The following is a 72,089-nucleotide window of genomic DNA, read 5'->3' on the forward strand; positions in this document are numbered from 1 at the left end:
CTTTTGGGAAAAAATTAAAACACACACACGACAAACGAATGAAGTATATTAAAATAAATTTTCCATTTTATTCATCATTTATTCGGACTCATTTTGTGAGGGCACTGGATCTAAAAATCAATGATGAAATTATGAATAGAAAGAGATAATTCATTCTTGCCATTAAGGATGGTCTTCATTGTCATCAAATATGCTATTTATATGCCTGCTTAAACTATTTGAGGGTCTATGAACTCTAAGGGCTACAGAAGCAGTGACGAGAAAAAAATGACTAGAATACATATGAGGCTTAGAACTTACCCTCAAAGACTGTGTTCTGGTGTGGAGAAGACAGAAGAAACACATACAAATGAGAATTAATTTTAGCTAAGGAGGAAATGATGAATGGGCCTATAAAATGTGAAACTAGCCATATTTAAGAGTCTAATTTGTGGCTTACTAGCAAGGTCCTTTGTTGAATTGGATCAAGGGTTGTCAAATTTTCTCTGCAAAAGAACAGATTACAAATATTTTGTGCTTTGTGAACAATAAGGTCTCTGTGGCAAATACTCAATTCTGTTGTTGTAATGCAAAAGCAACCATAGAAAATTAGCATAAACTCATTCATTAGCATGCAATATTGCAATAAAACTTTATTTATGATAACTGGTATTTGAATTTCATATCATTTTCACATATTATGAATTATTACTATTCTTTTTATTTTTTCCAACCATTTAAAAATGTAAAAAACAATGTCAGACTAGATTTATGCTGTGGACCACATAATTTGACTACCTCTGAATTAGAACATTAATTTACAAGGAAGAGTGGAGGTTGGAAATTTCTTCATTCTAAAAAAGCTCTTGTGTTGGGTAGGACAATGGATGGAGGACCTTGTTTCTGTTTGATGGTATGACAAATAGTGGAGCTGTATATCACATGTAGAAGCTAAAAACATGTCCTTATACAACTTGAACTTGTCCAATGGACTTTTCTTTCTTTCCTTCTTATTCTTTATGCAGTGTCTACCCTTTCTTTATTCTCTATAACCTCTCCTTTAGTCATGGTTTAAATATCTGAACTCATTTAGCTCTTTTTTCCCTCAAGCCCTGCACTGTCTTTGTGTCTCCATATGTTCTGGCCAAAGTTCAAATATTAGAAAGGTAACCTAACATTAGCTAGAAAATCTCAAATTTCATAAGAACCAAGCAAATGCTATATAACAACGTTTTTAGGAAAATGCCAGTTTAAAATATTGAATAGTCTCTCTTCAAAAACCCTGCCCATGCAATTTTCTATTAAAATTCCGTTAATCTCTGAGTAGGCTAAGTGTGCTATTATTGATTTTACCCAGAAAGTAGACTCACAATAATATATTATTTTGCTCTTACTAAGGCCCTCTTCCACTTCACTCTTTTTCTCTGGCTTCTTCCTACTTCATGTTTGATTTATTTGCCCACATGTTAGATTAAGCATTTTATAAAGAAGGAAGTCTTTCCTAGTTAATTGAAATCACTTCAAGTACATCTGTTCTCAAGGATATTTTCCCACACAGGCCCCATGCCACACAGGAACACTGGAGCAAAAAATAACAACCATAGCCTCAGAAGAAGCAAGGCAATTGCAAGGTCAGCTAAAACAATTAAGAGAAATGAGTAATTGAAGATAATCCAAACATGCACATCACAGGTCCTCAATCTGACAGATTCTTTTAGAATAAACATTTTGAAATATAGAGTTTGAGATTTCATCAATCTATTGTTTTTTTTTTTTAAGACTTTTATTTATTTTTTGACAGAGAGAGACAGCAAGAGAGGGAACACAAGCAGGGGGAATGAGAGAGGGAGAAGCAGGCTTCCCTGCCGGGCAAGGAACCCGATGTGGGGCTCGATTCCCAGGACCCTGGGATCATGACCTGAGCCGAAGGCAGATGCTAAACGGCTGAGCCACCCAGGCGCCCTCATCAATCTATTCTTAAAAGTAGAGTACTTAGATCAATATTATTTCTATTTTGCAATACTGTGTGCCATAGGAGAATTAATGCTATCAAAGAAAAAATATCTTTCCTGATATTACTACCATTTCTGGGAAGAAAATATTAATATGGTCAGATTTATGAATATAAAAATTCAATCTTTCCAATGTGCTGATTAGAATAACCCACTTTTTAGAAAATCTTAGGAAATATATTAAGTTTGTCAAAACCCAATCAATACAATGACTTTAGCAAAACAGAGATGATATCAACCTAGTCAATCACTTACATGTTTTATTTATTAAATAGAAGGGGGCTCTTAATAGAGGAATATTTTTCTCTATATAGGTATGAATTTATGAATATATTCGTGTGTTAAGCAGAGAAAACGTGTGAGAAAATTTCTTTTACTTTTCAGTTATCTTTATTTTGTATTATGCATTTGTATTACATATAAAAATTTGTATTATATAAGAAAATTTAACTTTGAAAAATTTTTAAAATACATTTTTGGAGCAGTTTTAAGTTCACAGCAACATTGAGCAGAAGGTATATTTTCCCTATACCCCCTTCCCCCATGCATGCAAAGCCTCCCCCACTATTAATAATCCCTACCAGAGTAACGTCTGTGTTACAATTGATGAACCTACATTGACACATCATCATCACCCCAAGTCCATAGTTGACAGGCGGGTCACTTTTGGTGTTATAAATTCTGTGGATTTAGACAAATTTATAATGGCATGTATCTACCATTATGGCAGTTTCACCACCGTAAAAATAACATGTGCTCCAACTTTTCATCCCATCTTCCCCACTAATCTTTGGTCATCACTGATATTTTTACTGGCCCACATTATTGTGGGTTTTACTTCCAGGTACCCCACCATTTTCAAGAAAAATTACCACTAGACTGACAGGGAAAGTGGAGATAGGAAATATACTTTGAAATATAGGAGTTTATTCTCCATAACAAAAGCCTCCTCTCCAGTGAAAAGGACTTTAACAGAACCTTAATTCACAGAGGCAGAAAGGCAACTACCCAATTCCAGATCCCTCTAGTCTCACCTAAGCAGGGGAGGGAGAGAAAAGAGGTAAGAAACACTAGTGAAGGTCACAGATCAGGGACACAGGCCCACTAAAAGACTGAAATTTAATCATAAGATTATAGGGTTTTAAATTATTTAAACAATATTTCAGAATTTTCATGGTACAGATCATGCACATATGGTAAATAAATGTCTATATCTTACATACTTTGGGAAGTTATTATAAATAGGATCTTAAAATTTCATTTTCTAATAGTTTATTGATAGAACATATAAATGTAATAGATTTTTTATTTTTTAAAAATATAGGATCATTATACTGAGAATTATCATGATATCTGAATTTGGCTTCTTTGATCATTTGATGTCCTACTCTGTCACCGGAATTTCTTATAAATTGGTGATTGGAAACAGGGTCTTGATCAGATGTAGACTATATTTACTACGCAGATGGTATTGTGAACTTCTATTAAAATGAAGATAATGCAGAACATTCCTCCTTTTGTGATGATAATGGTCATTAGTGATCATTGCCATAATTTCTTTTCTCTTTCATCAAGGTTTGCAACATGGCAATGTTCAAATTTATATTCTGTTATTTGTTAGCTAACATATTTTTATAAATAGCACCTTTTCTTAATTAAATATTTGTTTTCCTTTGCTATTTATAGAGGAGGGAAATTCTTGATTTTTTCCTTTATTAACCAATTCTCTAAATAATTAGTGGTTCCTCAGTAGCCTTTAAAGGTGATTAATTAGTTGTGACTTTTAATTTTTTAATTGTCATTAATTGATTAATTTAATTACTTCACTCCATGGAAGTTATTTTAATGGGTGGTCAATTGTCCCTGGTTAGGTCAGGCCTGTTGAAGTTGGCCTCTGCGTCCTTTTGATATGACTCAGTTGTCTTTGATAGCATCTTTGACTTCTGGTGTGGCAAAATGTCCCACATTCATCTTGTATATTTGTCACCACTATTCTAAAGTAAAACACCTCTCTCAAGAGCCATTATTTCTTTTAGAAGGAATTGATGTTTGGAAACCACAAACAATTAGCTAGATGTTATTATTGCGTCTTGGCCTTTGCTTTAGCTTTTTAGGTTTACACAGCTAGAACACATCTTGATCACAAGACAATAAAACAAAACAAAACAAAACAAAACAACCATGCAGCTCTACAAGCTTGAAAAGGCAGGGAAACAGATTCTCCAGCCTTGATGTCACTGTGAAGATATTTTTTTTGAGAAGAGATTACATTTTAAAAAGTAGACTTTGAGTAAATGAGATTTCCATCCGTAATGTGAGTGTGACTCATTCAGTCAGTTGAAGGCCTTAAGAGAAAAAAGACTGAGGGCCTCCAAGGAAGAAGGAATTCTGGCTCTATACTGCCTTTGGACTCAAGTTGTAATATCCAATCTGCTGGCCTGCCTTGCAGATTTTGGACTGGACAGCTCCCACATTCGCTGGAGCCAATTCCTTAAAATCTCTCTTTCTCTATTTTTCTTTCTTTCTTTTACACACACATATACACACACACATACTTTTGATTCACTTTCTCTGGAAAAATGAGACAACTATATTAGGTGACTCTTTTCTTCCTTGCTTTTACCCCTTTCATAAATGGAAATGTCTGTAATTGTTATTCTATGACTAACCTATCATTTTATTTTGGGAACAGGTAACTGTTACTAAGTTTCATAGGCTCCAAGATGGAAAGGAATATTCCCCAGGATGGGTCTTACTCAAAGTTTCACCTATACCTGATTTATTATCTAGATGAGATTTGGGACTTTTGAAATGATCATATTTATGTTGATTTTGATGCTATAATAGGTTTATACTTTTGAGGATGATAGGATAAGTGAAGGTATTTTGCACATGGTTTGTATGTGAATCTTTGGGGCAGAAGGCAGACTGTTGTAGGCTAGATAATGGCCCCAAAGATACCTGGGTTTTAACCCATAGAACCTGTGTATATTATATATAGTAATAGGGACCTAGCCGACCTACTTAAATTAAGGATCTTGAAAATGATGTGACCAATGAAGCAAAATGCTACACTGTTGGCTTTGAAGATGGAGAAATGGATCACAAGCCAAGGAATGTACCTCTAGAAGAAGTAAAAGGTGAGGAAACTAATTCTTGCAAGAGATTCTAGCCCAATGAAGGTTCAGACTTCTGTCCTACAGAACTCTTAGGGAATAGCTGTTATTTTAATCCACCAAAAAAAATGTGATAAGTTGTTACAACAGCCATAGGAAACTTATAAACATAGTATTCCCCTTTCTTTTATGTCAGAAATTGGCAGTTCTTGATGATACCTAATAAGTACTCATTTGCTTTATCCTATGACTTTACACATGTCCCAGAATAATAATACCAACACTACTGCAACAATTTGATACTGAAAATAATTTATTTTTTTTCCATTTTTCTTTTTTACGGTATTTCCCATTATGAAAATACAAATAGTGGGGTTTTTTTAATAGTGTGTTTTAAAGTAACTCCTAATTATGCAAGAAGTCTCCATGCATATTAAGCATATCATCATTGTCAAACTCTCCTCTTTTTGTTCCATGGGCTCTGGAATTACTCCAAACTGCCAAAGTCTCCAAAACTCTGTGAATACATCATTGCTTGGGAAACTGGAGAAGAGTGCTCCTGTTCTAGGTCACTGTTTTGAGGACTTTTTCTTCCTACCCATAGGGACTTGCCTTAAGATTCTTAATTTCTTCTCTAAAAATGCCAACAGTGAAGATGGCCAATTGTACCCATTACAATATGTACAGTATGCATGTTGTTTAGGGACTGGGAATGTGGCCCAGAGTGCCTGTGTCTAAATCTTCCTTCTGCAATTTACCATGTATGGTAACATCAGGACAATTGCTTAACCTCTCTGTGCCTCTGTACCTTTACTGTAAAATACAAGCGTAATGATAACAGTACTAATTAAATAGGGCTAGTGTACTACTTCATCTAATATGTATCAAGAGCTTAGAAAAGTGTTACATATGTAACAAGCAGTATTACTATTATTACCATGGCTGAGATAAACTGTTCTTGAATATGAGGTAATTGGGACAACCAAATGCATTTACAAATAAGCACATTTTATAACTGAAAAAAAAAATAATTATTTTTTCTGTGGTTATACATCCAATGTAACACATGTGCAAACACATACAATATACACACACCATATATATACATGCATTGCATACATTTACATATTTGTTTGTGTATTTGAACTCCTAGAAGGCCACAGAACTTCTCATAATAAAATAGTCATTAAAGGAAAAGAGGTGAAAGGCTGTCAAGGTCAAAGATAGAAAATACACAACTCTATATAAATCTAATTTTGTTGATTTGACTCTAAACTTGCATACATAATTTACATAATTTTATAGCAGTAGAAACTTTTTAAAAATGCAATTACTACATATCAAAGACGAAATGAAACTTGAATGTAACTATATATTGTTTTATCTTTGATAAGGGGAAACTTAGTCTGACACTTTTCTCTCTCTAATTTTATACTAGAAAAATATAACCTGAAATTCTTCCATAGAAGTATTTAGAGACATTCTGCATTCCTTTTTTTTTAAGATATATAATAAAACATTGAATGTTTTTTTCATGACATAGTCAATTAATTCCCTCTTAGTTCCTCTTTTTATTCTTCTGCTCTTGTAAGTTGTACATTTGTCTTTTTGTTTGTTTGTTTTTCTAGTGTGTCTTTGGGATAAATTCTGCTAAGAATCAAAGATTGTTGAATCAAAAGATAAATGCATATATAATCTTACTACATAGTGTTAAATTCTCCTCTGGTTGAATTATTTTGTATTCCTTGAAGTGATGTATAAAACAGCATATTTACCCACAGTATCAACTGCAAAATGTGTGGTCAAACTTTGGGATTTTACCTTTATAAAATAGAAAATACTCTCCTGAGTGTGGCTTTAATTTCCATTTCTATTACTATAAATGAGGTTGGGTCTTTTTTTTTTTTTTTAATGTTATGTTAGTCACCATACAATACATCATTAGTTTTTGATGTGGTGATCCATGATCCATTGTTTTCATATAACACCCAGTGCTCCATGCAGTACGTGCCCTCCTTAATACCCATTACCGGGCTAACCCCTCCCCCCACCCCCCTCCCCTCTTAAACCCTGTTTGTTTCTCAGAGTCCATAGTCTCTCATGGTTCATCTCTCCCTCCGATTTCCCTCCCTTCATTTTTCCCTCCCTTCTCCTAATGTCCTCCATGCTATTCCTTATGTTCCACAAATAAGAGAAACCATATGATAATTGACTTTCTCTGCTTGACTTACTTCACTTAACATAATCTCCTCCGGTCCCATCCATGTTGATGTAAAAGTTAGGTATTCATCCTTTCTGATGAATGAGTAATATTCCATTGTATATATGGCCCACATCTTCTTTATCCATTCGTCTGTTGAAGGGCATCTTGGCTCTTTCCACAGTTTGGTTATTGCTGACATTGCTGCTATGAACATTGGGGTGCCTATGGCCCTTCTTTTCACTACATCTGTGTCTTTGGGGTAAATACCCAGGAGTGCAGTTGCTGGGTCATAAGGTAGCTCTATTTTTAACTTTTTGAGGCACCTCCACACTGTTTTCCAAAGTGGCTCTATCAACTTGCATTCCCACCAACAGTGTAAGAGGGTTCCCCTTTTTCCACAACCTCTCCAGCATTTGTTGTTTCTTTCCGTGTCCATTTTTGCCATTCTAACTGGTGTAAGGTGGTATCTCAATGTGGTTTTAATTTGAATTTCCCTAATGGCTAATGATGATGAACATTTTTTCATGTGTCTGTTAGCCATGTGTATGTCTTCTTTTGAGAAGTGTCTTTTCATCTCGTTTGCCCATTTTTTGACTTGATTATTTGCTTTTTGGGTGTTGAGTTTGAGAAGTTCTTTATAAATCTTGGATACCAGCCCTTTATCTGTAGTGTCATTTGCAAATATCTTCTCCCATTCTGTGGGTTGCCTCTTTGTTTTGTTGACTGTTTCCTTTGCTGTGCAGAAGCTTTTTATCTTGATGAAGTCCCAAAAGTTCATTTTTGCTTTTGTTTCACTAGCTTTTGGAGATGTATCTTGAAAGAAGTTGCTGTGGGCGATGTCAAAGAGGTTACTGCCTATGTTCTCCTCTAGGATTTTGATGGATTCCTGCCTCACATTGAGGTCTTTCATCCATTTGAGTTTATCTTTGTGAATGGTGTTAGAGAATGGTCGAGTTTCATTCTTCGGCATGTGGCTGTCCAATTTTCCCAGCACCATTTATTGAAGAGACTGTCTTTTTTCCATTGCATGTTTTTTTCTGCTTTGTCAAAGATTATTTGACCATAGAGCTGAGGGTCCATATCTGGGCTCTCTGTTCTGTTCCATTGGTCTATATGTCTGTTTTTGTGCCAGTACCATGCTGTCTTGGTGATCACAGCTTGTAATATAGCTTGAATTCGGGCAACGTGATGCCCCCAGCTTTGTTTTTCTTTTTCAACATTTCCTTGGCGATTCGAGGTCTTTTCTGATTCCATACAAATTTTAGGATTGTTTGTTCCAGTTTAATATATTAGTAAGGCAATTTACATTTCTTTTTCTCTGAATACTGCTCTTATTTCTTACTTGTTTCCATCAACATTTCAGGCTTTTTCTCTCAATTTTTAGAAGCTCTTTACATATTAAGGATTTTATCCTTGGTCTTTAAAAAAACTAACATAAAATTTGCTTATGGTGCTCTTAGCTAACCAGAAGTCTGCTTGTAAGTGAAATTTATCAATCTTTCTATTGTTGCATCTGGACTTTGAATCATCAGTAGGAAAAATTTACCCCACTCTCAACTTAAACTTATCCTTCTTTTCTTGTATTAGTTGATATTTTAGTTTTTTAGATTTAAATATCTGACTGATTTGGAATTAATTTTCTGTAGATTATGAAAATGTGTTCAAATATATACTTTTCCAATAGTAAGCCAGTTATCCTTTTAACGTTTTTTTGAAAGACCATTTTTTCTTACAAATTAAAAAAAAAAACTAACTTCACTGCATTTTTTACATTTATATATAGAACTTGGTTTGCCTCTTATTTGCTCTGTTGATTCTGCTCTCTATTAGTATACCAATATTTTATTCCTTTTCATTATTGAGGTTTTAAATGTGTTTGAATATTTGCTAAGAATAGTACCCCTCTTTGCCATTCTTTTAAGATATTTTCCTAGTTAATTTTGATATTTTGTTTTTCAAACTGACTGTTTGCTTGACTCAAAATAGACAAATAAAAAAAATAAAACTAACAGTATTCTTATTAGTTTTACATTAAATTAGCTTAGCAAAGACTGACATTTATATGGTGTTGAATTTTCTTATTTAAGAACATGATATACTGGGGCACCTGGGTGGCTCAGATGGTTAAGTGTCTGCCTTTGGCTCAGGTCATGATCCCAGGGTCCTAGGATCGAGCCCCGCATCAGGCTCCCTGCTCATCAGGGAAATTGCTTCTCCCTTTCCCTCTGCCCCTGCTTGTGTTCCCTCTCTTGCTGTGTCTCTCTCTGTCAAATAAATAATAAAATCTTAAAAAAAAAAAAAGGCCATGATAGAACTTTTCATTTTCTTAAGTTATTTTTGTGTCTTTCAGGAGTGTTTTACAATATTCTGCATAAGATTTTGGATATATTTTTGTAAAGTTATGATTAGACCATCAGATATTCCTTTCTAATACTTTCCTGATGTTATTATTCAGTGATTTAGGCTACTCTGCATGTATTTTGGGGCTCGTGGTGTTATCCTGTCACTTGGTTTTATTGCATAAGTTGGCTATAATAATTTTTGTTACTTTGCTTATTTTGTCATGTTATATTTTGTGAGATGATTTAGCGATATTCATAAACTACACTGTTGCCATTGTTACTTTGCCTGGCATGATTAAATATTTTTGAATCTACATATTTGCTAATATAAAAACCCTTTTACCAAATATGCAAAAACTGTTTCAAAAATAATACCCATCCCCTCACCCATCTCCCTTCTAAAACCCTCAGTTTGTTTCTCAGAGTCCATAGTCTCTCATGCTTCATCTCCCCCTCTGACTCCCCCCCTTTATTTTTCCCTTCCTACTCTCTTCTTTTTTTTTCAACACATAATGTATTATTTGTTTCAGAGGTACAGGTCTGTGATTCATCAGTCTTACACAATTCACAGCGCTCACCATAGCATATACCCTCCCCAGTGTCTATCACCCAGCCACCCCATCCCACTGGGTGTTATACACAAACGATGAATCATGGAACACTACATCAAAAGGTAATGATGTAATGTATGGTGATTGACATAACATAATAAAATAAAATTAAAAAAAAATAAAATAAAATCTTAAAAAAAAGTCTGCTAGTAGATGACTGTTAATAACAGTGGCTCACACAGGTTACTATGTATTTCTCTCTCATAAAGAAATCAAGAGGGAGTCAGCCTATGGCAGTTCCTTGTGTATTTCTGCCTAGCTATTCCTAGTGCATGACTTTTCTACTTGAGCTTCCTCACCATCACGAGATCCTTATGAAGATCCAGTATCATTTCTAGGGTTAATGAAACAGGAGGAGGAAGGAGGAGGAATATAGGGAAATAAGGGACTTGCTAGCTAAACTGGGCCCCTTTCAAAGGTGGTCTCATGAAGTTTAACCATGCCTTCCATTTGCAATTCATTCATTCCTCGTGGTAATGAAAGAAACAAAATATAGGATTTGTGGGGGGGGGTTGGCATTTTTTTTTTTGGTTTGTTTTTAGCTGGTACATTGCTAAATGAAGTAAAATTGGTGCTGTGTTACTAAGGAAGATGAAGAGAATGAGGGTTTTTTTTTTCTTTTTAAAGATTGTATTTATTTATTTGACAGAGAGAGACACAGCGAGAGAGGGAACACAAGCAGGGGGGTGGGAGAGGGAGAAGCCGGCTTCCCACAGAGCAGGGAACCCGATGCGGGGCTCGATGCGGAGCTCGATGCGGGGCTCGATGCCGGGCTTGATCCCAGGACCTTGGAATCATGACCTAAGCGGAATGCAGACGCTTAACAACTGAGCCACCCAGGCGCCCCAAGAGAATGAGTTTTAAGTAGGTAGCCATCCTTCTCTGCCACAGGATAAGACTGCCTTTACCATCAGTCCTGTTGCCTCCTTTATAGTCTGAGTAAGAGGAAGCAATTGTAATACTTATAAGTTAAATTTTGTAAAAGTATTTTAATGACTTCTATTATACTTCCCCCTTTAATTGTAGATATCATTAGTATTTAAGTATCTTTAAAAACCAGGTAAAACAAAACATAACAAAAGCATGTTTTCTATGAATGATTGAATACTCAATAGGAAATTAAAGAAAGAACTATGATATTCAATCCTTATATAAGTAGAAAGCTTTTGTTTGTTTGTTTTCCAACACGTTTTAGCATTCTGCTGCTTTTTGTTTAGGAAATCAGTTCAGCAACCATGCAAAGTTTAACACCCAAGGCAGATCAAGATGAATGTAGCCATTCTTGTTAAATAGGGCACTGTTTGCTCTATGGAAAGAAGATATATTACCAGGGTGGAATGATATATATATTTCTGCAACATCTTGTAACCATACTCCATTAGAAATGATTACCGCCACAATGCTGCCTGGTCTGAATTAGGTTCATATTTCTTTAGAGCACAAGGGCAAGAAAGAAGCCAGCTGCCAGGACAACATGACCCAGTCTACTGCTCTGCCTGACCTATGTCAGGAGTAATCTCAATCAAAGCTGTAACGGCCACCATGTAAGCCAAGGCACTTCTAACACTGGTGACTTGTTGTTACTTGGTCTAAAAATAACAACTGTCCATCAGTGTCAGTGCATGAAAAATGGAATTTCATCAGAATTTAAAAGAATTGTAGGCTAGACTAATGCCATAAAGTCAAGTCTCATGGCTGTAATTTTTTCTCTCTATTGCAACAAGTTGGCAACCTTCTGACTAACATTTTGCCAGTTTTTCTAATCAGAGGAGAAATGGCAGAGGAAGAGTTTTCAGAAATATTTACTCACTCTTATCACACACACCTGAATATGCATATAAGAGTACTTTAAGAATATCTTGGTTTGAAATAATTTACCACCTCACAATTGCTCTCTTGACCTTTTGAATTCAACTAACAGTGAGTGTATTCTTAAATATATTCCTCTTTCATGAAGAAGTTTAATCAATATCTAAATCTAAAGTCATTCTGACAAGTGTGAGGTGATATCTTATTGTAGTTTTGATTTGCATTTCCCTGATCATAAGTGATGTTGAGCATGTTTTCATGTGCTTGTGGCCATCTGTATGCCTTCTTCAGAAAAATGTTAATTCATGTCTTCTGCCCATTTTTTAATTGGATTATTTATTTTTGGGGTATTGAGTTTTATAAATTCTTTATCTATTTTGGATACTAACCCTTTATCAGATATGTCATTTGCAAATATCTTCTCCCATTTCATAGGTTGCCTTTTAGTCTTGTTGATTATTTCCTTCGCTATGGGAAACTTTCTATTTTGATGTTTCACCTCACACTTGTCAGAGTGGCTAAAATAAAAAACACAAGAAACAACAGGTGTTGGTGAGGATGTGGAAAAAGGGGAACCCTCTTACATTGTTAGTGGGACTGCAAACTGGTATGTTAACTGTGGAGAACAGCATGGAGTTTCCTCAAAATTTAAAAATAGAACTACCCTATGAGCCAGCAATTTCACCACTAGGTATTTACCCAAAGAATCTAATTCAAAGGGATATATGCACCCTGCTGTTTATAGCAGCATTATCTACGATAGCCAAGTTATGGAAATAGCCCAGTGTCCATCAACTGATGAATGGATAAAGAAGTTGTGGTATATACATACAATGAAATATTATCCAGCCATACAAAAGAATGAAATCTTGCCATTTGCAATGACACCGATGGAGCTAGAGAGTATTATGCTAAGTAAAATAAGTCAGTCAGAGAAAGACATATTTGGACTTTAAGAAACAATAAACAATAAACAAGCAAAGGGGAGAAAAAAAGAAAGGGAGAGGCAAACCAAGAAAACAGACTTTTAACGGTAGAGAACAAACTGATAGTAACCAGAAGGGAGGTGGGTGGGGGGATGGGTAAAATAGGTGATGGGGATTAAGGAGTGCACTTGTGATGAACACTGGGTGATATATGGAATTACTGAATCATTATATTGTACATCTGAAACTAATATTACATTGTATGTTAACTAACTGGAATTTAAATAAAAACTTTAAAAAAATAAATCTAAAGTCTACATCAAAATGCATATTGAAGTTATGTATTAATTGGGGATGAATACTCATTACTAATGAACCCAAACTTTAATCTTAAAATAGCATAGAAGATTTCACAAATGAGTCCTCAGCATCATCCAACTTGATGTGTAGCAGGTATGGGGGAGAATATGGATGTCCAAAGGTCTACATGGAAATTGGTTTCTAATAACTTTTGAGAATTCACTAAACTGTGATTTTATTAACTGGCCTTTTGGAGTAAATCTTCATTAACAGAATTAGAAACTAATCAACCCCATTAATTTAAATGATTAATACAAATTATCAAGCAAAAAAATAAGTAGTTTAAAAATAGTTGAGTGAAATTTTCTACTTATTGAAGTTAAACATGAACTCTTATTTACAACTGTTAAGGATAAGAGTTGATTCTTAAGAACAAAGGGGGCTTTGAAACAAAGCAACCTCTTTTTGTTTTTGGGAATATGTTCTAAAAATTACTTTATTTGCAAAAAGAGACAGAGATGGAAACAGAGAGAGAATCATATGTGTAGAGGCTATTAATTTTTCATGAGAGATGGTTTCCCTTATATTTATCGGTTTTGCAAATTTGTGTGCCTGTATATAGAGAGATAATGTAAAATATACTTTAGTCTGTTGAATGCATTAAAATATGTTGGAAGGCACCGGGCTTGGAGAACTGGTACATGCATCCAAGCTATGTCCTTGTGATAAGGCAATCAAAGGAAAAAGATGGCTTGGGCAAGGCATGCAAGGAACAAAATAAAAACTGAATACGAGCTAGCTTACCACAAAAGATCACGATGTATAAGAAATTTTAAAAATATAACACTACAAATACAATAAGATTAAGAACATAGATCTACAAAATAAAATAGATAAAATAGATAAGATAAAAGCTTGCTGTTCTTCATAAATATAAAGGCATATCTCACTCAGTTATGTCATTTACTACACAATTAGGTGAAAGAAAAAACAGATACAGGGTAGACAAAAAACAAAACTGTAACAGGAGGCAGATTAATACAATACACCTGATTCTTAGAAACTTGGGTAGGATAATTTCATAAAGCCTTGATAAGTAGTAAATCATTGTACTTTCCTCCTAGGAATATTACAATAGAGGGAAAAGGCCAATCCAATGAAGATTAGAGAAAAAAACAAAATGTGTGACTATGACTGCGACTTCTATTTTCCCCATCCCAAACTGTTTTATATTCTTGCTATTTCCACACTTGTGTTGGTGATATTATAAGTAGTTATAATCATGTCCAGAATACTTGGTATTAGATCTGAATAGTTCACTTATATTATTTTGGTTCCTTCAATTACCTCTTTTGTTTATAATATTTTGAATCACAAAATCTCATTCAGATTTGCCAAATTAAGAACACTTAAACTTAACCATTCTGGAGCAGCTTAAATATCAGGATAAAATCTGACGAGATTGCTCGAGTCTGTTTTGATTTTATTTTGTTTTGTTGCTTTCCTTGCAGGTTACCTGCACCAAAGAAATATCTGTTGACTATTTAGAAGTACAGGTTGGAAAGATAAATTCAGTGTCATGTAGGTTAGAAATCAGAGAAACCTAGGAACAAATTCAGGTTCTTACACGTGCTAGATGAATCAAGCAAACTTTTATTCATTCATTCAATAACTATTCATCAAGAAACAACAATGTCAGGCACTATTCTAAGAGCTGAGAGTATTGCAATGAATAAAGTACATTAAGTCCCTATTCTTGTTGACCTGATGGAAGAATAAGATAACATAAAAACAAAAACAGTGTATTTTAAATGGTGATAAAATATGAAGAAGAATACACAAATTGAGAAAGCTAGATAGTATAGATTGTAGAGACATTTTTTGTAGAGAATGGCAAGAAGCGAGAGAGGACTTGCAGATATTTGGGAAAAGATTCTTCTAGGCAGAAGTGACAATCTGTGTAAATACTTTGAAGGAGGAGAGTGAATTACAGGTAAGAGGAATAGAGAGAAGGCATGAGAAGAGCAAAAGGACAGGTGTAGGAGATGAGAAAGTCAGAAGAGCAACCAAGATTCATCATTTGATTCATGGGCCAAAGTGCTTATCATGGTTTTAAAATTCTAGACACTTGTCTTAATTCCAGCTGCTATAAACATAGACTGGGTGATTTAAACAATAAACAATTATTTCTCACAGTTCTGGAGGCTGGAAGCCTGAGATGAGACTGCCAGCATAATCAGGTTCTTGGTGAGAGCCCTCTTGGTTTATAAATGGCTTCTTCTCACTGTATCTTCTGGAGAGAGAGACAGACAGACAGAGAGGCAGAGAATGAGAATGAAAGAGAGGGAGAGAAAGGGAGAGAAAGAGAGAGATCTTGGGTCTCTTTCTCTTTTTATAAGGACTTTAATCCTATCATGAGTGTCATACCTTCAGGACTTCTTCTAGACCTAATTATTTCCCAAAGGTCCCACCTCCGAATATCATCACAATGGGGATTAAGTCCCAACATAGGAATTTCGGAGTGACACAAACATTTGGTCCATAGCACTGCTATAAAGAGAATAGACTGTGTGAGGGTAGGAGAAGACAAGGTTCTTCAGCAAGGAAACTAATTAGGAACTGTTCTAATAGTCTAGACTGCTGTCCATAAAAGATAGTGGTTCAGATCACAGTTTTAGTGGTAGAAATAGTGAGAAGTAGACGGTTTCTAAACCTATTTGGAAGGCCTTGGTGACAATCTTTGCTAATTCATTGGGGGGTGTGGGGTCTGCAAAAAGACCTGACATCGATAAAGACTTAATTGGCTCCTCAAAGTTTTCATTTCTTCAAGCATGCAACAGAGAACTTCTTAACTATAATATGGGATTACTGTGAAAATTAAATGTAAATGTATGAAAACAATTAAGACAATTGTTAAATATTGTATCAATATGTATCATGCAAAGTCATTATTATTTATTTATTATATTATGGATAAGAAGCAGCAGCTTGTCATGAGCCATGGCACAAAACCATTCTAAATTCTTTTGTAGTAGGCAAGCTCAAGTCGTAGAACTTGATCTTTCTTCATCCATATGGAAATTTTCTATCCCAAATATTTTGTTCATGTGCCTGTACAGGTAGTACTTCTGTAGCTACCTTCTTTATTAGGCAGGGGAAGTTTTAATTTATACTACATTAACTTACCTTAAAAGTTGCCTAGTTCCTGGTCCCTGTTTTCCCATGATTCTGAGTGTTTGCAAACCACTAGTTTAAACACCCTATGGAGGAGCTCATCTTATAGAATTTCTTATTCTTATGGGGGGAGATGTCCTTAAAGACAGTTTCAAATAGAACAGGTTTGTAACACGCAGGACCAGCATCAGGTGTTGGGGCTGTCTTAAAGGCAGGCAGTCAACTCACTGAAACTAGAAGACTGGGTGTGGCGGCTGAGAGTATTGCCTCCCAATCTCTGTTTATTTAGTGGTGGCACACTCAGAAAGTGATAGCAATGTATGGCATACTGATACATTGTATTTTTTTCTAAATTATGTAATTATTTAAAACACAAATAGTAGAGAAAATGTAAAATATTGAATTTGTATAAATGTTCTATAAAATATTTTCAATTACTGAAGATATAGTTGAGCTTGCTTCCATGAATATAACTATATTGATATCTGTATCCATATTTATATCAATATGTATTTTTTTATTGTTTTATTCTTGAAAGGTCTAAATACAATTACTAATTATGTTTAATTTTCCATTTTTTATTCTTGATAGAAATCGTCAATGAGAAAAATTTAAAAGTTAAGAAATTGGGGTGCCTTGGTGTCTCAGTTGGTTGAACTTCGGACTCTTTTGCCTTGGGCTCGGGTCATGATCTCGCGGGTGTGAACTTGAGCTCCGCCTCAGGTTCACTCTCAGCCTCAGCCCAGGAGTCTGCTTGAAGATTCTCTCCCTCTGCTCTTCCCCCAGGCTTCACGTGCGCCCCCACCGTCTCTCTCTCTAAAATAAATGGGTATTAAAGAGGGCACGTACTGAATGGAGCACTGGGTGTTATATGCAAACAATGGATCATGGAACACTACATCAAAAACTAATGATGTAATGTATGGTGATTAACATAACATAATAATAAAAAAATAATAAATAAATGAATAAATCTTTCAAAAAAGTGAATAAATAGTTTGCTTAGTCTAAAAATAGTCTACTTGGCATTGTCTTATATATAAAATTGTTCATCAAAATTATATATTTGACTCTATGTAAACAGGTAAACTTACAGGTATAAACAGGATGATAAATTATTTCAAGATGTGATAAAAATAAAATAATGGATTTCACATATGCAATTCTCCTTCTTAGAAAAGGGTTAATAATTGCTCAAATGTTGCTTTTTTGTCAATTAAACTTTCATTCACTTATTTGAATAACTACCACTTAAAAATATTTTTTGAATTTACTCTTATTAAAAGCAAATGCTATTTACATAAAATGGAATTGGTTTTCATCAACAACTAGAAAATAACAGGCCAAGAGCATCATTTATATTTAGTTTTAACAAAAAGTGACATTATTATATAATAGCATTTTGTGCTTATAAGCACCTTTCATCTTTCAAATTTCAAAAGCCACAGCGTGTAATACACTCATATAGTACATCCACTGGAGCTAAATCTAAAGAGACCAATTGTTCTTATGATTAAATATTTTAACAAAAATTCCAAAACATATTTTATTCTACATATTCTACAAAAACATATTTTCTTTCTTGGTTCAAAACCCTGGAAAATCAGTACTTTTAATATAATGCTGTTTATCCATGGGAAGCTAATGAATCATTATTATTTTTTTCCTTAAGAATATGTCTCAAACTGGCATTCTTATTCTTCCACAAACTAGTTGTGATTAAAAAAAAAAAAAGAAAGACAAATCTTAGGTTCCCACTACAGTATAAAGTTATTTTTTTATTATACTAAGATTTAGTGATACTTTATAAGGTAATTCTATGTATGTATATGCCTGCTAGTAAGATACTTTGAAACTCAGGTTTCTGAGAGCCTACAAAAGGCAAATAGAACAGAGAGAAATAATGGAAATCTTTAAATATATTGATAAAGCCTATAAGACTATCATATGTATTACATTTGTAATTTTGCATAGATCACTGAAAAATTATGTTCTTCCTATTTCTAAGTATTCATTTTAGATTAATATAGCATTTTTAAATAATGATACTATTAAAAAACCATTAAGGTATTAACCACTCTGCAAACCAGTTAAACCTATAAACTTCCATTGGCTCATGAAGTCTTTCTTAGAGACTCCAACTAGCAGAGTAGGCACTTCCAGAGTCCAGAAAGTCGAAGATAGAAAATTTTACATCTTGGGGCTCCTGGGTGGCTTCATTGGTTAAAACGACTGCCTTCGGCTCAGGTCATGGTCCTGGAGTCCCGGATTGAGTCCCGCATCGGGCTCCCTGCTCATCAGGGAGTCTGCTTCTCCCTCCGACGCTTCCCCCTCTCATGCTCTCTCTCTCTCTCATTCTCTCTCTCAAATAAATAAATAAAATCTTTAAAAAAAATAAAAGAAAGTTTTACATCTTGACCTGTCAAAGTCACTTTAGGATTTGACCTAGGCCAATTCTAGTCTGATGATGTTCAGCTTATTGAAGAGATTTTAGATCAGGAGTTCCTAACCTGGAGTTCATGAATAAACTTTAAAGGATTTGTGAACTCAAATGAGAAATATTTAAAACGGTTGGGTTTTTTCCTTATTTTCACTAACCTCTAATTAATATTATGCATTACATCCAATTTTGATTGTAGGTATTAAACCAGAGTAGTATTGGCTGTACCTGAGATGTGAGGCTTTGTCACCGCCACCAAAATTGTTATAGGTACCATACTCAAAATATCTTTTACACTCATTGCTACCTTAAAATTATGGTAATTGTCAGATCAATTACTAAATATTATTTAATGTTTTAGTAAAGAAACATATGTCAAATATATTTGTAATAATTTGTCAACTACATTTCAATATTATTGATATTCATTATAATTTGATGTATTTCTTGTATGCTTTTAAAACTATTCTAAGGCATCCGAAGACTTCACCAGACTTTCATAGCGGTTCAAGCAAAAAACTTAAGAAATTCTCTTGTTAGTCAGATAAAGCTGACTAAAAGTGCAATTTAGGTCATCTTTATCCTTACTGATTTTCTGCCTATATGATACATTAGTTGATAAGCAAGGGGCATTGAAATTTCCAACAATAACTGTAAATATGTCTGCCTATTTTCAGTTCCAACAGTTTTTTTGCATCATGTATTTTGACATTCTGTTGTTACATGCATACACATTTAGGATGGTTATATGTTCTTGGAGAATTGTCTCCTTTATCACTATGTAATATTTCCCTTTGTCTCTGATTATCTTCCTTGTTTTGAAGTCAGGTTTATCTGAAGTTAATATAAATTCTACTTTCTTTGATTAGTTTTACTATGGGATATCTTTCTCCATCCTTTTACCTCATTTTTACCCGTGTCTTTATATTTAAAGTTGTTTTCTTGTAGACAGCATATAATTGGATCTTATTTTCACTTTTTAATTCAATCTGACAATTTCAGTCATTTACCTGGCATGTCACTTACAGTGAGTATTGCTATAATTAGATTGAAATTTGCCATCTTGTTATTTTTGTTGTTGTTTATTGCTTTTGGCTTTTGTTTCTTTTTAATCGATATTTCTGTCTTCTCTAGCTTTAACTGAGCATCACTTATGATTCTATTTAATCTCCTCACTGAATATCTCATTTATACATTAAAAAAATTTTTTTTGGTGGTCCCTCCCGGATTGACAGTATATATTTTGAAATAATGTATATTCATCTTCAAATAATATTATACTTCTTCAAATTTAGTGCAGATATCTTTTAGTTTATTTATTCTTATTTTCTTATTTTTTAATATTTTATTTATTTATTTGACAGAGAGAGAGAACAAGTAAGGGGAGTGGCAGGCAGAGGGAGAAGGAGAAGCAGACTCCCCACCAAGCAAGGAGCCTGATGCAGGGCTCGATCTCAGGACCCTGAGATCATGACCTGAGCTGAAGACAGACACTTAACTGACTGAGCTATACAGGTACCTCCTAGTGCAGGTATCTTTTAACAAAATAATCACAATTCTTCTCTCTCATCCCTTATGACATCGCTGACATTCATTTCAATTTTGCTATGCTATGTACATTCAATACATTGTCACAATTATCGCTTTACTTAAGTTATTTTTAAGGCAAGTAAGTATAAGTAAATTAAAAGATTATATTTTACTTCACATGTTCCTTTTCTGATGCTTTTCCTTATATGTATACAAGTTTCTAATTTACATCATTTTTTATCTACTTCAAGAACTTTCTTCAAAGTATTTTATGGGGCAGTTCTCCTGGCAATGGAATTCCTCAGTTTTATTGCCAAGAATGTCTTTATCTCTCCTTCATTTTTAAAAAATCATCTTAATATTTTAATGTTTCCAATTTACAGAAAAATTTAGATTTAAAGAAATTTATGGTGCCTTTTATTAGAATTAAGGTACCAATATCAACATATTATTATTAACTGAGTTACATAATTTATTCAGAGTCCTTGGTTTTTATCCAATGTCTCTTCCTCATTCAAGATCCCATCTAGAATACCATATTACACTTTTAGCCATCATATTGTCTTGGGCTTCTCTTGTTTGTGATAGTTTCTCAGACTTTCCTTGTTTTTAATATTCTTGACAGTTTTAAGGAGTATTGAACAGGTATATTATAGAATGCCCTCATTATTAATTTATTTAATTATTTGTTTATATCAGTATGGACCCATGAGTGTTTAGTTTATACTTTGAATTATAATCCAAGACTATTTTACTTTTTTGGGGCGCCTGGGTGGCTCAGTCATTAAGCGTCTGCCTTCGGCTCAGGTCATGATCCCAGGGTCCTGGGATCGAGCCCCGCATCGGGCTCCCTGCTCTGCGGGAAGCCTGCTTCTCCCTCTCCTGCTTCCCCTGCTTATGATCTCTCTCTCTCTCTTTCTCTCTCTCTCTCTCTCTGTTAAATAAATAAATAAAATCTTAAAAAAAAAAAAAAAGACTATTTTACTTTTGTCTACGGATAGTTTCAGCATTAGCCACTGGGGTTCTTTAAGTTGCCTCCCGTGTCCTTTTGACATACCTCCTTCGCTTATTTCTTTCCTTTTCTCACTTTTTTCTTTTTTTGGGGGGTGGGGGCATTTCTTCCTTTCTGGCATTATAAGATGCTCCAGGCTTGTCTTGTATACTCTGAGCCACAGTCCTAGAATCAGCCATTTCTCCAAAAAGCCTCAGTTCCTTGTTCTAGAGAATGTTATTAGAAGTCAAGTTCTAGGGACTAGGTATGCTCGTTGTCACTAGAGTGTCAATGCTTTTAGGCCCTCTCAGCTAACAGAAAAAGCAATGTATTTATATTACATTAAACGAGAGTTTATGCTGAGTCTCCAACTTGAATCCATTACCACATGGATTATTCTAGCTTCCCCCGGCTTCTCTGTAAATACCCACTCCAACAGTGAGAAATCTAGCTCCCATTGTCTTCCATTATGTCATTGTTCAAATATAAAATAGTATCAGTATATATAGCTATACCGTATATATGTAATTATATATACACAATTCTGATACTATTATATATATAATACATATATACATATAATATATAATACATATATATACATACAGATATATAGTAGTATCAGAATTGTATATCTTTATGCCCATAGGAAACAACTTGGTCAACTTCATCACATCATATTGAGGGAACATACTATCAACAAGCCATTACATTTGTTTAACAAGTACCTTGTTTATATGCAGTTTTTCTTTTATTCTTATAGACTGCACTCAGTAGTTACTTGAGTCGACACTTTTTCCCCTCACACAGCGGTTGTTTCATACAGTTATAACACAATTAATTCCTCTTGTCATAGTCTGTAGTTCCTTACTGTGAATCCTTCAACCTCCCCCCAATTTTTTTTTCAATTTACAAAGATCAAGTTTCAGTCTTTGTGCTGTAAAGTTCTATGGGTTTTGATAAATGCATAATGTGATATATCCAAATTTGCACTATCATACAGAATAGTTTTGCTGTCCTAAACCCCCTCTGTGCTTCACCTAGTTAATCTTCACGCTCTCCCCTAAACTGCTGGGAATCAATGATTTTTTTAATGTCTCTATGGTTTTGTCTTTTCCAGAATTCCATATTATTGGAATCATACATTTTTTTTAATTAACTAAAGACCATAGTATATTTATATTTCCTTAGTTTTTACCTAACATCCTTTTTTCTATCACAGAATTTCATTTGGAACACTACCGTAAATTTAGATGTTATGTATCTTTATAGTTCTCTTGGCTAGGAGAGTTTCTCAGACTTGTCTTGGTTTTGACGACCTTGACAATTTTGAGGACTACTACCCCAGTAATTTATCGTTGCCTTTTTATTGGATTTTTTCTGATATTTTTCTCATTATTATATGGGGTCGTGGGTTTTTGACAGGAAGACCATATAGGTAAAGTATGATTTTCATCACATGATATCAGGGGTATATACTATCCACGATTTATGACCACTGATGACATTGAACACCCAGCCGAAGTAGTGTTTGTTAGTTTTCTCTACTGTAAAATTTACACATTCTTAATTCTTTCCACATAGTCCTCTTTGGAAGAGAATCAACATCTACAGCTCACACTTAAAAAGTAAAGAGTTATGCTTCCTCTCTCGGGATCAATCTAAGTAAATTATTTGGTATTCTTCTGCATAGGAGATTTTTCTCTTTTCATCATTTATTAATTTACTCAATTATTTTTTTATATCAGTATGGATTCATGGGTATTGATTTTATATGTTGGGTTATAGTACAATACTGCTTTATTTTGTTGTTGAAATTGTTCCAGCTTTGGCCATTAAGTTGGCTTCTGACAACTTCCTTTTCACATACCCCATCAATGATTTCTTTTAAGAGCTCTTTCTTACTCTCTGGCAAAAGGTACTCCAGACCCATCTTCTCTATTTCCTATCTCTATCCTAGAAATCAGCCATGTCTCCATGGAGCCCTGGTTACATTTTTCGGAGAATGGATATTACAAACTAAGCTCTGGGAGTAGATATGCTTGTTGCTGCTGGGTGTTTCTTTTAAATTCTATAAAATGACAAGCAAAACAAAAATGTGTGTTTTTGTGTACACTAACATGTATATACACATCCTATAAATACTTTTATACAATACCATTTTTCTATGTTAAGTGGGTTCCTAATAATGTATCCAACTCTGATCTATTACCAAATTGATCATTCTACTCTCTTCTTGTTTAGCTGTAAATTTCTCCTCCAACAATGAGAAACTGGTTCTTAATATTATCCATCCTTTTCACTTAATTGTTCAGTTCCCAGTACAAATGTATAGTAGTATCACGAATATTAACCCATACTTCTATGGAAAACAGGTTTATTAACTACAGTCCTTATGAGAAGCTAATTTAGCCTTCAGTCTTACAGACTATATTCATTTTCAAAATATGTAAGTCCACAGCTTTCACCCACCAACTTCAGTAGAGTTGTTTCATATATTTATGATACGGTCAAATTCTCTTGTCACAGTCTGCATTTTTTCCATAACTTCCCAATATTTTAAAATTTGCTTTTATTAAGGTTTTCTTTTTGTGTTATACAGTTCTATAGTTCCTGACAAATGTGCAATGTCAATGTATTCTTGATTACAATATTATACAAAATATTTTGCTGCCCTAAATATCTTCTGTGTTTTACCTGTTCTTAACTTCTGGCAATCAATTGATCTTTTTATAGTTATTACAGTTTTGTCTTTTCCAAAATGTTATATAAATGAAATCATACAGCATGTAGCCTTGAGACTGTTTTTTTTCTCCTACCAGTATACATTTACATTTTATATTCTTCTGTGTCATTTTTGTGGCTTGATAGATCATTTCCTTTTATTGCAGAATAATATCCCATTCTAATAATGTACCACAGTTTATCTATTAACCTACTGAAGACTTCTATTAACCTACAGTTTTTGACAACTATGAATAAAGTTGCCATAAACATTCACCGTAATTTTAGTGTAGACATAAATATTTTAAACTTAACTGTGTAGGGGCTGTAGAACATGACTGTTGGCTCATTTGTAATAGTTAGAATTGCCATACTGTCCTTGGTAATAGATTAGTAGGGATGTCCCCTGTTTCATGTCTGATATTGATAAACTGTGTCTCTTCTTTTCAGGGCCCCCCTCCTTGGTTAGTCTGGACAGAGGTTCACCCATTCTACCAATTTGTTAAAATTTTAAAATCTTTTTTAAAAACTTGCTTTTGGTCTCTCCATACATCTATCTCTTCAGATACCGGCATGAGGTTTTATCCTAGGAACCTAGTTTTCAGATAGTCTAATAAAAATTGTTGATGTTTAGTTTATTCAGCTTTTTTCTTATTGTTATGTTTGGATAATTCCAAGGCTTTTTACACATTAAAACTGAAGCTGGAAGTTTACCCCTTAATTTAAATATTTTTTCTTGCATTTTTACTGTTATATTTCTATAACACTCCTTCTCATTTATGATTTTAATGCCTCCCTGTGTACTCTCTGAGTAGCAGTATCTCTAAAAACTCTATTCTGCTCCTGGAATTGTTTCTATTTTTTTCAGTTAAAGATTTTATTTCTTAAATCATTTTAATTGTTTTTCATTTTGTGGATTTTCTTTTTTTTTTTTTTTTAAGATTTTATTTGTTTACTTGAGAGAGAGAGAGAGAAAGAGAAAGAGGGATAGAGCACGAGCTAGGGGAGGAGTGAAGGAGAGAGAGAAGCAGATTCCCCACTGAGCAGGGAGCCCGATGTGGGACTCGATCCTGGGACTCCAGGATCATGACCTGAGCCGAAGGCAGTCGCTTAACCAACTGAGCCACCCAGGCGCCCCATTTTGTGGATTTTCTTTAACTTCCTTGGATCCAGAACAGTCTAGTCATATTTAAGAATGATGCCTGGAATTTGGGGGAAGGAACTCTCTATATGTGGGCAGGATCTGTCTACCATTTTTCACTTTCTGTGTCTAATCTCAGAGTTGGTTGCTTTGCCAGACAGAAAGTAGAAGTGTTTGCTGTGGGTTCATTCAATTTCTTTACGAAAGAGTATTGATTCACAGCTCTTCGGCATTCTCATTATGAAGTAAGGGGAGTGGAATTAATAATATAACTACTTTGTGTACCTTCAATTAACTTCCCTGGTTTTCAGCCTCATGACTAACCTCTGATATTCCTAGTGGTTCCAAATATAAAGACTTTCCAAGACTACTTTGGGCAGAATCACTGACTTCTCTGAAGAAAACTGTGTATGTATGCTAAGCTACAGCTCTGCCAACTTACTCTATCAGTTACCACTCCCCTATCTTCATTTAACATTCCTGCAATCTGTTGAAATCTCTTCTTATTTTTTTTCTTTTTAATGATTTTCACTATTATAAATCTATATAATGTGTATTTCTACAAAGTCATTTAATTGCATCTTAGGAAAAAGGTAGAAGAGAAAAATGTGTTTGCAGTAGCCCTTATTTAACTAGAATTTCCACCTGAGATGCTTGAATTAAAAAAATCGTATAAAAAGTTATTGTGAAGGATACTAAATATTATCATTTATTTATAATAGTTTTATATTATTCAATAACTAGCTCAGAGAAAGCCATAGCAGCTCAGATTATTTTTCTGTGACTGTATTGACTTCCAAAATAATAATGCATTGACTTTTATTTCTTACAAAGTTTTTGGATTCAGTAACTTTTTCAAGTGGCAATTTTTCTATTTTTCCAAGTAAATGTATTAAGAAAAAGAAAATAGGAAGAAATTTTGACTAAAGCTATTACTTCGGGAATAGAGACATTCCATCATAAACACAGAAGAAAGATTTAAACTCCTAATATATTAATGATCAAGAAAGATAATGTGGGCGCCTGGGTGGCTCAGTTGGTTAAGCGACTGCTTTCGGCTCAGGTCATGATCCTGGAGTCCCGGGATCGAGTCCCGCATCGGGTTCCCTGCTCGGCAGGGAGTCTGCTTCTCCCTCTGACCCTCCCCCCTCTCACGTGCTCTCTCTCATTCTCTCTCTCTCAAATAAATAAATAAAATCTTAAAAAAAAAAAAAAGAAAGAAAGATAATGTGACACCCTACACATGATCTTTATCCTGGGTTTATATAATTCATAGCCTGGTGCTGGGAACCAGTTGCTTAACACAATTATTGAACATGATCATAGAGTCACAGGAGCCTGTAGTAAGCCCTTTATGGCTGTGATGGAATTTAATCAAGCCTTGCTGATTCTCTTCATTGGCTTTTTTAAACAGCCCCAACAACTATGCTGACAAACATTGAATCACAAAAGCCGGATCACAACTGCTATAGTGTAATTCACTTTTTATTTGCTGACTGGCCCACTGGCAACCACAAACAGCACCTGGAGGCAGGGAACCTTGATACATCCATTTAAAAATATGGCATGTGGTTTTATTTTTTTGTTCATTATTGATATGTTTGCTCACCTAAGGAAATCAGAAGACAAGATTATTAGACACGAAACACCTTTAAAGACTAGATATTTTTCCCTATACCAAATCTATTATTAAAGTTGATACAAATAACAAAATATATTGGTTACTGGGATAAGATTTGAAATTTAATGGACGATGTTGATATGGAACAGCTGCAATTTATTCCTCAATCAGTTGCAACATCTTACCGCTTTTGCATAGCTTGAAATTATAGATGAACATTGATTTGAAGCAAACAAAATTAAAAGGCAAATTGATAAGCATGTCTGGATAACTTCCAAAAGCTAGCAAAATAAAATTTTGAAAAGGATTGATGAAACTTACTGCTTATTCTAAGTTTTACAGCATTTTATTTATTTTTTTATAAACAAACTTTTATCTCTTTTTTAAAGATTTTATTTATTTATTTGCCAGAGAGAGACACAGCGAGAGAGGGAACACAAGCAAGGGGAGTGGGAGCAGAGCAGGGAGCCCGATGCAGGGCTCGATGCGGGGCTCGATACGGGCTCGATCCCAGGACCTTGGGATCATGACCTGAGCCGAAGGCAGATGTTTAACGACTGAGCCACCCAGGCGCCCCGTTTTACAGCATTTTAAAAGCCTCATTTGTTCTTTAAAAATATGTAATTGGTATGAAAATAATGGAAAATTCAGAGCAATTTTTTTTAATAAAATGCTAATATCTTCTGCAATTATCTTTAAATGCAACAGGGATGCTATTTGAAATTAAAATAAAATTTAGTTATCATAATTTTAACTCCAGATCTAATTTCAGAGTCTATAAGTTTGCCTTTTTATAAAAATGACTTAAAATATTTCACTGAGAAATAAATTTTTAACTACTTATTTTAGGAATTATATGCTACAGATTTAACTTGTAATAATAAATAATTTCCTTTAGTCCCAATTGTTTAACTGAAGTTATTAAACTAGCTTCTATAATCATTTTCCCCCCAAATGCTGATTTTGGAGCAGATCACATGGTAATTAAGTTACAGTGGGGCAAGGGTGGGGCTGGGAGAGGGGGGTGGGGAGAGAGAAACAAAACACCAGACCTTTTGTCCTCAAAACCAGAATTCTTTCTATAATTGTTTCCATCATGGCATGTTTCCAAGGTGGCAAAAGGATAATAAAGGAAACAAAATAATCCACAAAAAAGGATAAGAAGGAAAAAGCTGATGACTGTCATGATCTTGACTCATTACTTCTCCAGGCATAACTGATGTTTATCTTCTCCTTCAAAACAGTCTGTATTGTAGGAATTCGGAACTAATTTAATAATCAAATTCACAATAAATCCTTATAACAAATTTTCTTGGACCCATCAAAGAAATAAAGTCACAGGGTAAATGACCATCAAGAAAATAAACCTGAATGAGACAAAGAGACACAGCTGAGATCTGCTTCCTGGAGCAGAAACTTCTGGAACCATAAACTTGCAGGAACATTTATGGTAATTTGGATGAAAGGCTGGAGGCCTTAATGTGGGCTACACTGAAAGTGAGAATCTCCTAGAGAATACAGCCTTACAGGGGCTACCAAATTTTGTGGTTTTAACCTACAGGAACCCCACAAGCATTTAACACTGAAGAGACAAGAAAGATTTCCTAATGGCTCTGGTAGAATTGGGGTATGTAAATATTGTGAATAAGCCCAGAATGTCCTACATAAAAAAGGTCTACCCTCTAGGAAAACACTTTACACGGCTTATCCCACCTGGGGAAAGGGCTTTTCCCTGAATCCAGACCCTTCTAGCCCTCCTACCTCACCTAAGACAGGGAGGAATGGAGCTAAAAATACTTATAAAAATCACAACTCAGGGACACAATCCCACTAAATGAGATTTAATCTTAAAATGATAGAAACCCTCCTGCATCTATGCAAGACCAATCTGACAACAAGTTTCCAGCATAACAGTGGACACAATCTAAGGAGCTGAAAAATACATATCCCTTTTTTTTTTTTTTTAAGAGAGAGAGAGAGAGAGAACAAGGAGGAGCAGAAGGAGAGAGAGAATCTTAAGCAGGCTCCACACCCACCCTGGAGACTAACTCAGAGATCAATCTCATGACGCTAAGATCATGACCTGAACCAAAATTAAGAGTCAGTCGCTTAACTGACTGAGCCACCCAGGCACTCCAAAAACTACACATTCTAATGAAGGAGGAGTTATTAGAGAAGCCTAAAGGCATCAAGGGACACACAAAACAAGGGGTCTAGAGAAACTTGAAGTCTTGAGCACTTACAACTACAGGAAACTAAAAAAAAACCCAACTCCTAGCCACATTAACATAAAACTTAGGCTTATTACCTCAGTTTTTATCACCTTATATGGCATGTCCAGATTTCAGTAAAAAAATTACAAAGCACACTAAAAGGCAAGAAAAGGACAATCTAAGGGGGGAAAGCAAGTATCAGAACCAGACTCAAATACGAAAAGATTTTGGAATTATCAGAATTTAAAATAACTATGATTACAAGGTCTCAAGAGGATATTTTAGGGCAATGAAATTATTCTCTGTTATCATTGTGTGTTCATGACATCATATATTTGTAAATAACCCTTGAAATTTACAACAAAAAGAGTGAACATTAATGCATGCAACTAAAAAAACTGGAGTTCAGTGAATCCCAGATGGAATGCAGGATGTGGCAAAATAATCTCATTGTATTAACATATCTGGGAAACAATTCCAACTGAAGTAGAGGGAGAAAAAGAAACTGGCATAAGTAACTTTGGAAATGTGTGGACTCGGTAAAACTCAAAGCAAAAGAAGCTATACATAAACACTGTGGATAAAGCTCTTTTCAACAAGGTACGAGTGCACAGTCCTGATGCTGGTACACCTGTGTATAAGGACTGAATCATTGTGTAAATTGGAGAGACCACATTTCTCACTGATAAAGTGAGCGTTCACAATAAGCAAGAGTAAGAAGCTAGAATGATCCATACAATGATGAATTAGAATTGGATATCAGTATAAACTCATGTTGAGCTTAATATGGATAGAGATACCTACTATAGAAATACAAAGTGTGTCATAAAAAGTAACTTGACAGTGGAGTAATTTGACAAATACTGACTCAGCTAAGTGCTCAAAATCTCCATCAACAATGATAAATCATGTATGATAAGATGGGTTATTTAGTATGTACCCTTGATATGATGTGATGAAAATGGCATTTGACCTCTGTTCTTCAATAATATTCATTCTATGGTATTATATATGGCTTGTGGAAAATTAGGAATCATGAGATCTGAATGGTATTGAAATCATGAGAATGGATGAGATCTTCCTGGAAAGTAAAAATGAGAAGAAATTGTAAGTTTAATTGTAAGTTTAAGAAAATGCCAACAATAAAAATTCCTCTTCAATAAGAAATTTAACCACTATAACTGGTTAACCTTAACCAGTATAACTAGAATAATGGTCTCTGAGATTGTTCTTTGCTTCATTCTGTGTGATGGTTGATTTTTGTTTGAGTTCCTTAAGGGATCATCGATATTTCTTTATACCTCTGTTTGGTGCCTCCTGTTTGAGTATATTATTGTGGCGTATTTAGTCATAGAACCCAGGGAAAGCTTGGCCATGGCACAGCTTTGTCTCTCTTACTTGAACACATTTCTGCTATGGTCTCTTTGCAAAGATTTTAGGAATATATTATCTTTACAAGATGTAAAACTATGGAGAACGCTTTCAAGACTCAGGCTTCTGCAAGAATTCTAAATAGAAAATAGATTCTACTGTTTGAAAAATTCTGAAAAAAAAACATTAATATTAAATAACTTTATACCCAATAGTGTGCGAATAAAATATGCCATAAATATTTATGAGGAAAAAAGTACATGTGTTAGTATAATGCATATTCTCAAGGTAAGACTGAACATAGTAAGATACTGAACTAATTCTTATCTAGGACACAAAAGTTACTTTTCGATTTGTATGTTTTTCTTTTTTACAGTTTAATGTCACACAAAAGATTTTCCTAAATAGATCTTTTTTTTTAAATTCTGCTTTTTCGCCAGTTTTGGAAACTACTGCTAGAAAGCCATATTGTGTGTAGTATAGAGCCCTGTAGCCATATAAGTAGTTTCTCTACCTTGAGATGTTTTATTCCGCAGGACAGCTGTTGTGGCTCCTAGCTGTTCAACCACCAGGATATTTAAAACAAATAGCCATCCCTAAGTATGCAAGCCCTTCAGCATTTAGCTATAAAACGTATATAACTACTGGGTAAGAAAGAGAATTAAAGAAAATAGAACAAGTCCCAGTATAGATACTTTAGATGAGTCAACTCCACTGGAGCAACAGCGAAATGTGAGTTTGAGATGTTTAGCCCATCGTCACTCTATTCATTTTCCCTGCTAACTCTGATGAAGCAAACACCTTAATATGAGTTTACACAGGAAAATAAATAATAAACTCTAAATCCACTAGAAAATCTATCATTGAAGACAGTATTCCATAATTCTTTGTCCAAAACAAATTCTGGTAGTTATGATAGCTATAAGCAAAAGCAAGCCTATGGTACAGCAATCAGGCCTAACTTGTTTTTCTAAGGTTTCTTCAAAGGCTCTAGTCAAATTATTTCAAATTATTCATTCTTTGATTGATTTTTCACAATAAACTGAGTGTAAATTGTTTATTATATAAATATAAATATAAATTAGGCAATATATCATGATATTAATTCCCTAAGTTATAATTTCCACTTTTATTAAGATTCATGTTCTGATGCCCTTCAGGCAACAAGTTCCTTTTCTTCTCTTTTATTTTTTCTTTACTACTGATGCTTTTGCTTATTTTTGTATGGCTAGAAACCTATATTATACTGCAGGTACCTAAATATTTAGTGATTGAATATCTATTCCAGGCACTAGAGGATAATCTAGTTAATATTTTCTCAATAGAAATAGTGATAGAAGAGAGATGATAGATAGATAGATAGATAGATAGATAGATAGATAGAAAGATAGATGTAGGTAGAAATAGCATCTCTATGTATATATTGTCTCCCTCTATATATATACTTTTATAGATACTTTATATATTTCTCTATATATTTCTGTAATATATATTTTTTCTTCCACAATTCAAAATATAATAATGATGAAATATAAAAAAATCATGAAAAGAAAAATAATAAATGAACCTAATTTTCCTAATAATTTATTTTTTTCTTGAGAGACTGCCAATTTCAATGTTTTTCTCAATTTTTTTTTAATCTTGCCTACTTAGTAGGGAATGATAAAATCTAAAGTGGTTTAACAAATGCCAAAAGACGAAAGTTTTATTCTTTTTAAAATAACTGTGATACAGATAGATACGTATATACAAGCATACATACAAGTATTCATGTAGTTGACTTAGGCATACCAGAATATAAAATCTGAAAAACCTAAGGACTTCCTTAATAGTTGCATTCTAATTTTTTATATATTAAGAACCTTCGGGGGTGCCTGGGTGGCTCAGTCGATTAAATGTCTGCCTTTGGCTCAGCTCATGATCGTGGGATCAAGCCCCACATCAGGCTCTCTGCTCAGCCGGGAGTCTGCTTCTCCCTCCCTTCTCCTTCGGTGATCTCTCTCGCTTTCACTCTGTCTCAAATAAATAAATAAAATCTTAAAATAAGAAGATGAACCTTTGAGGAGGAATTAAACAATAGTAAGTGATAAAAATTCGTTTCTTCCCTTCTTTCTAATTTTTTTTTCTCTTTTTAGGTTTGAATATTTCTCCATATATACCATTAAAGAGAAGTTAGTAAGAGCATAGGATAAAGCATAAAGCTCTTCTACCATTTAAATGTAAGTTTTATGTGACCCCTTTCAGTTTCAAGGACATTTGAGGAACGATTTCAAATAGAAATTGCTTTAAATTTCAAAAGATAACTGATTTTTCTAATCATTTTATCATATACCAGTTAGTAATCCTACAAAACTCAGACAGAAATGAAAAAAATCAGTCTACTCCTATGAAGTCATTCTGACTTTCGGACAATGATTACATAACCAAACAAAAGCTACAGAAGGGAGTCAATCAATATACTTAGGTTTAGAATCTAAGACTGGATTTCTAAAGGTTATTTCCTTAATTCTAAATATTACTCAACCACTAATAGCACAAAACTAAACCCATGAGTACTTTTATTTTACTGTGTTTTAGTACCAATCTTGAATTTTCATTGTTGTTTCCTTTCCTTTACTGTGTCATTAACATCTACCAAACTTGATGAGTATTGGTTTTGAACTCTTTCCTCTTGCTCAGTTAGTTCTTGGGCAGAATACTGGAGGGAATGAATTCTGAACAAACACCCGGAAAGCACACACATAAGTCAAAATGTTCCTTGGTTTATTTGTATGTTTGTTTCTTTGCTTGTGCTTATGGCATGAACACTTGAAAGTAATAACTTTGGTTATTATTATTAAGAAATTAGCATAAACACAGAGCAAGAGGGAGTGTGGCAAATTTATTTAACCTCTGCTTGTCTAAGTTTTCACAAATAAAAAAGGTTGAAAGTAGGATAGAACAGTTTTACATTAAAAAAGAAAGAGAGAGAAAGAAATAAAATATTTTTGAGTGAGGATTGTTATATAGTAAGTTCTGACTAAACATTGCTTAATAATACTAATAGCCTAATACAATAACATCTTTTTATTGAGATTTACTGAGATTCTGTTCTGGCATTAAGGAATAAATAAGATAGACTAATGGCAAAATGGATATGATGGAGAGGTATACTATAAAAATTAAACAGAGAAACTCGGTAACTTAAAATAATAAAAACTGCTATAGAGAATATTCCTCTATGTAATACAAATGAAACTAAAAGTAATATTATTTATGTGGGGTGGTCAAGGAAATTTTCTTAAAAATGTGTCATAACAATAAGAATAGTAATGCAATAATATTAAGAACATTTATATAATAATTTTCAAGATATAAATTAACAAATATTAAATGCTTCTAAGTACTTTTCTTAGAAATTTTTATGTTAGTCCATTTATTCTTAATGAAAGCCTTATGAAGTAATTCATCATTATTCACATTTTATTGGGACATTAAGTAAATTGCCTGAGATCATATAACTCTTAAGTGCCAGATTTGGACATTTAAACATAGACTTGACACTGAAAAAATATAAAAATAAATCACAGAATATACGAAATAGCTTTGGGAGAAACACTGCAATGTCAGCCTTCTAAGAAATTCAATTCCACAAAATTTTGCATAAACCTAAGAAAGATCCAGTTCTGTGCTAGATACTTATGAGTAATATGAGTGAATTTTATGATACATTCCTACCCTTATTCGACTTGCTTGTACTGATTTACTTTTATTCTCTCACCTCCTACTTTATGTCTCCCATTTTCATAATCCCCTATATTTATTCACAACACACTAGTGGGGAACATTTTTAGGATTACATTTCCTTTTTTTTTTTTCTTTTTCCCAAGAGAGGAGTGTCTGACCTCCCTCTGTTACCAGAGGCATTGACCACCAGCGAACTTATTTCCAATTTAAAGATTCGATAACAATGTACTCTAAGCAAAGAAAGGGGATGGCAGCTCCTTAGGTGACTATTTTACACTAAGGCTAAATTAGTTGTTTGAAAATCCTTGGTAATTTTCATCCAGTTCACTCAAAAAAAAATATATATTGTAAATCAAAGGTAGATGAGTGGAATGATTGTTACCTCTAATGAATTCCTTCTGGAGCCCATACAATACAGTGGGAACAGTACAGAACTTAGAAAATCTAAATGTTGCTCCTTACTCTGCTATTTTTCAGATATATGTGACTGGGAAAGCCACTAAATATTCATTTAAAAATTTAAAAAATGTATTAGGTAACTATTACTTGACAGGTACCATGCTCAGTGCTGGAGATACAAAGATGAGCAAGAGACTCTAGCCCCTCACCCCTAGATCCCCTCAACACCTCCAGGGAGAGGCACAGGTACACAACATATCGTAACACAGTGCACAAAGGGTGTAATATGAATACAAAGAACTTGTAGCACAGAGTCTATGCCGATTTGTTAACCATTCTATCGCCAACTCTGTTGCTGGCATTTATAAGGCATTTGATAAGTAATTTTAAATAAATGAATTAGAAAATAATTCTCATTTTCAAGTCTCATCAGAATGAATATATGAGTGATTAATTCTGCTTGAAGGAAACCTGATGATAAATCAGATTAAAGATGAGTAAGATTTTCCCAGGAAAATAAGGCATTCTAGGAGAACAGACAAGATTGGTAAATTTACGGAAGTCTGAGGCATGAGAATGTCTCAAGTGTTAGGGAAAGATTTCTTTCCTTTATGTTACAGACCATATAATCCTTAGCAAAAGATTATGGAATAAAGTTGGAAATTGGAACCGATGGTGAAGAATCTTATACTTCAGGCTAAGTAAATTTTATTGCATTATAGCTTAAAATACATGTTATTTAATTTTATTCCTGTTTTAAACCTCAAAATAAGAATAACTTGAAGTGCTTTGCTTACTTTACAAGGTGTTTAATAGGGATGTCAGTCTAAAAACAAGAAACCTGTTCAAGAGACAAAGCATTTATTTGGAATCAATTAAATTTAAGGTACACAGATTTAGGTAGAAACCCAAATAGGGTTTTGACTTCGAAAGGTGTACTTAAAGTTTTTATGGGCAAAAAAAGATTAGGTATGTTGTTTTTAAGAAGAGATTATTGGTGCTGACAAACAGGGCTAGAGTTGTATGTCACTGATTGGTCAGAGAAAATGGTCACTAGGCTAAGTAAAATTCACTTTTATCAGCCTTTTCAAACAGGATTTTCTTATTCTTGTTGACTTCTTGGAATGTTGGAGGTTTGGCCCGGTTCAAAGGTTTAGGAAATGGGATGTGCAAGGTAGTTCCTCCGAAATGGCTGATTTGGCTCTATTTTAAAAATGGCTCTACTTATGTCATTTTTCATTTTCCCATTTTGATCAAGATCTTTTCCTGAAAGCATCCCTGATCAACCATTTGAATTGGGTTTTCTCATTTTTGGTTTTCAATCCCTGGTTGCCAGGGAGATTCCTTCATCCCTCTTTGTCAGGAAGGCTCATTCCTGGTGTGTCTCATTCTACCTTGGAGGGAAAGTGATATATTTGGGAACCTTTATGCCACATCTGAGCAACAACAGCACCGAACTGGAGGAAAGCTTGTTGCCACATCCTATGAAATAAACAAGTGTTGCTTAAGTTCCTCTAATTGACGAAATAAATATTGCAAATCAATTCAAAACATTGGGTTGCCACTACTGCATGGAATTTTTACAGTGCTGTGAAAACAATAGAATCAGAGTCGTGTAATAATAACAATCTCTAGAATCACAAGCAAGACACTAATTCCAAATTGTAGGATAGTTCTAGCCTATGAGATTATACCTGCAGGTATTCAACTACATAAGTCAAAAGACCATGAGCTTTCCAGAGATGCCTATTGTAACCAGTGGTTTTGTTCTCTAATTTTGCATCATTGTGTTCCAACCAATCCTAAAGAATTTATCCAAGTAGAGCAGGTGGTGTTAGCAGTGGTGCAGATGCCATCCTGCCCTAGTCCAGAGCAATTCTGTCATCCACAACAACTGGAATGAGTGAATTTAAAGATTGGTTTTGGGCAGCTGCCTTCACAGTAGATTCAGCAGTATCTCCTAAACTTTTAGATACATTTCAGAGCCTGTATTCATTCATACCAGCAAGCCACCGTGGAAAAAAGATTCTCAAAAATCTCATTCCTTCATTGTCAGAGACACGACCTGACAATTCTCATTTTAATCTCTGATGTAGACTTAAGGATGATGTCCAAAGCTGAGTCTCTGATTAATTAGGTAATGAAATAGACATAACTTCGCATAACCTCCAAGTTCATAAGAATTTAAGCAATGTTACCCTATAAATTTTTCTGCCATGTATAAGAAAAATAAGTCCCAGTGGGTCACAGATTATGGAATTATCATAACGAAATTGATTGAACTAAGGATCTGAATGATGCAAGCAATTAAGATAGTTATACGCAGGTGGAGTAAAATTATATTGGCATAAATGTTGTGCAGAGGGAAAACTTGAAATCTGGGATATGTGGCAAGCTTAATGTTCATTTGTATAAGTGTTACCTCTTAAATCTCTAAAGGTTTGAATGGATAGGCAAGAAGTTCAGAATGAGTCCAGGTAAATTTTACATGATGTTTTACATAATTAGCACAAGAAATTAGGGGAGGAATGACAGACAGATTGGTAATAAAATGTACGAGAGGATCTTTAGTTTCATGTATAGAGTGAGGCTTCTGATGACAAACCCAACAATTGGTCAAATTTCCTTTATATGCAAGGAAACTGGCTATGCGGACAAGGGACCTATCCTTCCAGGCAGAGACTAAGAAGAAAAAGGAAAGATAACCACTAGAGCAGGTATTTGACCTCTTATATTAAGATAAAAATCTTCTTCATTTACAAGACAGAAAGGGACTGGTCAATAATACATGCAAAGAATACAAGTCCAATAGCTAACACTGCAGTTACAGTGTTTTTTGTAAAGGCAGGATCCTTCCAGTATGTTCCAAATCCAAAGATTAATAAGGTGAACCTGTTTGAGGAGGCAATTAACAGAAGAAGGGCAAGAAGGAGGAATAATATCCCAAAGATTGTAGGAATTTTCATTGAAATAATCTGACTCTAAGTCCCAGAGCCACTGACTAACTCTGTTGGAGACTATGTACAGGGAGCCTAGTATACAACTTATAAGTAAGACAGTACTGATAGTAATATTGATATGAGCAAGAACCTTAGGTATACAGGCCTGGCCCAGAATCTCCTGAAAGCTGTCAGCATCAGATGTCATCTGCTTCAACTACTGGTGAACTTTAATTTTAATTCTCCCTTTGATTCAGCAGTCTGGCAGGGAGTAGGCACTTTCTTTAAATGAGAAACATGAATCCAAGAATCAAAACCTTTTAGTTTTGTAGCAAAAGGGTTAGTTAAGAGTACCTGATATGGTCCTTTCCATCTGAATTGTAAGGAATCCTTCTGAAGATGTCGCTTCCAATAAGCAAAAGGAACTGGTCATAGGTTGTGTTTTATTTCTTTGTCTCCCAGGAGTGTGCTGTGAAAAGATTGTTCTCCAAGGCATGATTTTTGTCCCTGACCTTAATTAGTCCCTTGAAGAAGTGGAGAATATCTCCTTTAATTAATTGAACATCAAATGCTGCCAGGGCCAGATTCATAGGTCTCCCAGTTACAAGCTCCAAGGGAAAGAGTTTATGTTTTTGGAAGGGAGCAGCTCTTAAATTCGATAGGACCATAGGAACTGCTTTAGGCCAAGTCAATTTTAATGTTTCCATAAATTTAGCCAATTGTGTTTTAATGATGCCATTTGTTCTTTCCACCAGTCCACAGGACTGAGGGTACTGGGTACAATGGAAATGTTGTAACAGAAGCCAAAGAGAGTATATTTGCTTCATGATGTGGCCAGCAAAGTGTGTTCCTTGGTCACCATGTAATTCCAAGGCTATGCCCCAAGCAGGTATTATCTTTAGTAACAATGCTTTTGCAACAGCTGAGGCAGTAGCACACCAGCAAGGAAGAGCCTTAACCCAATGAGAAAACACACAGCTCATGACAAGGACTTAGTTGTAACCACGAGAAGGTGGGAGTTGGATGAAACCCATTTGCTGGATCTCAAAAGGCCCACTAGGTAAATCAAAATGTCTGGGAGCTGTCTGAATCATTTTCCCTGGGTGAAATTTTGGACATATAGTGCAGGTTAAGAGTGCTTCCTTAGCAGCCTTAGAAACATTTCCCACCAATATTGCTTCAGAAAACTCAGACTTTGTCAGTTGCCCAATGAATCATTTGATGGGCTATTTCAAGTAGTTGTTTTGATTTTTTTTTTTCCCCCAGAGATTCTGGTAGTACTGGTTTGTTACTTGGGTCATACCATGAATTTGTTAAGGAACTGAAAATACAATTGTCAACCCAATAAAGTTTTTCTCTGTGTGGTGCACTGAATCAGGCATCCTTTACAATAAGATTCAAATCTTCTTTTGGAAAGTAATATTTGCTATGAAGTTATTAGTTCAGTGGATTTAAGACGGGCTGTTTTTGCTGCTTGATCGTCTAAATTATTTCCTATAGCCTCATCTGATTCTAATTTTGAATACCCAGGGAACTTGATAATGGGGGGGAGGAAGGGAGTTCAATTAAATCTAATAATTCAATGGCAAAAGCTATATTTTTAATTTAACACCCTCCAGAGGTTAAAAATCTTGTTTTCAAGACAAACCCAAATCATGAACAACTACAAAGGTGTCGTGACTATTTTTTCCTTTTGCTAAAATGTAAAAGCTCTATGTAGTTGGAGCATAAAATTCTGCCTGTTGTGCCAAAGTAGCCGTTGGTAAAGGAGCTGCTTCCGTTATTTGGAAGGTAGTGGTAATAGTGGACCCACCCAGCACAGTATTTCCTTCCATTATTCCTTAAATAGGAACCATCAGTAAACCAAGAGAGTTCACATTAATAATAGACTTTTCTGCAAGTCAGCTCTAGGTGTCAGCAGTCGGTCAGTTAGACCGGTCTAAGACCAGACCAAGGTTAGACAGTCGTGGTGTGTCTAGTCAACAGCTGAAGGGAGAAGAGTTATGGGAGACTTCCTGGTGGGACAGGGCCCCTGGCACTGTGGGCTGCCTAGGAGTCCCAGGGACCTTGTCTGTGGCCCCGCCCCACCCCGCCCCTCAGCCCCCGCCCCCTGAGCGCGCCAGGCGAGGCAGAGCCAGGCGGTGGAACGGGATTCCCTTCCCTCCCTCTGCGGAAACCTGGGACTCTTGCAGCAGGCAGCAGATGCACGGCCGCTACCTCCCCACGTGCCTGGTCAGCCCCAACGCCTAAAATGCAAAGTGCAAGTAGGGCGGAAAGCAAGCAGTGCGCTGCGTCGCGCCTCGGGTGGCCCCTGGAGGTCGCCCCAAAGCCCGCCCCCTGCATTCAGGAGGCAACGGGTCCTGTGGAGGAAGTTCAGGTGTAATCTCTTAAAATAAAAAAAATTAATGGGCGCCTGGGTGGCTCAGTTGGTTAAGCGACTGCCTTCGGCTCAGGTCATGATCCTGGAGTCCCGGGATCGAGTCCCGCATCGGGTTCCCTGCTCAGCGGGAGGTCTGCTTCTCCCTCTGACCCTCCCCCCGCTCATGCTCTATCTCATTCTCTCTCTCAAATAAATAAAAATAAAATTAAAAATTAAAATTAAAAAAAAGTAATTAATTAATTAATTAAAATGCAGCGAGATCTAATGTAGGGAGAAGTTAAAATTAGAAGAGGTGAGTCGGCTTGCAGAAAGATGTTGAGTGCTGTCTTTCCCAAATGAAGGCAAATAAAAATTGGCTTTTGGGGATCCACGGGGATACTATAGAAAGCACTACAGAAATCAGTTATAGAAAAAAACTTACTCTTTGTGGGAATGGAGGTTGGAGAGTGTGAAGTTTAGAGAGAATTGAGTGTTAGGAAGTGGCAGTGCTATTGATGTCTTTGGGGTCCTGGACAAACCTCCACCCTTGTCCATGAAGTTTCTTTACAGAAAGGATGAGTGTACTACAAGGACTGATACCAGAGACTATAAGTTTTTGAGCCTTGCATTCCTCTATAATTGGTTTTATTCCTGCAGTAGCTTCAAAGTTTAAAGGGTATTGCCTGATATTAAGAAGGGGTTTGCTTGGATCAACTTGAATCTTTACTGGGGAAGCTGAATGGTCTGCTTGATATCTGTTGTGGATTTTGCCATAAGTCCTTTAGGGACTTTTTCTAAGAGAATTAAGCTCTCAGTGTCCTTATTAGCTGATTTAAGGGGAAAGACTTTTAGAGGTATTGAATGGTTTCCAATGCTGCCAGTTGAAGGAGAGGTTGAATTGATTTTAAGAATAATTTCCCTTTTTTGGAAAAAAGAGATGGCAGTGTGGTATTTTTCTTCCAAGTAGATGGACAGGAACTGAGTGGACTAGTAAAAAGGAATAGGACTGTCCTGAAGAGGGACTAATTGAAAAGGTAAGGAAAGAGGCTTATAACCTGGTAAGGGTTTATTAGAAATTCCCACCAATGGAATTTTTTCAGTACTCCTAGTAAGGGATTATTTGAGGATGAACGCAGAAAAGTTGGGCCAGTGTCAAAGTGATAAGAACCTCACTTCCAGTCATTACCGAAGTTTCACCGAGATGATTAAGGGGCAAAATCAGAAAGACCTCTTGTGTTTTCTGGGAGCAGCCTCTGTGCATTAGAGAGGTTGAAGGTTTGGTGTTAGAGGATTGCCTCTGGTATTTCTGTTTAAGGCAGTCCTTTTTCCAGTGTCTGGGTTTTTTACAAACATGGCAAATATTTTTAGGAGAAGCTGCTGGTCTAGTTTTTGATTGCCATGGCCTATGAGAGGAGGCAGACATCTGTTGGAGTTGTAAATTTAGATTTTATTTGACTTTCTTTAGGTAGCGTCCTCAAGGGTTCTAGCTAATTGATTGGCTAGACTGACTAGATCAGGGTAAACATAGTCTCCCATTTCATCCCAGTCCTTTTTACAAGTAGAGAAAATTCATGACAGAAGTCATTTGCAAACATGGAATTGAAAGCCATCTGGATGGAATCAACATCTAAAGGAAGGCCTGAGTTTTCCTTAAAAACTATTTGAAACTTATTATAGCAGTCATAAACTGGTTTATCAAGCTTTCGAGTCCATGTATGGATTTTATTCCAATCAATGACTTTAGGGAAGATATGGGGAATGGCTTCCTGTAAAGCTTTAGCAGTCCACCCAACAGGTATCCCGTCCTTCAGTAAGACCATTGGAGATCATCTAATGGCATTCAGCCTTCAGCATCCAGTGTTGACCTTGACCCTTTCCAACAAGTAGATAGACCTATTGATAAAGATCAGAGAAACCAGAGTGATAGGTTTGGATGACAATATTAAATTTATCAGCAAACTGATGAGGGTCTTCAGAAACTCTTGAAACTACTTAGCAATAGTTCTCAATTCAGCCTCCGTCTAGGGAGCATATAAAATGTTCATGACTGTAACTTCTAGGTCTAACCTTGAAAAGGTGCATTGGAACAGGACAGTGTGAAGAGGATGAAACAGGAGGATCTAGAGAAGCCTTGGGATCGTGGGGGTAAAGAGAGAGTTTGGCCACAGAGGAACAAAGAGAAGTAGAAGAGGGAGAGGGAGAGCAACCTAAAGCAGTAGAAGGAGGCTGAAAAGAAGAATTCTTTAAGACCTTATGATTCTTTTCTAATTGAGAAATTTTCTCTATGAATTTGGAAACAGTACTCTGAAAAGAGGCAATCAGTCGAGTTCATTTTAAAGTTTCCAAATACCAATTAAGCATACCATTTGATTTGTCTGGTTTTAAATCCATGATTCTCAAGTCAAGTTCTGTGAGTTCAAAAAAGCCCCAAAATGACCACTGTAATTGCAAATTATCTTTGGAATTTGGGGTCCACTGGGGTAAATATTTATAAGAAGGATCATAGTTCTTAAACATAAAACCAGCTGGAGTTGCTAAAGGAGGAAACTCTTGAAGAAACTTAGAATAAGAAACCAGTTCGAGGTTGGCATTTATTTGGGATCAAAGAATTGCAATTTGGGGTACACAGATTTAAATAGAAGCCCAAACAGTGTCCTCCTTACAGGAGGTGGACTCAGGGGTTTTATGGACATAAAAGAAGATTAGGTAAGTTGTTTTTAAGAAGAATTCATTGTTCTGACAAGCAGAGCTAGATTTATACATCTTGTAGATCCCTAACTGGTCAAGCAAAGTGGTTACTAGGCAAAAATTCATTTTTATCAGTCTTTTCAAATGGGATTTTTTTCATTCTTGCTGACTTGGAATGTTGGAATGTGGCCCAGTTCAAAGGTTTAGGAAATAAAACATGCAAGGCAGTTCCTCTGAAATAGCTGCTTCAGCTCTATTTTTATTTTTTTAAAGATTTTTATTTATTTTTTGAGAGAGAGAGAAAGTGAGAGAGAGAGAGAGCAACAAGCAGGGTGAAGGGCAGAGGGAGAAGTAGACTCCCTGCTGAGCAGGGAGCCCGATGTGGGACTCAATCCTGGGACTTCGGGATCATGACCTGAGCTGAAGGCAGATGTTTAACCAACTGAGCCACCTAGGAGCTCTCCAGCTCTATTTTTAAAATGGCTGAAATATGGAAATATCCCAAATGCCCATTGACTGATGAATGGATAAAGAAGATGTGATATATATATGAATATATAATGGAATATTATTCAGCCATCAAAAGAATGAAATCTTGCCATTTACAATGACATGGACGGAGCTAGAGGGTATTATACTAAGTGAAATAAGTCAGAGAAAGACAAATACCATATGATTTCACTTATATGTGGAATTTAAGAAACAAAGTAGATGAACATAGGGGAAGGAGGAAAAAGAGAGAGAAAGGCAAATCAGAAAACAGACTCTTAACTACAGAGAACAAACTGAGGTTTACCAAAGAGGAGGTAAGTGAGGGGATGGGTTAAATGGGTGATTAAGGAGGGCACTTGTGATGAGCACTAGGTGTTGTATGTAAGTGATGAATCATTAAATTTTACACCTGATATTTAAAAAAATAAAAAAAAATAAAGATGGCTCTCCTTATTTCATTTTTCACAGGTAAAATGGTAGAATTAATTTAAATACATTTAAGAAATGCTATTTAAATATAAGCACTTATTAGTAAGTTATAGTTGAGTATTAGGGAATAAAATTACTGGTCACTTAAATATACAAAGGAGGGGCAAATATTGGATAGGGGCATAGCATGAGAGATTTATTGCATTATTCTATTATTATTTGATAAAATGTTTTATATTTCTATTTTTAAGATCATATTCTACCCCATCTTTGCTGTTTTTAAGTTTTCCTCCATCATTTTTGCCATAAGGTATTACGTGTTAATATGATTAGAAGAAAGGACAAGTATAATGTGTTTCTCCCAACAGTGTACTTCGTCAAAATTTAATTTATTTAATATTTTGATTATTCTAATTTCTAATTAATGGTGTGTTAGTGTTTTTGGGTGAATCCCTGAAGTTCTTGGTGTCATGGGCTCCTATTCATATTATGTAAGGCATTGGACAGAAAGATACTATCTTTAGGCAAAAAAATAAAAGGTGAACATTAAATATTTTCAAATGAAACTCAGAGTATAAAAAGTTAATGTAATTGATTTTGAATCCCAATCATTTTTATGGTCCTCAGTTATGTAAATTAGATTATACTTTCAAAGAAAAAAAGTGTCCATTGATATCATCTTATTCCCCGTGGAGCAGATATCCTTGCCATACAAAAACACTAACACTAAATAGCAAGACTGTGAAATATGTCTATAACCTCACGGTTTTAGGATATTTCTCATGTTATGTAATATTTTTTACTGTGCCAGGCCTTATAGCGTTTATGAGTACATGTTTCATTCAGACACAACTAGATTTGACATGCGGCCATGTTGTTTACTGTCCGAATCAATTGGAGTCTGTCAGTTTACCATATCCAAGTCACATACCCCTCAGGTAACAGTGCCTACACGAGGAATATTATATATTAAATAATATATGTATAAGACTTAAAGTTTATGACACATAGAAAATCCTGGCTGTTAAAACACTCTAGTGTCTAAAACATGCTATAATCTTGAAGATTTCCCTAGATTTCCATTTTTTGAAATGTATTTAATGATAACTATCTGTAAAATGTAATTTTTATTGAAGTCTTTTAGAACTTTATACAGTGTTGTGTATTCCCTATACATATCCCAGTGAAAGGTTGATTTTATAATTATATATATATATTTTAAAGACTTTATTTATTTATTTGAGAAATAGAGAGAGCACAGTGGGACCTTTCCTGAGAGCCCACGGGGCTCGATCCCAGGATCCTGAGATCATGACCTGAGCCAAAGGCAGACGCTTAACCGACTGAGCCACCTAGGAGCCCATAAATACCTTGTTTAAAGTAATTTAAATAAAATCAGTTTTGAGTTATCTATATTTTACCTTATCTATGGCTTAGGTGTGATTAAGTTAGTTCTTCTAATATTGAATTTGAAGTAACAAAAATCTATCTTTTTATAATTCCCATCCAACAAGAAAGGTGAAACTTAGAAAAGGGAGGGGAATTATATCTTGAATAATTCCTAAAATAATAAAGGAATAGAAAGAAAAAATGTAAAGAGTACTAGAGATACTATACAACCCACATGCTTTTTTTTTTGTTTAAAAAACTCAAAGACTCTTTTTGGTACTAATTAGTGGAAATTAAATCTGAATTATTTGTGTTTGTATTTCTTCTCTTATTGACAGTACTTATTTTGGTAACACATGCAATTACTCAACTCCAGATTGCTTTTTTTCTCATCCCAGGTAACTCAGGATTATTAGGAAAAGCAGGGTTACAAAATATAACATACTCTAAATTCTTTTTGAAATCAATCAGATAATTAATGTTTTTCCCCTCCCCCCACATACTATACAGTTCAAGTGTCTGCTGTTAAGTTTAAGTTTCAAATGCTAACTCTACACATCTGATGAGTCTAGGGATTTAAACAGTTATTATAGAAAAATGGCATGTTCTTAAAAAAGCCAGAATTTGGTCTCTTACCCTCTATTTACTCAAAGGATAAATTTTACAACTGTGTTATGACCACCGACCGAAGTTGATTTAAGAGACACAATGTCTTCTTTTTTTTTTATTTTTTAAAGCATGACTTCCATAATAATTGATGCAAGAGAGACCCCTAGCAGCATCTGCACATGCTGAACTCTTAAATCAATGATGCTGGCTTCATTCCCAACTAACAGGTGTACCTACATTGATTAATCTTTTTGTGCCACCAAGAAAAGGAAATACGACATCAGGGGCATTCACCCTGACTTTTCCAAATATTCATGATATGATGTAATGTTTGCAAAAATATAGGTAGTGCTTCACTTTTTCACCCTGCACTGCTTAGCAACCCAAATGGTTGGAGTCATAGGTGGCAATAAAGCACAACATGGATGCTAGTCAGGATGAAATAATACTTGGCTGAAAACCACAATACTGAAAACCAAAATCCCTGACCATTTGCCTACTCCAGTCACAGATTTGCAAAAGATATATGCAGAAAGTGTGTACAAGACAAAAATTTTCCTATTCTAAAAAATGAGACATGATACCTCAAACTTGTCCGCAACCCTGGGTAGCCACTGGGTTAGTTGGAAGAAATGGATTCGGTGGTCTCTGGGTGCCCAGAATCTGGACTCTCTAGACTAACACATGAAAGAGAAGAGAAGTAATCCCAAAGTGAGACATCAAGGAGGAGAAAAGCATGATATACACAGCAGAACCAGTTAAGTCTATACCTCAAACCTCCTCTGGGATGAGGTCTCCTACTAAATAATCAAGGGCAGCCTGAGATCTCGCCATACTGTAATTACTGGATGGTACAGAGATATTACAAAGAGAGACAAGAGAATGATAGATTTCCACATTATCAGTGGCCCAATATTTACCATTCACTTGAGCTGACATGTATTTCCAACAAAGGACGGAAGGGAGAAGAAAGCTTACTCTCCTTAGAAGCCAAAAATTTCCCCAGTTTTTGTTCTTTATTTTTAACTCACTGGGCTTAGATGTCAGACTGTTTTCAGCCAGAAATGTTATATCTGTGAAGGAAGAAGCTCAACAGAGTAGAGTATCAGAATGATCTTATGCAAACCTTCCTGTTTTCCTTTATTCTCACTGATCTAATAGGCATATTCACCCAGAACAATGGCATATACGTTTTAGACACAGAGGCCTATGAAATGGACCAGAGGACAGTTAAGTTTACTCTAAGAACACACAAGTTAGAGAATGAAATTTTGATCTTCGAGATCCCATCTTGATTTATGCCAACACATTTGTCGATCCAAGCTCACTCTAAAAGGGTTACACAATGGATACTGTATAATAGCATAATGCCAGCAATAAGGAGTACTTCAAATTTGTCCCTACCCCATAAACTTTGACAGTGGGAACCTCTCACATTTTCAAGTGAATCTATTGATTCCACAGTGAAATTAACGGTCCACAATATATATATAAAAGCGTCTGACTGACTCACTTTTCTTATTCTGCTCAGTGCAAGCCAGAAAGGTTTCACTTGGTGCCTATTTGGGGTTTGCTTCTCTCAATTAGCAGCCCTATCATCTCCTCTGGAGCTTGTTCTCTTTCATTCCTCTACCACTGAATTACCCCAATTACAATTTTCTCTTAGGGGCAAGAAGAGACATAAGAATATAATACCAGCATTCTATAAAAAAAAAAAAAAATTAGAACAATGAAACAATTTCAAAATCATATGCGACAGTTGCCTAGAATCTTCACACCAATTTCTTCTTAAAATATTATTTTTCAGTAAATTAATGTTTCTAGAATCCAAAACAATCCAAACTAGAATCATATAAGAGAATTTACACTGTATCAAACCTTACTAATAATTTTAAAGATCAAGTAGTCAGGAGGCCAGACAAAGCAGGGAGAGATCATCCCATGTGGCTCCATGGTCCCTTCCTTTCATTATACACATTATACACATACTTTCTGCTCCAGAATAATAGGAGAGGTTTCTATAAGAGGTTCACAGGTTAGCCCATACAACAAGATGTTATGAAATATCTATGTCCTATTTTCCAGAGACTTGTATAGTTTATGTGACATTCTCTACAAATTATGTTTATTTTTCTTAAGCAATCCTAATCCACAGACATTAAGAGTACTGCATAGATAATGACTAGTATCATTAATCTATTTCCCCAGACATTCAATTATCATATTTACAAGGAAATTACACTAGGTTACCTGCCTTTTTTTTTCTATCCTCCAAAGTGTCCCCTCATCCATTAATCATAGAAGAAACTGATCACACCAGAGAAGGTTGGGCCTAGGTTCTGGGGGCAGGCAGGCCACTGCATCTAGCCAGAGCCTGGGCCCTGACTTGCTCCCCTCTCCACTGCCCCCAGGCCCATGGGCAGTAGCCATAGTGCCCAGCCAGAACGACAAGATCCTGAAGCCCTACTTCCACAAGAACTGGCAGCTGTGCATGGCCACGTGGTTCAACCAGCCCACAAGGAAGATCTGCAGACACAAGGTCTGGCAAGCCAAGGCAAGCCCCATTGCCCTGCGCCCTCCCCGCCAGGACCTGTCTGGCCCATTGTGAAGTGCCCCACTGTAAGGTATCATACCAAAGTGTGAACTGGCAGGGGCTTCAGCTGGGAAGAGTTATGGGTGGCTGGCATCCACAAGAAGGTGGCATGGGCCATTGGGATCTCAGTGGATCCAAGAAGGTGGAACAAGTCCACTGAGCCCATGCAGGTCAATGGGCAGTGGCCGAAGGAGTACCACTCCAAGTTCATCCTCTTTCCCAGGAAGCCCTCAGCCCCCAAGAAAGGAGACAGTGCTGCTGAAGAACTCAAATTGGCTACAGAGCTGACAGGGCCAGTCATGCAGATGCCAAATATCTACAAGAAGGAGAAAACCAGAGTCATTACAGAGGAAGAGAAGAATTTTAAGGCATTGGCCAATCTTTGCATGGCACATGTCAACGCCTGGCTCTACATCTGAGCAAAATGGGCTGAGGAAGCTAAAGAACAGGATGTTAAAAAGAAAAAATAAAGTGCCATTGGCACCTTGTGTTTAAAAGAAAAAAAGAGGGCGCCTGGGTGGCTCAGTTGGTTAAGCGACTGCCTTCGGCTCAGGTCATGATCCTGGAGTCCCGGGATCGAGTCCCGCATCGGGCTCCCTGCTCGGCAGGGAGTCTGCTTCTCCCTCTGACCCTCCCCCCTCTCATGCTCTCTCTCTCAAATAAATAAATAAAATCTTTAAAAAATAAAAATAAAATAAAATAAAAATAAAAATAAAAATAAAAGAAAAAAAGAAGAAAGAAAGAAATTGATCACAGGCCGGCTTGTTATAACTTTTTCCTGCCTAATGTACCATCTAACCTTGGTCAACATCTCCTTATCACATTTAAAAAAAGATATTCAACAACATTTTGGGCAATAATTTATCCTAAAAATAATATGTCTACTAAATTCAAGATGACCATCAGGATCTGAACCATCCAGTGGGGATAAGAACTTTCTATTAAGCATGATATTCAATTGTACTCCTAGGTGTTTACCCCAAGGATGCATAAATACTGATTTGAAGGGATACGTGCATCCTGATGTTTATAGCAGCACTATCAACAATAGCCAAACTATGGAAAGATCCCAAATGTCCATCGACTAATGAATGGATAAAGAAGATGTGGTATATATAGGAATATTACTCAGCCATAAAAAAGAAAGAAATCTTACCAATTGCAACAACGTGGATGGAGCTAGAATATATTATTCTAAGTGAAATATGTCAGTCAGAGAGAGACAAATACCATATGATTTCACTCATATGTAGAATTTAAGAAACAAAACAGATGAACATATGGGAAGCGGGAAAAAGGAGAGGCAAATTAGAAAACAGACTCTTAGCTATAGAGAACAAACTAAGGGTCCCTGGAGGGGAGGTAAGCAAGGGGATGGGTTAAATGGGTGATAGGGATTAAGCATTGGGTGTTGTACATAAATGATGAGGCACTAAATCTTACACCTGAAACTAATATTACACTGTATAATAACTAACTGGAATTTACATAAAAACTTGGAAGAAATATTTTAAAAATATATAAGCATGGTATTTATGACCATATCACTCCATAGGTCTTTTGATATTCTTTGACCAGCTCTTTTACTTTTTTTCCTCCAGCATTCATAGCTATTTGAACCTGTTTATAGGTGTTGATGGAGACATTAATTTTCATCTATAATTTTCTACAGCCAAGTTCACATTTCCCAGCTGATCCATTTCCATAAGTATTTCTATATAGGTATAAAATCAGAACTTCATATAAACTGCTAAAAGTTTCCAAAAATATTTTCTTACCCATGGATCATCATTGAGATAATCAGAACCAAGTATTACTTGCGTTTGTGGCTTACATTATATTTCTGTTGGACAGTGCTGATCTACATTTTACCAGAGCTGTTAACAATAGTAAGTGAATATAATTTTTGCTACTTTTCTTTTAGCCTTATATTTGCTCTTAATCCACTTAGACTGTTTCCCTTAGTCGATTTCTATTTGCTCCAAATTTTATTGGTAAGACTTACCCTGAATAATTTGCCTGAAATCTTTCACTAGTTTATGCGGAGTAACAACCATCAAGTGTTTTATTCTCACTCTATTTTTCCACCCTGTCATTTTTCCTACTAAAATTATTTCAATTCATTGGACTGAAAGACAATCCTGATCATAGCACCAATCTGAGTGGACATAAATATATCATATTGTCCAATCAGATAATCAGACAAAAGAAATCTTACCCAGCATCAAGCTTTATTCCAAACGCATGGGTAAAACAGGTAGAGGGCTAAGATTTTGTGTGTGGCACCCTAAGTCCTTCCTTCCCACACTGGACATGTTTCCTATGGCCCAGAGTAATGGATGAGGTCTCTAATATATTTTATTGGTCATCTCATATAGCAGGGAGTATTTAATTTATGAAATATTGTCACATTCTATATCTCAAAGATTATATGGTTTATGCAAAATTCTCCAAAGAGCTTTGCTTCATAAATTTACATATTCTGTTTACAAATTGCAATCCTAAACCAGAGGCAAACTATTAAGAACATTTCATTAAGAAGAGCATTAGTAGAGCTCTCCCCACAAATATCATTAGACCTCCTACTTACCCAGAGGTCCAGTTACCACGTTTAAAAAGAAATTAAATTGGGTCACCACCTTCTGTTCTTTTTCTGAGGAAAAGTCTTTGGGAACCAAGAAAGGAAAGATCATAGGCCAGTCATTTTAACTCTTTCTCCTCCACTGTAATTAGTTCTAAATGATATAATGTTATTTATGAATTATGATAGAAATTTAAAAAGGAAAAAGAAAAAGACTACTTGTTTAGAGTTTGCCAGCCATTGTTGTCCATTGTCCAGCATATTTGAACTGATTTCTGATTAAGGTGTGTATAAGCTCGCAAAATCCAAGGATAAGCAGAAAGACTACTTATTCAAGCCACCTCCCTTCTGTGAGTTTGCAATCTGAAATACAATTGCACAGTGGCATAGTTTTGCATATATTTACTAAATCTAGTTTCATTACATTTCTGTTTCCTGGCTTCCATGTGCACATATGTATATATGCATATGTGTATATGTAAAGTATACATATGGTAGAAATAGTAAAATGTATGCATGAGATTTATGTACATATCCTATCATATATATGTGTATTTTTTAAATTTCCTTTTTAAATCTCCACCTCAGCCCTCATATTTGCAACCCCAGAGTAAACTGAACATAAGCTTTACCTTGGGACTCTCCAATTTTGCAAGCTACTCACATTTGAAACAGTAAACTCTCCACGCAAACTTTGTCTCTACATTTCCCATACTCTCAACAACCTGCTATTTTTCAGCATTTCTCTGTCTCCAGCAGTGTCCCAAACTGTCTTTTTTGTCCCTGTTCTGAAATTTATTTTCCAGGATCTTGTGTTCCTTAAGCCTTTAGATCCTACCTCAGTGGAGATGTGTCCTGTGGACCCACGGTTGACTCAGCCTTGTAATCTGCCTTAAAAGATTTGAAAGTAGTTGCTAGTCTTGCTTATGTTTCTAAGCTTGCGCTCTCAGATTCCTGGCATATCCCTAGTCAAGCGATACTCCCCTAAATTATGTCTCCTTCTTGAGTGGTAATTACTGTTCCAAACTCCAGACACTTCTTTCTCCATGTCATCATTTAGCAACCTTCACAATGACAATATCAGAATGAACTCAATTGATTATTATTTCTTTACCTCAGTAGTAAACTTCCATCCCTTTCTCCTTCTCCCTTCCCCATACTTACAAGCATTTTTCCTTTTCTCTTAATCTTTTTAAAATTATGTAAAACATTATCATGATTCCAAAGACTCAATGGAACCAACTCAAAGAGAGGATGGGAGGGGCGCCTGGGTGGCTCACTGGGTTAAGTGTCTGCCTTAGGCTCAAGTCATGATCCAGGGACCCTCAATCAAGCCCCAGGGAACCTGCGTCTCCCTCTGCCTGCCACTCCCCTGCTTGTGTGCTCTCTCTCTCTCAAACATATAAATAAAAATCTTTTTTTAAAAAAGCATTAAATATAAAAACAAAAACAACAACAAAGAGAGGATGGGACTGAGAGTGTGGAGTGGGGTAGTGAAGAGTGGGAGAAAGAGGGTAGTCCTAAGTCCCCTTGTTTTACCCACATGGGAAGCCTCTGGAGTCTCTAAGGAAACACCAGCACAACAAAAGGGAAGAACAGTGCATCATCTGCCTAACCAAATGGCTACAATACTGGATGCACCATTAAGTCCCGTGTGTAAAACTGGAAGGTGAAGGATAAAAGATGGCAAATCAGGTTCAGAGTTCTAATTATTGCACAGGACTGAATATTTTAATCTTTGAATTGAGAATGTCCCTGTAACCTACCAGTTTCTTGAGGGTATCAAAAGAAGTAGAGCATTCGTGAGACCTGCCCAAGTTTTATCTGAGGGCAAGGAAGATGGTCCTCATTAGATAGATTTTTTAAATGGGAAATGAAAGACAAAATTTTATTTCATTCAGATCACATCAAGAGGAGCTTGTTCAACAAGCTAGTTTCGGGGTATACATACGTTAAGGAGTATACATACATTACATTTTCCTGAAAGAGACCTTGTAATATATAAATAAAATAAAAGCAAATATACTGTGTATCTATCATCAATCATCTATATACCACTTTAAGTGTTGCCCTAGTAATAGCAAAAATCTTTTAGAAAGCATTATAGGTATATGTAATGAGAAGATCATTTCCTACTTCCTGCCCATTGAGAACACATTACATATAATTGGGTATAAGTTGACATATTTATCAAACATAGTCTTTAGTTTAGTGTTAATTAATCCATTTCATAGGAGGAGAAAGTGAAGCATAGTATGAATGAACTGTTTATCTATAATACTTCAAGAGTAATAGGCATAAAGTCAAGAAAAGCGAATTTTAGGCCATAATCTTAATGAGTAGATAAAGATGTATCAGCATGATCCAGGAACCTCTGGGCATCCAGCAAATTGGCCGTATGCTAATTTCACTCTCAGAGCCATTTCCAGAAGCTAAAATGTAGCTGGGATGGGAAATACTTGTGCTGTGCTCCTGTAAGCCTGGTATATCCGTGTTTTCTAGACATTTGGAGACAGAGTGAATCAGACCCAGGAGGAATTTCTACAACTCCCAGGAAATAGTAAATCCCATTTTATAAATTATAGATTATCAAGGCACGTTGCTAATCTCCAGGGCCCCTTTTTTCTGACTTCGTGCAGCTCATTTTACAAAACCCACAGAAGTGTTTTAGAATATACTATGTGTGATCCCCAAACACATTACTTTTTAACAACTGATATTTATATAGAGTCTCAAACTATGTGCTTTCTAAAACACATTTGCGTTTGATTATCCCAATAACAATTCTCCCTAGAGCATAATTTGTTTTTCACATTTCGTATAGGAGGAAATAGACATAAAGGCATTTTGTGACTTGGGCCAAGATACTTTCATTCATATAATAAACACTGTGCAATTCTTAAATACAAAAGAAAGGAGATGTACGAGAATGAAAAATAGACTTTCTTTGTCATTAAGTAGCCACAATAAATATGCAAACACCTATTATAAAAATTATAGGGCGCCTGGGTGGTTCAGTTGGTTAAGCGACTGCCTTCGGCTCAGGTCATGATCCTGGAGTCCCAGGATCGAGTCCCACATCAGGCTCCCTGCTCAGCAGGGGGTCTGCTTCTCCCTCTGCCCTCTTCCCTCTTGTGCTCTCTGTCTCTCATTCTCTCTCTCTCAAATAAATAAATAAAATCTTTAAAAAAAATTATAATTATAATTTAAGTGCCAATAGGAGAGGCCAACAAAATGGTGCAGAGTTCAGAGGATGATATGAGAACCTAGGAAAGCCTTCTTAGGAAAGAAGACTTTAGAATTAGATTTCAAAAGAAGGCAGAATTTTACAGAGAAATAGAATGAGGAGAGGAAGGACACTCCAGGCAGAGGCGGTGGCAGTATCCACAGTCAAAAGCATGAAGCTCATCTTATGTGCTTAGAAAAAACAGTATGTTGGATACACTAGGAGCCTAGATTTTCTAGCTTGGCTCCTGTTCATTCTCTCTATAACTTCAAGCTGTTTCTGGGCATAAAGAGGTTTCTCTAGGCTGCAAGTGATTGAGGATTGAAAATGAATTAAGTTCAGTCCCCTGGAGTTCAATTAGGGTTCCCCAGGGTACCCTTGGAAGAGTCTTGGAAAAGTCTCAACATTGAGATTCAATCTGGAGGCACACCACTGGGCCTGGAGGATTACAGCCCAGAGTCATCTGTCAATCATTTTCCATCTCCCAGTAGCTGACTACAGGGGAAGAAAGTAATTGAATGCCCATGGGGGGCCACCTTCTGAAACTTCATTGTTGATAAGCATCTAATTCTTTGATGATAATAAAGAGAAAAGACAATCAGACCACAGGGAAAACCAGAACTGAGAGTCTCTGAATAGGACGATAAACTCTTCTACTGGTATGTGTATTATATGAGAATGGTTGATATTCACTTCTCTAATTTCACAGTTTTTAAAATATTCTTCTCCCTCCCCATATCTCCTTAGCCTCACCACACATATATCTTACAGAATCATCACTGCATTTACTTTCTTTTATAAGAAAATAGATTTAGAAATTTTGCTCTCTAGAATATATACTTCAATTAGATATTTCTTTTGTATTTGTGAAAGTCATTTCCTACTGTTTTCAAAGTTTTGATTTTTTTAAAGATTTTTATGAAATTCATGTGAAAAGAACAAATGTAAAACTGTGTCTCCTTTTCAGAATTAACTTCAATGTACAAAAGCTCACCTTGCCTCTATTTTGTGCAAGAAATAGAATATTTTTTAGCAAAATAGTAAAAGTTGAAATAGGGCAGTCTCATTTTATTTCTACAAATATTATAAAATACACTAATAGACTAAAACTGAGTATTTCATGGTGCTGGTTTTATCTTTGCCATTGAAAGAAAAAAATTTTATTTTTGGTACTGTGAATTGCATATTCTTTCTTTTTTGTTTTTGTTCTTCACTTCCTTTCTTCCTTGAACATTTATTTTCATAAATACTATTAAGTTTTACCATGTTTTTATTTGATCATTTGGATATGACTTGGGGGTTGCTTTATTTTTTTTAAAGATTTTATTACTTATTTTAGAGAGAGAGACAGAATGGGTGCATGAGAGGGGAGGAGCAGGGGGGTAGGGAGGAGAGTGAAAAAAAATGTGAAACAGCCTCCACACTGAGCATGGAGCCCCATGCTAGCTCGATCCCAGGACCTCAAGATCATGACCTAAACAAGCCAAGAGTCAGATATTCAACTGACTGAGCCACCCAGGCACCTCAGAGTTGCTTGATATTTTATTTAAAAAATACATCCTTTAGGGCGCCTGGGTGGCTCAGTTGGTTAAGCGACTGCCTTCGGCTCAGGTCATGATCCTGGAGTCCCGGGATCGAGTCCCGCATCGGGCTCCCTGCTCGGCGGGGAGTCTGCTTCTCCCTCTGACCCTCCTCCCTCTCATGCTCTCTGTCTCTCATTCTCTCTGTCTCAAATAAATAAATAAAAATCTTTAAAAAAAAAATTAAAAAAAAAATACATCCTTTATTTTAGAGCCATGAAATACAAAATTAAAAAATTATATTGGAATCCGTTCAAATGACTATACAATTGAAACGATGAGATTAGAACAGTTTGATTTTCAAAATAATCTTTTTAAAGCCAATTTTTTCATTATTTTAATTTGAAATCAAATGAGTCTTTAGGCTTATACAGTATAAGTACAATACTTACTTACATCATTAGTAACATCTGTTGCCACACACTCAATTTCCTTCTAAGGGCCTAGGAATTAAAATAAATAAGATGAATCAGATTTATGTAAGACAAAACAATTTTTCTGCAGGGCTAATTTTTATACTGTGCAGGTAAGAATCTCATTCAGTTGCTGTTAAGAGAAACCCGAAACAGTGGTTTCAACCGTGTTAAAATAGAAGTTGATTATTTCTCATAAACAAAGAAACCTCAAAATAGACAGTCAAGTTCTTTAAGCTTTGCCATATTTGTGCTGAACTTCCTTCTCATTATCTCGAAAAGGCTGCCAGATATCTGAAAATCATATCTTTGTTTCAAGCTAGATGAAGGAGAAGAGTAAAGGATTAAAAATGTGTGTGTAAGATGAGATATTCCCCCTTTAAAAGCCACTCTAGAATCCTATCCGAGTACTTCAGCTTACATCTCATGATTTAGAATTGCCTCCTTTAACCACAGCTAATCATAAGGAAAACTGGGAAATGTGTTCCTTTTACTTAAGCACATTGCCATCCTTAATGAAATCATGTTAGATCAGTAAGTAAGAAAAGGTGAATATGTGTGGGATAGATAACTAATGTTCTGTCTCTCACATATTCTATACTTGCCCCTAAATTGTTAATTTAGCATTGAGTTTTATAATGTGGGAAGAATGTTGCTTGAATTGCTACTCCAAAAGGACACTCGATAAGAATAAAATTAAGTACTTATAAGATATCTTGTGAGCTGCATTATAAGAGTAAAATGATTAAGAACTTGGACTTTGGGTCGGCCAGACCTGGGTTTTATTCCTGATAATGTCACTTATAAACTGTATAACCTTGACAGGTTATTTAATTTCCCATCTCGGTTTCTTCATCTGTAACAGACGATAATAATTTGACTAGGTTCTGGAAGCATAATAGAAGTTAAACCATGAAAATGCCAGCATAGTGCCTGGCACAGAAGCAGCACTAAATACAGCTTAGCTATTATAGCAATATGATTAAGAAATTTGCAAATTAGGGCGCCTGGGTGGCTCAGTCGGTTAAGCGACTGCCTTCGGCTCAAGTCATGATCCTGGAGTCCCGGGATCGAGTCCCGCATCGGGCTCCCTGCTCAGCGGGGAGTCTGCTTCTCCCTCTCCCACTCCCTGTTTGTGTTCCCTCTCTCACTGTGTCTCTCTCTGTCAAATAAATAAATAAAATCTTAAAAAAAAAAAAGAAATTTGCAAATTATAACTGAGTTATGTAAAAATACAGGAATGGTACCCTTCTTGAAAACATAAATTTTTGCTTCAGGAAGATTATGGGAAATGTTCCATATTATTTTTCTCCTATAGTTCCACAAGTTTTGTGGATTTGCATAAGGCATCCTATTAAAATGGCAGTCAAAGGGCACTTTATTTAATAATTGAAAATGGCATGCGTGTGAGTTAAACATTTTTTTTTTACTTGGCATTTGAGTTACTTTGAATATTAGTGATGATGTTTGAAAATGAAGTCTTGAGTGCTGTAATACTTTCTGATCTGCTTTAAATTAGAGCAAAATAAAAGTCGATTTCACATTTCCCCTCTGCGTAACAGAAGCAGGTTGGAACACGTGTATGTGATACAACCAATTTTTGTTAATATTTGAATAAAAGATAAGTACAGAATGATGCCTACATATGCCTTTATGAAGTATGTCAGTTGTAAAGAATGTGTTGAGAATACAGAAGTGAGTAGGATTCTGCAATCTATTCTTATGAAATCCCTCTTGATCCTGGAACACCTTTCTGTTACCACTTTTGAAAGACCACAGGAAAGTTCCTATTTCGGTATTTCATGGGTCCGTGGTGTCTGGGGAGATTCCATTTTACCAAAGTTAAAGATGGACTGTAGAAATAAAGATTTTTTTCCCCTCTTGGTTTCATATATTGGACTTTGTATTACTAAAAATGAGACATTCAGTAATAAAAATTTGAAATCTGTGTCTGTCACTCACTTTGAACAAATAACTAAAAATTATCTGTACCATAAGTCTCAATGTATGGGATAATAGTGTGTCGACTGTCTGACTCAAAAAGTTGCTGTGATGGGGCGCCTGGGTGGCTCAGTCATTAAGCGTCTGCCTTCGGCTCAGGTCATGATCCCAGGGTCCTGGGATCGAGCCCCACATCGGGCTCCCTGCTCCGTGGGAAGCCTGCTTCTCCCTCTCCCACTCCCCCTGCTTGTGTTCCCTCTCTTACTGTGTCTCTCTCTGTCAAATAAATAAAATATTTAAAAAAAAAAAAAGTTGCTGTGATTATAAACAAGAAAGTTGAGATATTTGTCACTTGGACATCCTGTAGCTTCCAGTGTCACTATGTGTCATTAGTCCTTGAATGTCATTAGCGAGACCAGAGTATAGCTGTAAAAACCAGTTCAGTATATTGACAAAACAAAGTAAAAAGGGGGGGGGGGCATAATATAGTGTAGGGATAGGAAGAGTAACCAGTCTCTTTTCACAGAAAAACACATAATCATTCCATGTGACATAAAAAATAAGAAAATGAGAAACTTTTACTCCTATAATATGCATTTCAAATTCTAATTTTCGTATCATATTAGTACATACTTTTACTTCTTTCACTTTAGGCACTTTTGCTGGGGAAGAAAACTCATTTCAGAAGTTAAGAACTTGAGCTTTCCTTTTCATAAATCAAAGTTGCACATAGTTATGCTATCATAAAAAAACGTATAAACTGGTAAATGGGTTTTACTGGAGTTTATACATCTCGCTGAAGAATAACAAGACCGATATTTCAGGGCATTTATTTAAAAACGTACACTTGCGGAGACTTTCTGTAGACTGTGATAAATTTCAGATGCACAAACTTTACAATGGTAGCCCTGGTACTTCTGCCTGTTTGTGATAGAAGCATTTTTATAAATGTCACAGTTATCGATACTGTAAATACCTTTTTTTTTTAACTTTCTTTACTGACAAAATAATTCTTATCCCAAAGCAGAGAGATTCTTAAAGTTACTTCAGAATCTACCATGTCCTGGTTATAACCAATAGCTGAATAGGCTGTGTTTTTAAAATCATATCTTTGTAAATTTGTTGGCAAACCTTCCCTTTTCAGGCTACAGCGTTTCTGCTCTTTTCTGTCCTAAGTTTTATCACAACTTTTACCTCTAAATTACCACCTTTTTTGACTTTACATTCTATTTTCAGTTTAAAAATCCAAATTTAACTTTCACAGTCCCGAGTCGTCCTGCTTCCTCACTGGGGAGACCTGCCTCTCTCTCTGGGTCAGGCTGTTTTGTCTAACTCCTCACGGGCCCTCCTTCCCTCTCTGTACTATGGAGGCTCCTCTCTCGTGGACCTTGGAATCAACTGCTACCTCAACAGGAGTTGCCTTTCCCAGGAAAGCTCAACTCCAGATGCTTCTGTGTAAGAGACTTCTAGCCCTATTGCTGAACCTAACTTTTCTTTAGGGTATCAGGAGCTTATATACTTAGGCTTGAGTATCCTTTTATATCCTTATCTTTTTCTTAAGTAATTTGCAAAACAACAATATCCTCTGAATGGGGTTAATTCACCTGTTTTGAATGATTTGGAGAGTAAATTTAGAAATAATTTCAAATCAATTGAAAGAAAAACTTAAATAGATGACTTAAACACTCAGATTAAAAAGTTAATTAGTGTAGGTGCATCTTACATTATAAGGCAAGGATCCTTGAAGAAATGGACTGCTTCTTCCCATGGAAGAGTTATGTAAATACGTCATAGTTACAGATATTTGATTAACGACATATTTACAGATGTCATTACTAATGACATATTTACAGATACTTGATTAATCTTGAGAAGTTAGGTATTGATCATAATAAGGAAATACTGTAAAACATGACGACTATAGTTGCTAATGCTGTATTGTATAACTGAAGTTTGCTAAGAGTAGAACTTAAGTGTTTTCACCAAAAAAAAAAAAAGAGATAAATACGTGAAGTGAGGAATGTGTTAATTAACTACATGGGTGGAATACTTTCACAATGTATGTGTATATCAAATCACCATAATGTGTACTTTAAATATTTTATAAGTTGTCAATTATACTTCTATAAAGCTGAAAAAATTCAATAGTGAAATATTTAAAATTTCAACTAATTTGCCTTTTCAAATCAAACTATCTGTACTTGCTTCAAATAACTTACTACTTTTCCCAGAGACTCTTTTAATGGTATATTTTATTTCCGTACCTGTTACTTAGAAGTCAGAACAGGCTGGTGGCATTATTATGCATATGCATTATGTAAAAATAACCCAAAGATTAAAATATTAATGTATCAAGGAGAAAAACACGTGTCAGAGCTAACCAAGGTCATCAAATGTAAAATACGATAAATTCAGGAATTGTTTATTACATGTCAAAATAGTAAATCTCTATGAGAAAAGCTTCAGTAGGATTGGAAAAGATGTCCAAAGATTCCAAGGAATCAGTTAAAAAAACTCTCAGAAAGCCAAAGTCTAGAGTAAAACAAGGCTAACAATCACTGCCTCTAAAGTGTAGCAATATTTACAGAAGGGATACAAATGTTTTAGCCAAGTCCTTTTTCTATGGTTGTGTGCATGCTAAAAGGCATTGTATAATAATTTGATTTCAATCATTTATATTTTTCCCAATAATTACAGAAAAAGAGATTTCTACTATTCTAGAATGCCCTCAATAAAATTCCATATTTATATTCATAGGGAGAATATAAAAGTTCATTTTAGAAAAGTCTTGAATTATTTAAAACAGGCCCCAGAAGAGACGAGACACAAGATATCTTTTATAATCTCACAGCTGGCTTTGGAGGTCATCTTGATAGTAACATCAACTTCTCCTTCCAAAGGTTCAGTCTTACAGCAAATTTACATGAACGTGGGTCACGCCCTTGGTTCATTTTAAGAGAACTCTTTGACCTCAAAAATTAATAGGACCTAATATTAGGACAAGGAGCTGACACAGCAGGTGCAGTGAGTACAGATATATCTTGCCTAGAGCTTTAGAGGGTCCAGAGAGCTCAGATTTTCTGCTCAATTTAAATGTGGAAAGCTTGGGGGGATAGAAAGCAAGCATCATGCAAAGGGATCCTTTGTACCACACGTTTGTTTTGCCCTTGCCTCGCATAGGAGAGGCGGCCCTGCAATGCTCAGCTTACTCAACATCTGGTCTGCAGGACAGCAACAGCATCACCTGGGAGCTCATTAAAAATGCACCGTCTCTGCCTCTGACCCTGACCTATTCAATTAGTATTTACATTTCAACAAGTTCCAGGGTGATGCATCTGTGGGGTACTGGGATCCTGACGAAGAGCTTGGACTGCGCAGCCAGATTAACTGCATTCGAGTGGCCTTTCCACCTATGAGATGGGTAGCGTAGGCAAGTTGCTTACATGTTTGTGCTCTGTTTTCCTGATCTGAAAATGGAGAAAATAATAGTACCAGCCCCTTAGGGTTCCTGTGAGGACTAAAGGAGCTTTTCATGTAATACTTTTAGAGTGGACCTGAAATATGATAAATGTAGGAAAGGGTTTTCTAGTACTGTTGTTATTCCTGTTCACATTGTGAGTATATATTATTTCATTTTAGGAAGCATAAAAGAGGATGTGGAATAGGGAGAGTTTGGAGGTTGGGGGAAGTAGAAATGAAGGGGAAAAACGAGTCTAACTCACTTCCTGCTTCCTAGCTGGAGAGCGGATCTGATTTGGAGCGTTGATGTGCAATTTTTTATATCACTAATTCAGATGAGTAAGTAATTGCACCTCACCTTCCTTCCCTCATTACCAAACATCCCAATTATCCCTTATTATTATCACTTAAGATGATGAAACCATATTAGATACAACTTTGAAGAATAAAGGGAAACATCCGCAATTGTACCGTCATAACAATTGTTTTATTTTTATTGTATGAAGAGTCAGAACAAGTTTTAATTTTCTTGATGCAGTAAGTATTGGGAGCACTCATTTACCAGCTGACACCTATGCTCATCCATATCAGAATATATATGTGCCAACATTACGGGTATTCCTTCTGAATGATCCAAAGCTCACTGGATGCAGTGAATTATTTTCATAACTTTGTGTTCACAGTATGTTGATTTGTGGATGAAATATCAATAGATCCTAATGTAAAGTTTAATCTCATGGTAGGGTGTTTACATTCTCAAGCTCTGCTTGTGCTGTTTGGTTATTTTTTATAATTATTCTCTTAATTATAACATATCTAGTTATTTGCCTAACAATTAGTTTGAAAAACAATCCTAAACTTTTCCAGAAGTATCATATATATTTTCAGTTCTGAGTAGGTGGAGCTAAGTTTACAAAGGGAGTATTAAAGAATATAAAAATTTTTGACTTTTGTCTACATGAGTTCTATGTTTATTGACCTCAGTGTTCTAGGAACATACTAATGAGGTTTAGTAAATCAGAAGAATGGAGTAACATGTTTGAATATAAATTCGGTGTTGTATATTCTCTGTCTCTCTCTATTTTGCAGTTTTTTGGTTTTGCTTTTGCTTTTGCTTGTTTAGGATTTTTTGGTCCCAACAAAATTTTTTTGCTTCAAAATGTATTTCACTATAGGTTTCAGTTACATACACAAATATTTACATCATATCCATTTACAATTATAATTCATTTATAGTTTTACCTAAAAATTTATGGATTGCCATAATGAAGAAAATGCTCCTATTTTTCACTAATAATGAATAAAAATAAAAAGAGTTATTCCCATGTGAATTTTCTTATGTACAACTTGTTCAGGGAAAAAGTAAATGGGATTATAGTGAACCAAAACTCTGAAAAATTGTGCAAGTCATTTGACAAATGAAAGAGATGGCTGGGTTCATTCATCCTTACCAAAAAGTTAAATTGAGTTGAATTCTATAATAAAAGAAATTCAAATATTGTTTGCACCCATGAATGTAAAAATGCTGGAAATGCAAGGGAAAAAAAAGAAAAAAACGTGATAAGAGTATGCTTAAACAATTTGACCTATTCAATTTTAGTGGGCTATTTAGAAAAATGTGCATTAAAACAATAAAACAGTAAGTGCAAGAAGTGTGACGATTCAAATTCAAAAGTTTAAAAAATGGTTGAAGGAAAAAGGTTCTTTTTTTCTGGAATAAACAAAAGAAACATTTACTATAACTACTGAATGTGTCAAGAAACAGGACTAGAAATATGAATGCACTTGCATATCATGTGGTGTGAATCCAGCCTTCCGAGAAAATCCCCAAGGGCTTTGACTTTGGAGCTCAGTGAAGGGTTTTCGGATTATTTGTGGATTTACACGAAGAGCCATTTTTCTTTTCCTCCTTTCATCGAACACAGAGATAAGTTAAAATGAGATCTGAGGACTACTCAGAAATATATAGTAAACAGTGTCATTCTGAAGATTCTTTATTGATGGCCGCTTATTGTAAGATGGCTATGTCTCCATGTCAGTAGGGCCATTTTTAAGGATAGCCATTGACTATAACATTTGTTAAGACATGTTTGTTATGTCGCTTATAGATAAAATATCTCAACAAAGAACATCTTTAGGGTAGAAAACTGAACTCTCACTAAAAAAAAGAAGACTGAACTCTGAAGGCAAAGAATTTTGCCTTTGAACATGAGTATTTGGAGATATTAGTGACTACTGCATGTTTTTATAAAACGTACTATTTCCTCCCCTTAAATTAAGGGAATACATGGAAACAAGACACCTAAAATGCACAATAAAAAACCTTAAGACAAAAGTAGTTTGAATTAAATTTGGCGTGCCTACCGTTCTCATTAATGGCTGTATTAAACTGTAAAGCTTGTTTTTTTAAATTTATTTTCTATGAGCTTAAAGCCTTAGGAAATTTGACATATTCACGAGTAAATTAATGTAAAGTTGAAAACTTGTTCAGTAACTAAAATTTCTATATGTATGATCATCTTGTATTCATTTCAAATCATAAGTACTTACATTTCTAAACATAATGGCTATTGGGATGCCTGGGCGGCTCAGTTGGTTAAGGGTCTGCCTTATGTTCAGGTCATGATCCCAGGACCCTGGGATCCAACCTGGCTTCAGGCGCCCTTTTCAGGGGGGAGCCTTCTTCTCCCTCTCCCTCTCCTGCTTCTCCCCCTGCTTGTGCTTTCACTCTCTCAAATATATAAATAAAATCTTAAAAAAAACCCATAATGGCTATTATGTAATTATAACTAATTAATGACATCATTTATTTATACAAGATTTTTTGAAACTTTTTTTCTATGTATTTGTATGGTCACATTCTGAAATTCACTTATGTATAGATTTTGTATATAGGAACTCAGAAATGTATCCACAAATGAATTAGAACTTAGAGGAGGTGCTTAAGGTTATTAAGAATACTTTTACTATTTTAGTCATTTTAAAATCTGGATTAAGTTGATTATAAGAAGATATGGTCAGATTGCTAACATTGGTTGTTACTGCAGTTTAACAAAAATATAAAAATAGTAATATTAAATATAAATATTAAACTGCAGTAATATTTTAGTAAAGTTAAGAAGGAGGTAAAGAAGCATCCAAGCAAGTATCTGGGAATAGCACATCTCAGGTAAAGGAAACACGTTTCAAAGGTCCTGAGGAAGGAGCTTGCCTTTCCTAATGCAGGAGCAGTACGGCTGGAGTGGAGGCAGCAAAACGTGGGTGGGAAAAGATGAGGCCAAAAATGTGACAAGGGACTAGGTCACTGAGGACTCTGGCTTCTACCCTGTATAAAATGGGAGGCCATGTGTCACACCTGGGCTTAATATGGCAGGCCATTTTGTCTCTGAGGAGAGAATAGGCTGTAAGGACAAAAGAGTGAGGCAGAAAGACCAGTTTAGAAGACACTGCAGTAATCCAGGATATGAAGCCCTCAGTGGCAGGGGCAGAAGTGGTAAGACAGGGTCAGATCCTAGATGTAGTTAAAAGCTGTGCCAAGAAAATTTACTGAAGGATTGAATGTGTTGAGTTCATCATGTTGACAAAACAGTGTTTTAAATGCTGCGAATCTAAACATTTTACTTATTTATTTATTTTCAAACCTACTCATTTTAGATTCGTTTTTCTTGACATGGATTTTCATACAAACTATCTTTTGCAGCTTTTCTGCTAAAACGACAGGATCGTTATGATTCAATAACTGAGAAAAACAGCTTCAGTTCCACATGACTCCCAAATAAGAAATGTGACGATTATCCACAGCAGGGTTATAACAGTAAGCAGAAGAAAATTAGACAAAATAAATTGAAATCTGGTATATACCGAGTATAACTTTAAAACTAATTATTGTTATTAAGGCACCTAATTTTCTATACTTTCTCTTTCTCTAGCCATTCCAGTTAATTTTACTGTGCATTCTATTTTAGCCCTTCACTAGGGTCCCTCCATATTCCTTCTGGGAAAGATATAAAAATATTTATTTCTTGAATTTCCTTACTTAATGAGTTTTCTCTTTTTTATGGGTTATACCTGTTTTACCTATCAGACAAATCTATTTTAAAATATCTCTTGCATAATTTTCTCTCATAAAATGGTCCACAGAGCACCATTTATTTATTCTACTATTTGAAAACACTTTAATATTGAGCTTATTATCTTTTGATATTTAAGAAATTTATGCAATGTTATATGTTAAACTTTATGCAATATTTCCTAGTAATTCTAATTAGACTAGAAAATCTCTAAGATTCCTCCCACATCAATTTAATAATTTTATGACATCAAGTGCCAGAAATTTAATTTTCTGGGGCGCCTGGGTGGCTCAGTCGTTAGGCGTCTGCCTTCGGCTCAGGTCATGATCCCAGGGTCCTGGGATCGAGTCCCACATCGGGCTCCCTGCTCGGCAAGAAGCCTGCTTCTCCCTCTCCCATTCTCCCTGCTTGTGTTCCTGCTCTCGCTATCTCTCTCTCTCTGTCAAATAAATAAATAAAATCTTTAAAAAAAAAAAAAAAGAAATTTAATTTTCTGTTGCCACTTGATTAAGATCAAAGGCAGGGCAAAATTAGACAAATAATAATATCTGTGAAAGAAATATGTCTGGCAAGATTACTGAATACCATGCCATGCTGATGTCAAACCGCTCTGCCATTCTTCACAGAGAACATTTCTGAGGCTTCTAAAGCTAAATGTTGATCCACTCAGAGAAAATCAGAGTGTCTCAATTGTCTCAGTACTACCCACAGGCCCTTCATCATCTCCATAGTACTTGTACCCATCAAATCTCTTTATCTGTGAGCTTACTTGTCTGCTTCACGCATACAGTTTCTGAATTCCCTTTGTCTTATATGGACCTTATTGTAACAGTTTTCACGGAATGCTTTTTAAGTGGTCAGAGGGAGATTGCTGAGAGAGGGATTTGAAGCAGTGGGGTACCTTACATCACATACAAGAAGGATCTTATGACATAGTGACAGTCTTGGACATCCCTAGCTGCCAGCTGCCTCTTGTGATTTTTCCCTTCATTAATGCTTAATCCTAAACAATAGGAAATACTTTGTGGGGTCACATGAACTTGCACAGCCTCTCAGAGACTCCAGGAAAGAAAGCAAGTAGGGTCTCCACGTGTAAACAATGTATATTCAATATTTTTTTTTAATGTATGAGAAGAGAATTTCACTATTTATCGCCAAAAGCTCATTTTAACACATAGTTTGGACACCTAAAGAGAAATGCTGACACTTTGAAAAGCGTAATTAACCACGTAAATCCTAAAAATCATACAATTTAAAAAAAATATTTATTTATTTGTCAGAACGAGAGAGCGAGCACATTCAGGGGCAGCGGCAGGGTGGGGGTGGGGGGCGGGAAGCAGGCTCCCAGCTGAGCAAGGAGCCTGACGTGAGGCTCGATCCCAGGACCCTGGGATCATGACCTGAGCTGAAGGCAGCCGCTTAACTGACTGAGCCACCCAGGCGTCCCCATACAACAATTTTATACCAAGAAAGACGTGAGAGATGCTGACAGTCTTCTTGGGGCCAGAGCATCTTTTGAAAACAAGCATTCGATCAATCGCTATAGGTGGATTTATTTCTACCACATGATTTCAAACAATTAAAATTCCACAGAAAATATACCTACAAGCAAAACCCTTTTTTTTTCCTTATAGTCACCAGTGTCACAATAACTAAGCCTGCATTTCAAGAGTATGTGTGTGTGTGTGAAATCATTCCAGATCTTGTCAAAAAATGTTTTAAGAACTACATTTCAAATTAGGCTATTTTCATCAGACCTGATGGGGTATAAAAAGTACAGAGTTTATTTATCTGTCTTGTAATGCTTACATTTGTTTGTATCTCCCTAATTGGACATCCTCTCTGCTTCTGTGCTTCTTAGTCAATACAGCATCAGTAGGAGCCGAGGGACTAAATCACGTGCTGGGATATCTCGATGTATAAAGGAACCATAACCTACTTCATGGTAAGGCAGCTCCTTTGATTTCCTCAAAGATCAATATATGTGGAAAGGGGGAGCAAGACAATGGAGAAAAGAAATGAGAAAAGATGCAGAAAACTGGAGGAGAAGGGAAAGAAAATAAAATGATGAGTTGCTAGGGGGAAGAATCACCGATTTAAGGCTAAAAGGAAATGCATATGTCTGTATCTGGCACCTGGGCCACTTTTCAGTAAACCCTATGGACTGTCCAGACTAAGTATATCACCAAGGAGAAATTTAGGGAGGCATCAAAGACAAAAATAGTTAGTTTACAATGCCACTGAATCTGGAGTTGGAATTCTGGGCTGGTAGTCAACATTATGTCTAGATTGATATTGTTAATCTTGAAAAATGTGTGGTTCTAATTTGTGTTTTTGGAATCACAAATAATCACTCCCTTTAAAGAGCTACTACATTTTAAAATCACCTAGATCAATAAAAGCTATTTAGAAATATGCAATTCCTTGATTTCAATTCTACTTGGATTCCACGGGTTCTGAAATCAGCATTCTGGTATGGCCACAAAGCTTCCTTTAAAAGTGAACAAAACTATATCACTGTCTATGAATCTGCTCACTTTACCTTCACTATCTTATCTATATCATCAGCTGAGACAAAACAGGCATTTACTGCATTTTTACCACTTTGATTTAACTAAACTTATTTTGGGGAAACCTACCCTACAGCAGCAGATGGGAAGATATTGTGCAGAATTACTGTGAAAAAAAAAAAAAAAATCTCGTTTTCTGTTCTTTCTGGACTACACCAAAAGCATCTGAAAATTTGCAAGACTTCAATATTACTATAGGAAGCTCAAATTGCTTTGATTTAAAATGTCATCATCAAGGAAAAAAGTCAGAATTCATAATCCATGGGGCCTATGCACATACAAGCTAATCACATTCAGTACTTTTGAGGTCAGGATTCATATGTGAGTCTGAATCAATATTAATATTCCTTCTCGGCACTTGGTAGATGAAAAATGTTTTCTGCAAAAGGAAGAGCTTCTATTACTTTTATTAAATAGTAGTTAGTTGGCTGCACTTTCCTTGGGTTTAAACAAGATAGTGTAGAAATGGTTGTGCTTATAGTTTCATAGTTTGCAAGAAGTGCTTTTGAGAAATGATATTTTAACTTTATGGGATTCTATGACTTAACAATAATAGTATTTTCATTCACTTTAATATGCTTCTTCCTTAGAAATCTAACAGTGTTAAAATATACTATCTCACTGGTCTTCATAACAATCCCATTAGGTCTGAATAGATTCTTATTTGATAAATCTTTGAAGAACCTGTTTCAGATGAAACATCCTTATGGTTCTCCTAAGCATAGATTAATTCAATCCTCGACCAATGTCCTCTATGAGAATGGGAGCACATGAATCACTTTTTCTAAATCTAAGTTCAGAGATAGAGCTTCCTTCTTAACTTACATGGATTTTCCCTCTCAAGGAATAATCATCACAGTGTCCTGAGCCAGCCAGGGTAAATTGTGCAGGGAATAGTCCCGCCAGTTTCACCATACTCTTCCCCAATTCACTCATCAGCTTTCCTAACCTCTTTAAAGAGTGCACTGTTTTTGCCAATAAAAGGAGAGGAGGGGAGAAATGTCAGAGAATTATTTTTCTTCCATCCTCAGGAGCTAAAGATAATTTTCAGCTGAGATAATTTTAGGAACATTTAAACCATTTCAATGCATGGAAAAAAAAAATCCAAGAAGCACATTAGAATAATCACACACTTCTAATTGTGCATCAGGCAATATACTGTATTAGTTTCATTGTTTATGAAAAGCCTCTCTAGTTGCGTCTTATGGGAGAGTAAGTAGTTATTTACATAGTATTTGTACTATGCTGCCCGAATGTTCACAGCTATCACCCCCATCACCCTATGGCATATAAAATAGCTGCTCCTTGTAAGACTCACTTGGCTTAGCAGCCACTGTCTCTAAAAGTGTGTTAAGGTTAAGATGACTTCACCGATAAGTGAAACCCAGGGAGTTGAGTCCGTATTTCACAAACTAGCCCAGTTCAACTGTCACGTGTAAGAGACTTACTTTTTCAAAACATAAGGTGAAATTTTATTTTTTACCCTATCTAAAAAAGTAGTCTTAAGTATAACAAAATAATAGTAGATTTTATAATTATTAGGAACTTGTGGCACTAAACATTGGATTCTTCTTTTAGACTTTTTTAAAGCTATTATTTTAAATTCCAGGGAAAACAAAACAAAACAAAAACCAAAAAAAGGTCACTTTTAGTCTCTTGGTAAAAATTTGATTATTCATCAGCCGAACGGCCTGACCTGCCAAAGAATCTTGTGTCCTCATTTGTTTTTCCTGCTACTTTACCCCTCAGGAAAGGTTTACAGCAAAAGGAAAAAGGAGGCCTTTGAGAGTTATTCTACTCTATTGCTTGTGGCTGAATTTTAGCCATATTTAGTTTTTGTTCCCATAGCTTAAAGTTCTACCTCTTACCCTAGTTTTCCAATTTTCATTCAGTCCCATAATAACAGATCCCTATTGCTCAAAGTAAGACAGTGTCTTTTTGATTGATTCATTAAAGCAACCCTTTTATTTCTCACATTGGCAATCTGTATCTGGACCTCGGGATAGGTCCCTACACCATAGAAATGGTCCTCACTGTATCCTAAAGTAAATCATTTGGAACAGCATACCTGGGAATTATACCACATAGGCTTTTCAGCACTTATATTTTCCTTTGGGTTTGTTTATGTAATGCAAGAGCAGAAACAAATTGAGTAGGTCTATTTAATAGAGATTCAAAGCTCTGTCTTGCTATCAGTGAAGACAAGCTCTGTCAGGAAGCAAACAGTGCAAAGATGCATGCTGCTCTCTGCTCAGTGATATAAGTAGAACAATCTTGGACAGAGGGGCCAATATCAGACAATAGAACTGCTAACACAGAGGGACAAAGCAATTATTGCTCAAATGTTAATTCAATGTCACAAAGAAGAAAAGAAGGAAAACAGTGCAAGTACAGCAGTCTTGTAAACATTATGTAGACAATGGATTAATAAAGAGTGAGAAAAATGAAAAGGAGAAATATACTTTCAATTCACCCAGGCTAATTTTGATTGGAAATAGCATAGCATTACAACACTTCTTTCATTTGTACTATTGTATTTTTTCTTTTCTTTTCTTTTTTTTTTTTTGTAATGGAGGAAAAAGTTGATATTTCTACCCTGCCATCCCAGATCAATCATTCATCGTTCCCAGCCAACATGCTGAGATAAAAGGTGTATTGCAGGGATAGATATTGTTTGGGATTTGTATTTTCTTACAAGATAAATCAGTAGCTATTTAAATGCTTCTAATTCAACAATGCCAGAAAAGGGAAATTAAATAACAAAGTCAGTCCCCTGCAATGTGCGCCTGAGGGCAATGACTTTGGAAGAGAGAATCATTTCTCAAATTACACCACCTTACCGATCGATGTCTATCACCCAGCCACCCCATCCCTCCCACCCCCACTACTCCAGCAACCCTCAGTTTGTTTCCTGAGATTAAGAATTCCTCTGAAACAAATAATACATTATATGTTAAAAGAAGAAGAAGAAGATAGTAGGAAGGGAAAAATGAAGGGGGGGAATCTGAGGGGGAGATGAACCATGAGAGACTATGGACTGAGAAACAAACTGAGGGTTCTAGAGGGGAGGGTGTTTGGGGGATGGGTTAGCCTGGTGATGGGTATTAAAGAGAGCACGTTCTGCATGGAGCACTGGGTGTTATACGAAAACAATGGATCATGGATCACCACATCAAAAACTAATGATGTAATGTATGGTGATTAACATAATAAAATAAAATTTAAAAAAAAATTACACCACCTTACCAACACCACACACACGCGCGCGCGCACGCGCGCTGGTTCAAAATGAGTCGCACCTTTCCTTCCAAGGTCCTGAGACTATCCACATTTTGGGAGGTTATCCAGGTAACTTCCCCATTTTGGTTTCTTTTTAAAGTCTGAAGCAACTTAAACGTTCCATTTTCATATTCAAATTGTCTTAAGACCACAGCAGTTAAGTCTGAAAAGAAGAGGTAATCAAGTCCTTTGGAATCAAATCACCAGCTCTGAGCGTTGCTGTGTTTAAATTCAGCAGCTGAGCCAGCTTCTAATGCCTCCACAACCACTAAGAGAGAAGTTAGAAGTGAAGTTTGGGAGTATAATTAGAATTATTACCTACAGAATTAATGAACCAGAACTTGTTGCCCCTTTTGCCAGTAAAACAAGAGGATAAAGACAGATAAAGGACCATTTTGAAAGAGGGCAAAACATGCAGTCCAAGCAAATGCTATAGTTACTGGCTGCAAGGAAAGTCTCCTCAACCCACACAAATTGAATTTGCACCCCCATCTTGATCAAAGTCCTTTCTTCTCTCTTCCTCAAATTTTTACTAATCTTCCTTTTAAAAATAGTTGTGGCATCTGAACTCCAAGCAGCTCCATACATACACCTCATGAACATAATAACAAATAAAAGAATAGTAGAGGCAGGAATTCATACTCACTCTCTATGGCCATTACCAACTTACAAGTTATCATGTTATTAGCCTGAGACCTATATGCAGTGACAATAATCATTTCAAAACCTAGTTAAGCCCAACTGGAAGCTAATCAGCTCATTCAGAGCAAAATATCTTGAGGTTTTGAACTTACCTTACCCAACTATTTTTATAGTTATTTTATACGGATGTGTGCATCCTATT

The 72,089-nt window shown here is 35.6% G+C and overlaps 1 pseudogene; it reads left to right on the plus strand.

The window, feature by feature from the left end:
- Positions 1–44,406: 44,406 nt before the first annotated feature.
- LOC123836432 (large ribosomal subunit protein eL13-like) lies at positions 44,407–48,596 on the plus strand (annotated as a pseudogene).
- The last annotated feature ends 23,493 nt before the right edge of the window (positions 48,597–72,089 follow it).

Source organism: Mirounga angustirostris, unplaced genomic scaffold, assembly GCF_029215605.1.
Source record: "Mirounga angustirostris isolate CCGP_5_RB_7025 unplaced genomic scaffold, mMirAng1.0.hap1 SCAF_8, whole genome shotgun sequence".
NCBI lineage: Eukaryota > Metazoa > Chordata > Mammalia > Carnivora > Phocidae > Mirounga > Mirounga angustirostris.